This window comes from Aedes albopictus, chromosome 3, assembly GCF_035046485.1.
Source record: "Aedes albopictus strain Foshan chromosome 3, AalbF5, whole genome shotgun sequence".
Taxonomy (NCBI): Eukaryota; Metazoa; Arthropoda; class Insecta; order Diptera; family Culicidae; genus Aedes; species Aedes albopictus.
The window spans coordinates 420,571,568-420,631,990 of NC_085138.1; the positions used below are offsets into that span (position 1 = coordinate 420,571,568).

General features: G+C 42.5%; 3 protein-coding genes across 3 annotated transcripts; 2 read left to right on the plus strand and 1 right to left on the minus strand.

Annotated features, from left to right (window-relative positions):
- Positions 1-6,338: 6,338 nt before the first annotated feature.
- On the plus strand, positions 6,339-7,498 carry LOC109410611 (nucleoporin Nup37). The gene is made up of 2 exons (XM_019684133.3): positions 6,339-6,574; positions 6,637-7,498. Exons 1-2 carry the CDS (start codon positions 6,419-6,421, stop codon positions 7,450-7,452), a joined length of 972 nt encoding a protein of 323 aa, XP_019539678.3. The 5' UTR covers positions 6,339-6,418; the 3' UTR covers positions 7,453-7,498.
- A 725-nt stretch (positions 7,499-8,223) lies between these two features.
- LOC109410722 (U6 small nuclear RNA (adenine-(43)-N(6))-methyltransferase) lies at positions 8,224-28,777 on the minus strand. The gene is made up of 2 exons (XM_019684241.3): positions 28,528-28,777; positions 8,224-9,552 (listed from the first exon to the last, which is right to left on the minus strand). The coding sequence occupies exons 1-2, from the start codon at positions 28,630-28,632 to the stop codon at positions 8,263-8,265; spliced, it is 1,395 nt and encodes a 464-aa protein (XP_019539786.3). The 5' UTR covers positions 28,633-28,777; the 3' UTR covers positions 8,224-8,262.
- Positions 28,778-28,958: 181 nt separating this feature from the next.
- LOC109410612 (exportin-5) lies at positions 28,959-49,609 on the plus strand. Its single transcript, XM_029875748.2, has 7 exons — positions 28,959-29,196; positions 29,448-29,731; positions 39,699-42,163; positions 42,286-42,489; positions 42,557-42,917; positions 48,205-48,373; positions 48,441-49,609. Exons 2-7 carry the CDS (start codon positions 29,613-29,615, stop codon positions 48,801-48,803), a joined length of 3,681 nt encoding a protein of 1,226 aa, XP_029731608.1. The 5' UTR covers positions 28,959-29,196; positions 29,448-29,612; the 3' UTR covers positions 48,804-49,609.
- The last annotated feature ends 10,814 nt before the right edge of the window (positions 49,610-60,423 follow it).

The window sequence follows — 60,423 nt, forward strand, 5'->3', positions numbered from 1 at the left end:
AAATTTTAATAATTTTTGCAACACTCCTTGTTTAGCACTAAATTTTGGGTAAATTTTGTTTACCGTGTATGTCAAACAGGAACATTTATTGTCAAAAGTGAGCCAATGTGGTGTCTTTTGCAACCCGCCGTTTCACTTTCGTTACGTCAAGGTTGATCTCAAATGTCAAACAAGACCTGCTCATCATTATTTTATTTTCAAGTTTATTAACTACTCTGTGATTGTTTAAGTTCGGAAAAATTACCATTGAGATCAGAAAAGCATGCTCTTTCGTGCTATGCAGCAAAACCGGGGAAATATTTTTCATTTTAGGACCCTATTAATCCGCGGATAAATTCTTTGGGAGTTATATTTTCTTTTGATTCTTCCAGCACTTCTCTCACCCGAACGCTGCGACGGGTACTCCTGGACATTTTCGCTTGTGATATTCGCAGATTTTATCTAACTGCAAGTGTTTACAAAATTTGTTGCTTACCACTGGTGCGTTTTGTTCGAAACAAACAAATAAAAACAATACAGCACTTTTGACATATTTGAAATAGCGATCGTTTCCCGCGCAACTATCGGGCGCCTAAATTTGTGCGCCCGATGTTTCCCGATAGCCTCGCTGCTATTTTACTAGCCCGGTTAGTAGCCCCCGATAAGGTATAGCGCTATGATACTGCGCTATGTAATTTAGTTTAGTCGCGCACCGGTAAAGGTGCTCTAGAGCAAGTTTACCGGGGGCTACTATCTGGGTGAGTAAAATGATTGCCCACAGAGTTGTCATTTTAGTTTAGTTACTCATTTCCACACCGGTCGCTACTATATTTAGTTACCGGATTGCATACCGGTCGTTGCCAAATACTGTTGCGGTATGCGGTATAAACAAAATATGTTGGAAACCTATTTTGGAAGAATGTCTTCTGGGATTCCCCAGGAATTCCCTCGGATATACTAGCATGAATTTTTACTGAGTATCCTCGAGCAATACGTACTAAGATTTCCCCAGAAATCTCTTCCGGGATTTTACCTAAAATTTCTACTGGGACTTCTCATTCTTTTCGGGATTCCTCCTTGAATTTCTCCGGGGATTCCTCCAAGAGTTCCTCCGGGAATTCATTCAGGAATTTCTCCAGGGTTTCTACCAGGAATTCCCTCGGGAATTACTCACAGAATTCCTCCGATGATTCCTCAAGGATTTCCTCCGATGATTCCTCAAGGAATTCCTCCGCGGATCCTTCCAAGAATTCTTCCGGGGATTCCCCCAAAAATTCTTCCGGGGATTCCTCCAGGGATTCTTCCTGGAATTCCTCCGGGGATTCCCTCAAGAGTTCCTCCGGGGATTCCCTCAAGAGTTCCGCCGGGAATTCCTCCGAGGATTCCTCCGGGATGCTTCCGAGGATTCCTCCGAGCATTCCTCCGGGAATTCCTTCGAGGATTCCTCCTGGAACTCCTCCGGGAATTCCTTCGGGAATTCCTCCAGGAATTCCTCCAGGAATTCCTCCGGGAATTCATCCAGGAATTCCTCCGGGAATTCCTCCAGGAATTCCTCCGGGAATTCCTCCAGGAATTCCTCCAGGAATTCCTCCGGGAATTCCTCCAGGAATTCCTCCAGGAATTCCTCCAGGAATTCCTCCAGGAATTCCTCCAGGAATTCCTCCAGGAATTCCTCCGGGAATTCCTCCTGGAATTCCTCCTGGAATTCCTCTAGGAATTCCTCTAGGAATTCCTCCGGGAAATTCCTTCAAGGAATCCTCCGGGAATTCCTCCAAGAATTCCTCCTGAAATTCCGCCGTGGATTCCTCCGGGAATTCCTCCGGGGATTCCTCCAGGAATTCATTCGGGAATTCCTCCAGGAATACCTCCGGGAATTCCTTCAGGAATACCTCCGGGAATTCCTCCAGGAATACCTCCGGGAATTCCTCCAGGAATACCTCCGGGAATTCCTCCAGGAATACCTCCGGGAATTCCTCCAGGAGTACCTCCGGTAATTCCTCCGAGTAATTCCTCCGGGAATTCCTCCAGGAATTTCTCCGAGGATTCCATCGGGAATTCCTTCAAGGAATCCTCCGGGAATTCCTTCAAGAATTCCTCCGGAAATTCCGCCGAGGATTCCTCCGGGAATTCCTCCGGAAATTCCTCCGAGGATTCCTCCGGGAATTTCTTCGGGAGTTCCTCCGGGAATTCCTCCAGGAATTTCACTGAGGATTCCTCTGAGGATTCTTCCAGGAATTCCTCCGAGGACTCCTCCGAGAAATTTTCCAAGAATTTCTCCAGGAATTCCATTAGGAGTTTCTCCAGGAATTCCTCCGGGGGTTCATTCAGAATTTTATTCGGATGTTTCTTCAGAAAATTCCTCCGTGGGTTGAATTTCTAGGGGAATCTTCGAAGGAATTCTAGGAGGAATCTCTACAGAAATTGTGTATGAAATTCCCGGAGGAACTTCCGAATAGGCTCCTAAAGGCCTATCTCAATTTCTGCATAATTCGATCAAGCATTGAGTAAAACGACATGTTTACTCATTTTTTAAGTATTCCTATTAGGTAAAGCCCATAAAATATATTTTCAAAAATTTTAATAATTTTTGCAACACTCCTTGTTTAGCACTAAATTTTGGGTAAATTTTGTTTACCGTGTATGTCAAACAGGAACATTTATTGTCAAAAGTGAGCCAATGTGGTGTCTTTTGCAACCCGCCGTTTCACTTTCGTTACGTCAAGGTTGATCTCAAATGTCAAACAAGACCTGCTCATCATTATTTTATTTTCAAGTTTATTAACTACTCTGTGATTGTTTAAGTTCGGAAAAATTACCATTGAGATCAGAAAAGCATGCTCTTTCGTGCTATGCAGCAAAACCGGGGAAATATTTTTCATTTTAGGACCCTATTAATCCGCGGATAAATTCTTTGGGAGTTATATTTTCTTTTGATTCTTCCAGCACTTCTCTCACCCGAACGCTGCGACGGGTACTCCTGGACATTTTCGCTTGTGATATTCGCAGATTTTATCTAACTGCAAGTGTTTACAAAATTTGTTGCTTACCACTGGTGCGTTTTGTTCGAAACAAACAAATAAAAACAATACAGCACTTTTGACATATTTGAAATAGCGATCGTTTCCCGCGCAACTATCGGGCGCCTAAATTTGTGCGCCCGATGTTTCCCGATAGCCTCGCTGCTATTTTACTAGCCCGGTTAGTAGCCCCCGATAAGGTATAGCGCTATGATACTGCGCTATGTAATTTAGTTTAGTCGCGCACCGGTAAAGGTGCTCTAAGAGCACCTTTAACGGTGCGCTTCTATACCCCGTTTGGCAGCCCTCCATCATTGCAGCAAACTTTACCGGTCGCTGCTGGATGCGCTCGCAAAATAGTAGCGCTATGGGTGGGTGACCAAATATAGTAGCGGAACAGTTGCGCTGCTAAAAATTATATGGGAATATGACAGCCCTCCCGATACGAATCAAGGTGACTGATTTGATTGCTACCGGTGTGGAAAAGGGTGGTTAAGTCAAAATGGTAGCGCTGCGCGGGTTGCTCGAATAGTAGCCGCCGTTAATGTTGCTCTAAGTGTAAAAAAGTTCGACTGAATTTGCATCGTGTCACTTTAATGTGCCGAAGAGAGAGTCGATGAAGAGAACTCTCTCATGTTACTTTCGCCCTTATTTAAACTCAATCTAGAAATATAATTTACACAAAAGGTAATTTACACGGAAAAAAATACACAATAATGAATGTTATTGGGTACCGGACCACAAAATTTTATGGTTTTCTTTGGTACATCGAGGTCTTGAAATTAGTCTATGGTTTAATTTGCATGTACCGTCTACCCCCGTTGGTTTGAACGACACCTCACGCAAACCAACGGGGTTTATTTTTTAATTTGAACTTCTAGTAACCCTGTGGGCAACGCAAAACACACTGATGGTAACTGTTTTTGCTGTTTTGTTTTGATTCTGCGTTCCGTTTCACCCCGTTCCATGAGCAGAATGACGTTTGAACCATTTTTAGTTTGAACGATGTGCAGATTAGCGGGGCCACTTTAAAAAGTGTTCAGATTAGATGCGGTCAAACCAACGAGGGTAGACGGTAGTTAACATCAGGTTAACACCCAATGTAACTTTTACCAAATTGGCCGACACCCTCGACGCAATTTGACAATTTTAGACCCCCTCACTCCCCAACGTAACAACACTGTTGTATGGGAAATTCTGAAATTTTGTATGAGTCGTAACACAGCGCTGCACCCCTCCCTCCCCCTGTGCGTTACGCATTGTTTGAATAAACTCATCAATCCCCCATGACTTCAAAATAATAAATATTGTTCTTGTGTTCAACGTTTTTTGATGCACTTCTTGTGTTCAACGTTTTTTAAATCTCCCTTTTTGGCATAGATCTACTGGTCCATATCGTTCAAAGTTTTTCCATTTCCAATTTGCAATGGAAAATTTAATGTATCGTCACAGAGAAACAGACGTAACCGAGGACGTAACTCTTAGAACAAATTTTGTTCCGTCTGGGAAACATAGGGTATTTCTTGGAGGGCGAAGACCGGAGGAATTTGCTCGATTTTCCTTGGGTCTAAGCTGGCTTGCAGTGGAGGTTCGGAGCTGAGTCCACCGTATACTCGCTGGGGTTTCGGTGGAACCTTTGCTGGATACCGTTTGGCGGCGGGATCGGATGTTCGGAGCTGAGTCCAACGTAAACTCGCTGGGGTTCCATGGGAACTAGCCCGGACACCCTTTGGCTGACAGATTTGCCTAGAAATCGTGGATGCCATGAATCAAACACGAAGATACACTTCTAAAACAGAACTTTTTATTTATTACTTGTGTACACCTTCGTGGTTCGAGAAAAACTGTGCATGAATAATGAATGAACTAATGCTATGGTTATGATAGGCTGCATCTTCAAGGGGCGCTCCAACGCGTCGATGAATAGTGACCGATGGAACAAATTTCATTGAAAAACATCGTCACCAAAACATAAACTCCCAATGCTAAACGTACTGTGCTTGGCCGGGGTGGCAATAGTGAGAAAACTTCAAATAGGAGCAAAACGACGCCAGCGCAGCGAGAGGTCAATTGACTTACTACCGAAAATTTGAATCAACCGTTAAAAAGGTGATCGATGGGAAGCGAGTGGAGTGTGAAGCGTGGAACACATAGTGTCCGTTCCGTCGAGGTTTGCGTTTTTTTGACAGTTTCCCATGGGAAATGTGTCAAACTACTGTCACGCATACGCATGCATTGTGTGGGGCACTTGACGCCTGTTTCTCTGTGGTAACTGAAATGCAACGTTCGCCTATAACCTTGCTCCTAACAACATGAAAATCCGGGTAGAAACGACCCAATCGATGGGTAGTTTCAGGTTAGCGTGTGGAGGTAACTCCGACAAATTTCGGCCGATGCGGCCATTTGTCATTTAGTCTGACGTTTCGTTTTGAGCGATGTTCGCGCACCGGCTCGTCTCCCTCTGTCACCTTCAATGATTGTTTACTATACACAGTTCCCGACAGCACTGTTCACCAGAGATCGCGCGCGGTTCCAAATCTAGCGTAACATTTGAAAAGGGCCTATCTGCAAAATGTAAACAAACCCGATTTTTCACTATTCCTATCAATATCCACCTAAGCTATCCCATAACACCTTAATCAATGAGAAAAGAGCTATTTTACCCGTATTTTAAATAAATTTTAAAAGGGCCTATCTGAAATTGAATAATCTTTTAGGGCCTAACTGCATCCAAAAGGGCCTAACTGAAAATTACCTCTTAAATCAGATAGGCCCTTTTGTAAATTTTGATTATTTTTCATATTTTCCAATATTTTTTAGTAGTTCTTTAACTTTCCTTGAATTATAGATGAAAATAAATCCAAAATATTTCAAATTAACTAAAATTAGGAAAAAAATAAAAGGGCCTAACTGAAATTTTTCCTTCAAATCAGATAGGCCCTTTTGTAAATTTGGGTTATTTTTCATGTTTTCCAATAATTTTGAGTAGCTCTTTAACTTTCCTTGAATTATCGATAATAATAATCCAGAATAAGTAAAATTAGCTAAAAATAAGAAAAAAATAAAAGGGCCTAACTGAAATTGCCGTCGATAAAAGGGCCTAACTGAAAGGGCCTAACTGATTTTTTAGATTGTAAAAGGGCCTATCTGCCGTTCATGTTAAAAATACATTATTTATGGAATTTTTGCTATAGTATGATGCAAATAATGCACAGAACCATGAAGTAGATTCCCATATGTATCAATAGATGGAATAAAACACCTTAAAAAGTCTTTCGTTTTTAAATAGGATTAACTAATCTGAGAGGTAATCTTCTCATGCGATTTTCTCAATGTTTACGTTTTGCAGATAGGCCGTTTTCAAATGTTACGCTAGAAATATCTAAAAAACATCGTTTTTTTTGTGCTAAGAGATTCTACCGATGGGAATGGATTCCACCAACAGTTCACCACCAACCCATTCGATATCCTTCCCGGACAAGATTGTAGCGTTCGAGCTGTCCAGCTACGAGTGGTCCCAGAATCTGCTGTGCGTTGCTCTTGCCGACAAGCTTATTTTGGGAGTGGTTCGTTTTCCGGTAAATGTCTGGGTGATTGTTGTTGACTCAAGGAATTAATAAGATGGTTTTCCTTCTTTCAGGAGGAAAATGAGTCCGAGTGTTTCGAGTGGAATCAAGTTAAGGAAATACACCATGAAAGCCGTTGTCACGCGGTCGCTTTTGCCCCGGAAACATCGTTGGCCGTTTTGCCCAAAGTGGTGATTATTTGTACGGCCGGTGCCGATTTCAATCTTAGGATATTCAACAGCGACCTGGAGGACAACAACACGGTACAGATACTGCAGGGACACCGCAGCTATATAAATCAGGTCAGCTGGGATCCGGACGGCGAGTATCTGGCTTCTTGCGGCGATGACCATATGTGTATTCTGTGGAAGATAAAGGAGGACTATGCCAAGGGATCGACGTTTTTCTTCGGTTCGGCCGTGGTGTCGGCCAAGTGGCATCCGGATGAGCCGGGAAAGGTGTTGATTGCGGAAAAGAGCGGAATCGTACATCTGTACAATGTGGAATCCAAACTGGCCATTTTGTCGGTGGAGAGCAACAAGAACCCGCTAAACTATGCCGACTGGAGTTTGCACAATTCGGCCTTTGTGGTGGCCTTGGCCGGTGGGGAGTTGGTCTTTTGGGATCTGAAGAAACCGAGTCGGCCGATCGAGAACAAGAGAATTCACGAGGATTGCGGCCATATAGTAAAGTTTGCGCCCCATTCGGAGACGATCGTCGCCAGCGTGGGAAGGCCGAGGACCACGTTGAAGGTGATTCACGCAAAGAATCAGGTTCCACAAATTGAAGCCAAGTTGCTGCTGTATGGAGGGCTTTGCTGGCATTATCAGCTGCCCTACGTGGTGGCAGGACAGGATAGAAAATTGTGTTTTTGGAAGATTTCATCATAATTTTGCAAAATAAACTAAATGCGTTATATAAAACGAATGAACAGAATTTTGTCTTTTTATGCACCAAGAAAAATAAAGCTTATTATAAATAACTTGAATTGATATTTTATAAATATTAGATTCAGTTTTGGTTCAGATCTGCCATCATTCCAAATAATCTAACAACATAAAATTCATACGAGCCAATCCAAAAGGCTCGTAACGATAAACCCCAAGAAAACCCAACAACTCTCGCGTTTAGTATCATACAGGCGTATCTACAATGATCGATTTCTCTTCGTCGATTTTCTCTTCGGATTATTCCGGAAAATACGACCAATATTCGGATGATCTCTCGGTGTATTTCGGTGAAGGACGACTAGGACTAGCATCTAAAACAACAAAAACAACCAAAAATGATTTGCAGGCCAACCTATTAGCCGAAGAGAAAATCGATGAAGAGAAATCGATCATTGCAGATACGCCCGTATGATACTGAGCGCGAGAACTATTAGATCTCAACAAAAGGAATCTCAACATCTACACCGGTCTAATAACTGGACACTGCCCCTGCAGATACCATCTCCAAAGGTCGGAGCAATCCAAACCTCAAATTGCCGCTTCTGTGACGAGGAGAGGAAAACATCAGAACACATCCTCTGCTATTGCAGTGCACTCACCCAACGTAGGTTCAAAGTTCTCAGTAAGCCCTTTTTAGGGCCGTTGTCAATGCCTGTTCTCTAGTTAGATTTAGTTTTTTTTATGGCGACTGAATCATGTTGGGGTAGGCATTTCGAAATTATTGAACAGGCAAGCTTGTTTGTGATTCATTCAACGTATGTTGCGTATATTATTTTTAACAAACTGCAATATTTGGTTAAGAGCATCTTTACCAGCTATGCCGCTAAGATAACTTAAAGCTAAATAGTACCCGTCGTCTTTTCTTTTCAAGCACAACACTGCCTTTAGGACAGGTTCACAGTCGCGCTGGTCGGACTTGAGCTTTTTGCTAGGAGTTCCATCTGAGTTGGATGACGTTTCGAGCTCACGCTCTTGGTTGTTCCTATTTTCGCTACCCGGACTCAGTTTTCTATGTGCTTCCCGTCGCTTGCGACGTTGATGCGACCACGTGTTATCCAGTGCAATCAGCTCCCACATATGATCCGTATCTCCACTCAGAGCATTTATTTGAAGATCAAGAGTCTTCAGGACTCTTAGTAGACTAGCTTGAACCACGTCAATAGATTCAACGTCTTCCAGTGAAAAAATCTTTCCCTCCAAAGGTTTTCCAACTGATTTACGACCTGAAGATTCCTGTTCAAATCGGTCAGGTACATTGGATAATATGGCAGCGCTGGAAAAGCTCCAGGCAACGCCCCAGCGCGTGGTATTCCCTTGACAAAATCTGGTCGTAGTAACGTTGCTGATCGACCGCCTCTTCATGATTCGCAAAATCTCTTCGAAGTTTTTCTTATGACCAATCATCGACGTGTACACCGTGATTCGCTCTTTTAACTCCAGGCTTTCGTCAATAATCCGTTCTAGAAACCGTAACTCTCCGCCATCTATTCGCAGCTCTTTATCGCTACCTGTAACAGCATTTGGTGGCTCCTTTCTCTGATCTGTACGATCTTTGTGTGTCGTGCCTTCGTCATCGTCAAAAAACGGTGGATTACACATGCAGAAATCGAAGTTTTCCCGATCTTCCATAAATTGCTTCAAAACGCTCCCATCGTCCGATTTCTGCTGAACCACTTCGATACACGCTTGCAAGCCATTTCTCTCCACGTTTGCCCTAGCCACCAGCACGCTGTCTTTCAGTAGTTCCAACCCGACCATTCTCCAGCGACGCTTGGAGTGTACCACTCCCAGCAGCGGATAGATGCACGACGCCCCACACCCTATATCCAACCCTCTTACCTCAGCTCGGTTTTTCCATCCCAACGCTTCTTCCAGATCCTCCAGCCACAGAATGTAGTTCAACCGGAGGGGCAATGTCGGAACCAGTTTGTCCGGTGGAAGATCCACCTGCAAGCCGTAATCTCGCTTCAGCAGGCAACTCGTAAGTAGTCGAAGAGCCTTCCGATCCTTGTAGTCCAGCTTGAGTTTGCCGTTCAAATCCTGAAAACAGAAATTTTAGTTAATAGATTCCGTATCTACTATCTGTTAGAAATTATGACGAATTTTGTAAGTTGTATGTTTGTTAGTAAGTTCCAGGCTAAAGATACATTTGGGTATATGGCCTCTGGGAGTGTCACGATTAGGGTGGTCCACACTTATATGAAAAACATAAAATTTATAAAATGTCCGGTCTTACCTCCTCAATCAGTTGTGTTGGACTCCCAGAAGCTATGTACGTTCAAAATTTGAGCCAAAACGATTAAAGCTAAGGGGGCGCTTAAAGTTTGTATGGAAAAACTTGACCAAATGTATGTAGGAATTGAAAGTTTTCAATTTTTGCCGCTAAATGGCGCCGCATCCGTTCAATTAATGAACTACTCTTTGGTATTCCTGTAGGTGACTATATGCCAAACTACTTTGGTCGAAGAACGCAAAGTGATCCGACATCTGCGAACAAAGTTATACCTTAGGCAAAGTGAGGTGAAGCATTTGGATTTCATTATTGATATTGGCTCTGACGGCAGCAAAAATGCACTCACTCCAATGGGAAATCCCATTTGTATCTGTCATCGTGTGCGTGAAGAAGTATAAACAAACGTGTTTTGTCTCGTTTTTTCTCACGTTTGCCATACGACTCCCGCCAGGCGGCAGCACTGCGGCGCTGTCAAGGCCTATTACCTATTCCTTTACGGGGAATAACAACAATATTGTTTCGCCTCACTTTATCTAGGGCATAACTTTTTTCACAGATGTCGGATCACTTTGCGGTCTTCGACCAAAGTAGTTTCATCACAATAACTATTGAAGAGACGAACAATAACAAACGAACGCCACGATCAATCACGTGTCGTTTGTTCGCCGAGTGATGGTGCGTGTTTAAACCAATTGTGCGAAAAAACCGTATATATTTTCATGTGCCTCTGCGGTCCTCCTGATAATACGGGTGAATTGTGCCGATACCCACGACGTACGATCATAGACTTACGATCCGTACGGTTAGCCAACTTACTAGCAATCATAGATGCCGGGCATTGATCAGCAGAACCGGTGTTTTATTAACCTAGCGACCTCTTTGCTTTTCCCAGGAGTCGCTCGAGGAACCAGTAGCCACCGTACAGCTACAGTGATTGCCGAAATAGTTGGATTGAGTTATACGGAAGGTCAAATTGCGTGTTTTGGATTTCCGCCTAGACCTGTGAGTAGAACTCGTTGTTCCTAAGCCTAAATTGAATTACCCTGTGTTAAAACTTACTTACCTAATTGAAATCCTAGTTAAAATGATCTATATAACGATCATGCTAAAATTGCTCTTAAATGCACTAAAATATATACATGCATTTGTTAGGTGTTACGAACATTCGCCGGCTCAAATGAAAATAGTTGAGGGTCGAGGCTTCGACAAAATTGGCAGTAGAAGACTGAATGTAAGTGGGAAAATATTATTGTATTCCATCCTAAATTTATAAAATCTCTAATAAATTACAGCTTTAAGCTGCTTTAAGCTAAACAGAAGTGTTCACAACCGGAAACCGATAGTTGTTAACGATTGGAACGGCTCAGTGTAAGTCTTTTCCGCGGTTGCCTTCAAGGCATGCAAGTATCGCATCCAGTATGTATGCGACAGAACATAGAACCTGACTGCCGCCAGGAATAGAATGAACGACCTTCCCAAGTAACCATGATGCTGGATATAGAGCATTAATTTCGCTTTATAGTGTATTATATGACATGCGATATAAAGTTGTTTTGTCATTTAGGTACCATTGAAGTAGGTTTAAAGTCGAAAGTGGCGCTACTATTGTTGATTTAAAGCAAGCTTTATTGTGGTAATTGCTAAAGCATATAAAATGCTGTAATGCCATATAGCTAATGCAATGAAATCGTATGGAATGTATATTTAAGGCATCATGTCCCCTGATAAAAATTTCCAATAAAATCACCATAAACTACCATTGAATAATGATAAATTTGACTATTCAACAACAAATTATATTGTGTACGTATTTTCCTGCTGAAAATGGTGTATTGGAACTACAATACGTGTACAATAAAATCAATGACACTAGAAATTTCAATAATAAAAACACCATAAGTTGAATGCAAGGGGCTAGTCGCTTGGAACATTGTGCCAAGAGGTGCCAAGCACACCGTCTTATACGCTGTGTGGCACACCGAGGCACTCTGAGGCACAATTTTGACACTTGAGTTTGGGTGAAAAAACTAGGCAACCATGTGCATTTGACCTGCAAAATGAAAACAAACAGTTGGTTGTCTTGGTAGTTGCCAAGCAAAATCTGAATCATCAAGCAGTGGCACTTCGGGGCACACTGAGGCACAATTCAGTACCCGGTGGCACACTGAAAATAATTGGCGCAAGTAAAGATGTGCTCAGCGACTCCCCCTTGGTTGAATGGTAGTTGACTTGATTTTTTTCCAGAAAATTTGGATTTTTTTATGGTAAAGATACATAACAACCCCCATTTTCTATTGTAAAAGTGACATTTACAATACATGCTATGGTTGAAAACCATAAGATCTGTTGTTACTCTATCGTTTTAAACAATTGAATTAATGGTAAGTACCATTCAATTCAGCGTGTTGTAACAATCCATTCTGTTGTATCTCTATTTTTTTTTTATCAGGGTCAACAAAAGGAAAAAAGTATTTTTGTCATTTTTCTATCTATTTTTATCTACCCATACCTGTTCCGATACTCTCGCTCTGATTTTTTTTATTCTAATTCGGGGCCGTCCGTATACCACGTGGACAGAAAAATCACGATTTTTTACACCCTCCCCCCTCCTCGTGGACAAGCGTGGACTTTTCTTTTACCCCTACCCCCCTCCCGCAATGCCCACGTGGACAATGGAAAAAATATTTTGATTTTTTTTTTCATTTTAAAACAGTTGACAAAATGGTGATTTAAAAAATTTTTAGTGAATGATTTATTCTTTGCTAACAATAATCAATAAATTAAAAGATAACAAATATTCTATAACTTCCGTAATTAATACAAGTTATCAACATTGGTTTTTTATTGAACTGATTGTTTTTTTTTTTCTATCCATGGATGTCTGATTTTTTGTTGTAGCATTTTCAAAACTTTCAAAATCAATATATATTATTGCTGTGTGCATTCAAGATGCAAACGGTGCCCAAATGCGCTTCAAACGCGGTAACACATGTTACCAAAGGCAACGTAGCAACCATAGTCAATATCACCGCCAACGTTGGATTCGAAAGCTCAAACTGACATCGGGTTACTTGTTAGAAAATCTTACCGCATTTGGTGCTCCCGCATTTGATATTTGCATTTTGAATGCACACAGCAATAGATTCTTGCAATAATAAAAATAACAGCACAATTTTGAAAGTACCGTAATCTGGGGAGAAGTTGATCACTTTTCATCTATTCTTTCCAATAAAATCAGGTACAATGCATATGAAACCAAACAAATATTTTCAAAATATGTACTGAAGGGACCTGCAGAAACTGGCACATTTTGTAAGCAATGTTCAAATGGCCAAATAAGAAAACTTTGAATTCGGGGTGAAGATGATCAACCAATGACATATTATCACCGACGAACCGACATGCCAGCTGGAACAAAGTAGGCGAAAATACCTGACCAAAAGTTCAAATTAAAATACGTTACTACACTAGCACCATCTATGGTCACCGGTAAGCAAGCATTTTCACAGGAATATATTTGACACTTAAAATGGAATTTATGAATTTCTGACTAAAATTACCTCAAGTTGGCTTAGCCCTCTTTATATAAAGTTGTTTGAGAAACATGATGTAATAAACTTAAATAAATATAGCGCATTTAGTTCACCACTGGACTATCGCACTAGTTTTCACGAGTGCGAAAACGCTAATAAAAGTGCGCGATTGCATCAAATCAACTCGGTGTCTTCAGAGCACTTGTTCACCATAGATTGAAAAAATAGTGCGCCGAAGACATCAACCTGATTTGATGCAATCGCGCACTTTTATTCACGTTTTCGCACTTATTAAGTCGCAGTTCGCAGTCCAGTGGTGAACTAAATGCGGTATATCATATACATTTAAAATAAACCGAAAACATCTTGGTTGGCATCGATTCATGTCATATTATGTCGGTTTTAGAGGAGTAAAATATAATTAAAAGTTTATCAATGATACTCAAGTTTGAGCAATATTTTTTCGGTGTGTAATATGTTCATTCTGCTAGTTTGACAGTTCGCTAAACGGTGTTGTTGTCTTACGTAAATAAATAAGAGCTATCCATTTTTTTTTATTTCGCTGTTCGAAATTCCCGCATAGAAAAATACGATGCACGGTATCGTTGATGTTATACGATGTTTATTGGTGGAATAATAATCATACAAGTGATGATCATTTTACGATAAAATGATAATGTTTGAAAAATTTCTATCATTCACAACCTTTGAAGTATCATACAACTTATAATAGTGATACATCCAATAATTTTTGAATAATTTTTAATAATATAGCTCCCCATTAGTTTAATGGCATAATTCATTTTTGTCACTATTTTAAGGATTTAGGGCCGATTTCTTCACCTACCCGGCTTAACGACGTAAGCCTGGTTTATCTTAAACCACACTTAAAGTTAAGCCAAATTCTTAAGCCAGGTTTAAATATTTGCATTTCTTCACACCGGTTTAGCAAATAAAGGCGACGGCTTACGCTAAGCCAAGCTTAACAAAATTTCCCATATCATTCCAGTGACTTTCCAATGGAAACGTCATTTTAAGCCGCCGATATTTTGAAATGCCCGTTATATGCAGTATGGAGTAACAACAACAAAACATCTCATGAAATTTTAGCAGGAAAAGCGGAATCGCTCGGTAATTTTTTCGGATACAGAAGGAAATTAACAATAATGATCTACCTAGACTGTTGATGTTTTACCCAACGCTAGTATCGATGATCTACGATTTAGTACCTATTACATATGATCGTTCCACAACATTTGGTGTTCGAATTTGCCTCTCATTATAGGTAAATTCAACGGATGCTAACGATCCCTCCGCATCTGGTGGCAAGAATGAGAACCCTATGAAAAACGTGGCTCCTCCAAAATTTCACGTGGCGCAGCATAGGCAAAGTGCACTTTTTCACTTTTTCATATCGAATTCCGCATCGTAGAGAAACAAACGAGCACTTTTTGGAAAGAAAATTTAATTGTCTTTCAGGTGCGCTAAGATCCGGTAGGTATTTACGAACAATTTATGTGATTAATTTGAGGAGCTCTTGCTATGCCTCCGGCGGGCGATCTTCCGGATTTTTTGATAGCTGGCCAATCCGGTATCTGTCGGCATGGGCATCGAGAATGATGATATTAGAAGCCATTGCAAATGGAAAATAGCAACTTCTAGAGCAAAAAATGAGTAAAATTAGACGACGAAAAATTGACTTTTTTATGTAAACAAACGATTTTCTCCTTATCTCATCAAGCGCCTCTACAATTGGGGGTCATCTGGATTAGCCTATACGAAGTTGGAGTGCCACATTGCAGAAAAGGCGTTGCAATGTTGATTTTATGTTGTGATATCCATAATCGCCTTCGAATAAAGTTGCATTTCGATAGTGAGTTTTTGAAAATGTGTTTGTCGTGAGATGCTCCAGAGCTCAGACCATTTTCGAATATGTTTAAAATTATGAACTGTGCACATTCAATGAAAGCCACAGCAAAGTTCAAGTTACACTAGAAACTGAAATCCCTTAATAAAACAGTTTATTCTACCTTTATTCCATTCGTTGGTGTTTTTAATACTTTATTTTAAAAATGTTTAGGTGCCGTTCACAACGCCCAATAGGGAAAACTGTTCTGATTAAGGGACAAGAATTAGCCAAAACAACAACACAGTTTTCTAAAGTTTTGCTCAAACATCATCAAATTAAACAAGGAACCATAATACCCACGCTTTTTGCACGATTTCCTTGCAGAAACGGAGAATCAGCCTTCTCACCATACAAAAATTCAGCTCATTACTACAAATCTAGTACTTCACCGATCGTGTCCTATTAATATTCATCATAAAAAAATGGGATTAAATGTGCGCTTTAAAAATCGAGTTTTGCAACGAGTTGCAAAACATTTTTGCAATGAAAAACCAGGGGGAATGACACTTCCTTTGTTAACCGGAAAAATCCGCATTTATCCGTTGCTAACCGTCGTTAACGGCGTCTAACTGATGCTCAGTTAGCAGCGGTTAGCGACGGTTAGAAACGGTTAAATGCAGGTTTTCCGGTTAGAAAAGGATATGTCGTTCCCCTTGTGAAAAACAAATCACTAGAATATGATCATTTCTATCAGTACCATCATGCTTCGCGGTGGTTCGATGGGAACAGTCATGTCTTCTATCATGCTAGACACTAAATTTTGATCAAGCAAGCTGTACCATAACCGTGACAATTTGGCAAGCTCTTGTCGTGACAACTCGGGTTGTGGATCAAACAATTGCATAATGATTCATAATACAACCGAAATCAGTTGCATTATGAATCATATTGCAATTGTTTGGTATAGTACGATAAACTAGGCCGTTGTGATACGGCAAGTATAAATAAAATTTCATTGTGCTGAGTTGCAAAAAGATATTTAAAATCCACTTGCGTCGTATTTTTGGCAGATTTGTTCTCTTCGTCACGGGAGGTTTTTAGAATATTCGATGGGCTAAACGTGCTTTGAAGTTTTTATAAAAAATCAGTGTATAAAAAGGTATTAGAAGATTTTTTTTGAGTGTCATCCTAAGTTTGTAAAAAAAATAATATCTCTTGAACCATAAGAGACGAAAATGTTTATTGTGACCTGAAATTATGGAAGGACCGGGTTAAAATAAATAGAAACTTCAATGCAAACGTACTTTCGATTTTCAAATCAGTATGACAAATTTCCAAAACTATCAACACGGCGCCTTTTTGAAGGCTTTCAATCTAATGTAAAAACTTGATTGTCCCAAATCCGAAGTGAATATTTTATATTGACGACCCGCCGGCTATAGATTATCATTTTCTTCATCATCGTCTCCATCCGTAACCAAACGTTTTACAATTTTATTGGTCATAAGTGTACATGTTTCTTAAACAATATTTTCTGCCGTGAAGCAGGTGAAGAAACCCAAACTCTGCAATTTGCGGTTTAAGCCTGGCTTAGCGCTGCTAAGCCACCTCAGAGCACCGCTTAGAATAAGCCACACTTAACGTAAACCGTAGCTTTATTAAACCGGGTTTAGTGGTTAAGCCGAGGTGAAGAAATTGAAAAAAAGTTAAGCCCGGCTTAAAATGTTGCTAAACCTGGTTTAAAATTTAAGCCCGGGTGAAGAAATCGGCCCTTAATGGTAGAATATGGACGTCATAAAGTTAGTCTGTAATGCTAACTGGATTTAGCACCGCAGTTTGTAACTTTTTGTGTGCAGGAACTCACAAACTAATGGAATGCACTTGACACTGTGTGGCGCCGTACATTATGCCACATAAACATTTATATTTGATATTTTTACGTGCCATCACTTTAAAGCTCTTGGGAGTGGCAGGTTTTGGTTATGGTCGGATTAGCCAAATATCACTTGCAAACTTACCTAGAAGCTTCCACAATTTATCTTGTATGGCTAAACCAGACGAAAGCGTTGGAAATTTCATACAGTCCAAAGAAAGGACGGCATGTTCGAAACCTTTGCTCCAGCACTTCCACTGTGATCCTCGGGCAGCGGCTCGTTGGACAATTTTCCACTTTTTTCACGAAGTTTTCCATCTTCGGAACTTTTATGTTTTCGAACGTCCCGCGAGCACTAGTTCCATATGGCCCCGAACAAAGCGCGATAGGAGAACCTCGAGGGGAACAGCGAATCATGGCACCAACAGTTCAATTCCCGTTTTCACTAAACTAACGATTAAAAATAAACAACGATTCACATTATCATTCACGGAGTTGACAGAACGCGAGAAATGCCCGCAGGGGTGTACACTTTTTTCGAGTCGATAAAGCAGATTTGGTGAAACATTTCCGTGTTGTTTTTATTATTCCCTGTATGATCAAGTAGATGATAAAGCAATGATAGCTTGAATCATTGCTTGAAATTTTTGTTCGAGAAAAATTGCATTTTTGAATGGTAACGATACTTAACAACCCATTCGCTCTATCATTGTAACTACGAAAATGACAACTGCTAACATCAAAACGATTCGTTGTATCGTAGATTTATGATCCTGCTTATGATACCATGAATAATTGAAAAATGATAACCTGAATCACCGTCGTATAATATCGTTTTATTCGGGTTGTTATTAATCTAAATATAAAGAATACAATAAATTGTTCAATTTCGGTAGGTAACACATGATTAGTTTCGTTTCCAGAGCCTGAAACACAAATTTCTTCTAGAATACTCGCTGCATGTAATATTTATGACACACATGTGATATTGTGCATCCCAGCTTAATCACTCAGATGCTGATAATCTTAACCAGCCGTCGTTTATCGCGAAAATATTGATTGATGCACCAAGCGGTAAGAAGAAGAATTTTGACATCCAAGCGGTGTGCCGTTTACATCCATCGACCAATCAGCGACGAGGACCTAATCGTCGGCACACCGCTTGGATGTCAAAACTTCTTCTTCTTTTTGCTTGGTGCATCAATCAATTGCGCCCCCTTTGATTTGTATACGGCGGCTGATTATCCATGACAACTCCCACCCAGCGGCTGCAAAAACAGATTTAGCCAAGGTGCACACCGTGTGTAAATCATACGTGCGCGGTCTGGCGCGATCTGATGCTGCGCGTTTCGAACGCAACTTGCTGAGAATCTAAGATAAGCGCGACAATACAAGAATCACTGTACAATTGCGCTTGAAATGAGTGCCATACTGAAAATTCTCTCAGTTCAAGTCAGTCTTGTCAGAATTTTCTTGACACTGCGTACCGTTGTACAGGAATCACACTCGTATCACATGTCTGTCCGGGGTATAAGGCGAAATAGTGATGCTGCTCTTGCTTTGCAATTTTCGGGAGCCGGTCGGTGGGAGTCTGATGTTTCCTCAGCGATCCAGGCAACGGTCACAGCCGGAATTGTTAAACGGAATCGGGTATTAAAGGCCTGCTACGGCGAACCTGACAGCAGTTCAATAGCTGGGCCTCAAACTGGACAGATTAACACGATCTTTGTTAAATTGGATGACAAAGACAGTGAAAATAAATTGCATCCATCGAAGATTGCAACAGCAAATGGAAACAAGATAAAAAGGTGAAAATAGACAGCTAATCAGTATTATGAAAAGTGTATAACTAACGGTAAATTATATTTTAGGAAAAAATCGGAAGTTGATCAAACTGCGCTTTTTTGATCCATAATGTGATCCACTTGACAGTGCGGCAGTACCCGAATAAAAAATACAGTAGAAAAACCGAACGTTATATTGTAACAGTACTATTTAGAACCATATTTTTACAATAGACACCACTGTAAAAATAAAAATACAAAAACAATAAGATGTAATGTAGGACACCATACCGTGAATTGTAAATAAGATTTTTACAATATGTTATACAGGTTGTTAAGTATCGTAACAATATAAAAAAATATTTTTCTCCATATATTTTTTTTTGCAAAACCATACATTTTATTGTTAATGAATTGTTCAAAATACTGATACGTGGGTTTAAATATACCGTACATTGTATGGTACATGAATGGTTTGAAACAATAAAATGTACCGTAAATAAATTGTTTTCAATTGTAATTTCACTACTGGTTATACATTTAATCAAATGGTTTTGGAATGGTTCTCTTTTGTTATGTTGAATTGTTTTACATTACATAAACCATATATTGTTATATTATCTTGCCATTTTCCTCCTGTTAATGGCATCTTAGGCTTATTAGATTTATTAGAATCCGCTTTGGGAATTCCCAGAGCGTTTTGGATAACCCTTCATATATAGGATCACCCACGTCTAAGTCTGAGTAGTCTCTGATTGCATTAACAGTTGAAGCTTAGGCTCCCATGCCCCACCAGCCAGATAACTGGGTTTTGCAAACTTTGCATTATTTGTGGCAACACTTTGAGCGGCATGATGGAACTATGCCGAGCGCGCTAAGTGTTATTAGACCACTAATGTAGTTGCATGAAGTGGGTGACGAGGTACATAAGTATCATTACAGCGTGCTTAACCGTTATTGCAATATTGAGGCACCAGTTTGACTAAAGTTTGAAATACATAACAACTCATGAGATAACTGTCAAGTTCGATTCAAATATAAGTTAGGTTAAAAAGCGAACCCGCAGACGAACCTATATTAAAAGTCATTTCAGTGTTCAGTCCAGTCCATATGTTAAAGATGGCTCTACGTCAAAGATAAAGTTTGTCAACCGCATTTGATTCGATTGTGGTCGAAGGCAAGTTCACATGAAAGAAGAGGAGAAAACTCCCCTAAATGCAAATACAGAAAGAATAGTGTTGAACCAGCCTCCTGTCACGCGGCCATGATTTTGAGGTCAGCATCAAAATCCAGGATCGGTTATTGACTGTGGCTGCATCATGTCAATAACAATTCTGCATTAACATGTCTAAAGGGTCTAACTCGTTTTGTAAACAAACATTGTTTCTGTCGCTGTAGGGCCTATCTCGATCCATCCACGCATGTCGACACCCTTAACAGAAAGAGCGAAGTTAGATCTTTCTGATAACGGCCCCCAGATGCGTGGGTGGATCGAGATAGACCCTACCGCGACAGAAACAATGTTTGTTTACAAAACGAGTTAGACCCTTTAGACATGTTAATGCAGAATTCTAAATTTTATGGAAACTTTATTCCCGTGACGAAGACGAGCTGATACTATTACGACTTAATTTTTAAATAAATAATTGCGAAATTAAAAATCATGTTCCGCTTAAACTAACGATTTTAAAAGGTAAAAAAAGTGGTTATGAAAATAAGTTTCGCCGCTTTTGATTTTTGCTCCTGGAATTATGTTGTTGCGCTATCATGGGACTACAGAAAGTCTGTTGATGTAAACACAAATAAATAAAATGGGGAACCAAGCCGCCGAGCCGCCGCTATTGTGTTCAACGAGGCGGCTGGAAGTGGGAACCAGAGATGTTGGCTCGTTATTTTCCTGTGGGGCAGTATTGAGGTGACTGATTTAAACATGTTATTGGCATTCACCCTTTGGAGCCGGAGGGGTCATATATGACCCCGGCGATGAAACCGAGCATAACAAACGTGTTCGACACCAGCGAGGTTGCGTCGACAGCGGCGAAAAAAATCGATTCCAAAAGGTTAAATTGATGTTTCAACTTATTCACTTTTTTCTCTTTCCTTTCCTTTGCATCAAAAAAGTCACAAACATCAACAAAACAAAGCACGGAAAAAATCTTAAACTGAATAAATCTGGTGTTCGATTTGAATAGGTCGAATCTGCATAGGAATCACAGCAAACATACGATCTGTTCAAATCGAACACCAGAAATAATTAAAAATTCACGGAAAAATAATGTTTCGGAAAAGTGAATGGTTCAAACGTAAGAAAAACAGTATAATATATTGTTACATAAAAATCCAATGTAAATGTATAGTATAGCGAACCATTTCATTACAATACACTTTATTGTAGCTGGTACACTGTATGGTGCAGGAATGGTTTTCACCATGCACCCTATGGTTAGTTTTTATCCGGGTAAGGCAATAAAACTATTAGCGGCATTACAGCATCGATGAAATTTTAATGCGGTCTCCCATAACATGCTGTGCACACCTCGTTTGTCCCGTCGCTATGTTTTAGATGTACCGAAACAAATTTCTCGCATGATTCATTATAGTGACGGAAACGCCATTGACAACCAGGTATGTAGCTCGTTATTTTTGAATATGTATACGAATTTGAACACTATGTTTATCCGTTTATGTGCTCAAAATCAACGTCCTACACATTTGGTTAACAATGGGTTTCACGCCATATTATCATGCCAGAATTATTTCATTTTAAATGTAAAACAAAAATATAGGCAGAAAGGCTAATTTATTACGACTACAAACTTCGTTGTTCATTGTTGATTAAAAAGTTCTATTAGGTACTGTTTTTTTTTCGTACGCTTTATTGTTCGATTAATTTACACTTTATCTAGTTTTTAACAAATTTACTTAGCTTTTTTTCTCAGTTTGATTTGGTTTTCAGTGGCAGGCACATACGTCGTGCTTTTCCTTTCCTTTTAAAGATTTTATTTTTTGCATTAGTTGTTGAAGCCTTCAATTGTTTCAAGAATCCTTGTATAAGTGTGTTAAAAATCTTATCAATTAATAGATTGAAACATCTTTCACAAATGACAGATTCGAATAAACGATAACTAATGTGTTTTTTCAAACGAGTTTTCACATCACGATGATTTTGATGCAAATATACATGGAACTTTTGCTTAAAAGCAGCAAAACACAAAATTCCAATTCGATACAAGTTACTGTTTGGTAGAATGAATGATCTACCTACACTGATTGTTTAATTTTACAAAAATTGTAGAAGTCATCATTCAGGAGATTGTCATGTTGTTCAGCTCTTAGATTTTTCATGCATTTCAGGTGATAGAACTTTCGAGCTCCTGCACCTAATATGTACATAAGCCCATTCAATTCGTTGACTGGAATTTCCATAGGGGTTGATACGTCCAACGGCACAAATTTGTATACATGTTTGGCTCTGTTAGAGTTCCTCGATATAAGGTCTGGATCGGTTGTTGACAGCAGTGGTATAGAATCATCTTTTTCACAATTTGTCCCTTCCTTGGAACACCCAACAGCTTCAATGCAAGCATATTTAAATGCTGCTCCGAATTGCAAGCAGTCTGGGGTATCGTTACTTCCGCAACGCCTTCTAATTTCCGAGAAAAAAATCTCGAGGCAATCCTGGCATAAGTTGTTGGTGTAAAGATATTTACAGTCGAACCTCTTAACAAGTTCGTCCCACAATCCCCTTCAACGCATTAATGTTATGGATGAATCCTCCAACATAATTTGGCCGCCTTTGCTTGGCTGTTAAATTTCGGGACTCTTTCGGTGCCTGAAAAAAAATACCTCGTGTTAATTTTAGCACAGATGAATCTTATAATAACGTGTTGTTGTTATAGCATAACATGTGATGTTTGCTTTGATATTACGATATTACTTATTATTTGTAGTTAAGACTTTGAGTATTTTAAATCACACCTTACCTTACATAAATTGAAACACAGCATGCTTGTAAAATACAGTTTTTCGAGTGAAGCCTTAGTATTTTCTAGAAACCTCCAATGGCATGACTGTTCCTGAAGAGCACTTTTGTATGGCTGAGGTAGAATAGAAGTAATTCATGTATAAATGAAATGTATTCTATAGTAGAAATAGAAATTTGTTTTTATCTTACCTTTGCTAGGCAGTTTTTCTGACGACTGTTAAAAGTATCAAATAGAAGATCGTGTGTCCTGATGAAGTTAACTGATTCTCGAGCACGCTCTTCTAGTTTACCGGTATTCGAATAATAATCCAGAGCGCTAGCCACAGATTGACTTAGCGTCCGAGCAGCCAGTGAGACGTTCATTGGAGAGAACGGAGGAAGTTTGATATGCCTATCAGTAAGCCGGGGTGCTAATCGGGGATTGGCTAATGAATCAACTTCGTACAGCTTCTCAATGTCATCGAAACTGGCTATTTCATTATCGTAAACAGCGTTTTGCTTTTTGAGCATGTTTCGTCCACTTTTCATGAGATGAGGAGAGTCCCACATAACGTATACCTTCTTATTATCAACGGTAAAGTACGGGTTGTCTTTAGTAACACCAACTTCCTTAACCATCTTTTGATTGGTTGCAAACTAGTCCATTACTAATACACTGCGACCACTTTCTATAGCCGCACCCTCAGTTTCACATGTCTAGAAATATCTAAGATACAATCGATATGGAAAACAATATGCATCTGCTAGTTATTGCAAAATATGATGTTTACAAGCATAACTTTCTTCATGTGTATATTTTCCATATCAAAAATAAAGATTTTCGACAATTTGGGCGACCATTTTCTATAGCCGCACTTCGGATTTTCCTTAAATCAGCTGCTTTATCATAAAGTATGCTCATTATAACTGATTTAATAGACCAAATAAAGCTTATTAAGACCAAACCAAAGAAGTTTAACGAAATATTTAAGTTACAAGGTCTTTTAATTCGAGAAGTAGGGTGCAGACTTGGTATACTGGTGTTTTATTGAAAAGTTATTAAAGATATCCCAAAAAACTAAAACAAAACTCGAACTAAAGCTCAAGTATAGATGCTATTGACTCAAAACAATCATTGCATTATACTTCCGGTTTTAATTTTTTGTATATGACCTTCATAAACCTAATTAAATTGTAAATAAATCGATTTTTTAAGCTTTTAAATGAAAAATTCATAAGTTTTTGTGTAGCAATCCTGATGAAACTAGGAAAAAACATCGTATACAACATCAATACACAATGAAGATACTTCGGGAATTCATCAAACTAAACTTGGAAGGTCAGCCTTGTCTTCGCTACCATTTAAACATAAGATGAATATTTTTATTTATGAAGACGATTTGTAATGACAGCTTTTATACAACTTTCCATCAATTTAACGATATTTAATAAAGTAAGAATGATGTTTTTCTATGAAAAGATTTCAAATATAGATGTTTCTGCTGATTTTTGGGCAAAAGATAAGGAAGGGGTTATGATTGTAGTCTTCCTGTAGTTCTGGTTGTTTTTATATCATAAATTGTAAAAATGGACTAAATTTAGTGAAGCGCTGGCGCAAAATTAAGCTCTTGCATCCATTAGGATTATTTAAATCTGTATTCATGAGGACCATTAGCAACTGTTTAGTTGAATTTTCAGTGATATATTGTCATAAATGTTGCGTATTCATCAAAATAACGCAAATATTTGGCTTAATTTAATTCTAAAGTTCCAGAACAGTAGTTGTTAAATTGGTATTACAGCCTTAAATCTTATAGAAAGCATCCAAGATATCATGTTTCAAAGAAATATTACCGATAGGAAGCAATACAATAAATGCGTCAACTTAAAATATTGTTTTTGTGATTTAAAGAGAACTTTTAAGTAAAAATAGTGAAAATGAACTAGTTTTTTGTACTAAGAAAACCAATTGGTTGTTTGGTTCATTGCTTTTCGTTAGTTTTGTTTTCAATTTGCTTAATTTTGTCTATTGAGACAGTTTGATCAAATGATTTCTTATGAAAAATCAGATTACCGAAGAAAAACCCGTAGTGCGGCTATAGAAAATGGTCGCCCAAATTATGGAAATAACGTATTTTTCACTTAACAAACAAATAGTTTACAAAACTTATTCCTGTAAATCATATATTTTACAAACACTAGTTGATACACATCGTTCCACATATCAATTGAATCGTAGAAATTGCCAGAAGTGTGAAATCGTGGGTGCGGCTATAGAAAGTGGCCGCAGTGTATAAGTGGTTCCAATCCCACTTTTCTGACGGCACGAATCGTTTTCTCAATAAGTTTCATCTGCTGTTCGTTTCCCAGGGAATTGTGAGTCAAAAAATATCCCAAGGCCTGTAAGTTAAAGTTTTAATAATCAATTTTTATAAAGATATATCATATAGGGTGCCCAGTAAGTACAAATTCAACCCAGACATGGTGCTATTTAGAAATAATATTGCAAATTGGGAGTAGACCAGCCTGCTATGGGAAAACTCCATTATTTTTTTTCCACATACAATAGTCGATCAAGAATAGGACACGTGAATACTGCTTGAACATTTCTCGCGCTCAGTATCATACGGGCGTATCTGCAATGATCGATTTCTCTTCATCGATTTTCTCTTCGGCTAATAGGTTGGCCTGCAAATCATTTTTGGTTGTTTTTGTTGTTTTAGATGCTAGTCCTAGTCGTCCTTCACCGAAATACACCGAGAGATCATCCGAATATTGGTCGTATTTTCCGGAATAATCCGAAGAGAAAATCGACGAAGAGAAATCGATCATTGTAGATACGCCTGTATGATACTAAACGCGAGATTTAAGCATTAACCAATAGAAGAATGTGAAAGTAATCTATATATCTATCTATATATAAAGATGAATTTTTGTCTGTCTGTCCGGCCCTAATGGATTCGGAAACTATTGAACCGATCGGCGTCAAACCTTGTATGCAGGGGGGTTTGGGACCGGGGAAGTTTCTTAGCTTGGTGTGAGACCTCTATGGTCTCTTGAACAGGGGGCTCCCATACAGATGACTTCACGGGGGACGTCCCTAAGGAGCTGCATGTCAAAAAACACAAGAGGCAGGCAGTACAACGTTTGCCGGGACAGCTATAGTATACTAATAAAAAGTTGCCCAAGGATGTTAAGGAAACTTCCTCTATGAGAAGTTATGTTTGCGTATTGGGACACCCTATTCGTCAATATGTTATTTTACCTGCTTGAATTTTCCATAAACTCCCTTCACCATTACCGTTACCGCTTCAGTCGCCAGGTTTTGTGTACTGTTCTTCTCAATTTTTCTGTCGCATCCATCATTTGGAAAACCATAGAATTTGTCGGACTTCGCATTGTAGCTCAGCCCTGACTTTATTTTCATGCCATCTATGGCTATCATCACTACCCGCTCCTGCTCCGAAAAATTAGTAACTTTTGCCTTGATTTGCTCCAAGATTGCTTCGTTTAGTCCTGGCCCAATTTGCACGTCCTCCGTCCACCGCTTGATTGTTCGTTTACCAGGCAAGCAAACCACTCTTGATTTCCGCGGTAAACGCGGGCTCCACATAAATACGATGACAATGCGAATTTCCGAAGCTCTGGATTATATCTTCTGCCCCTAGGTTTCTTTGCGGAGTTTCTTAGACTATTTTGTATTGTCGGATTATTTTCCAGTCTGGTTAACACGCTTCGGTCAACTTGAGATTCTTTTCGGACCTTTTTTAGTTGATCACTTAAGCCTCCAATTTTTCGACGCAAAGACTGAATTGTCAGGAGCCTCCTCTGGCATTTCCTTTGACAGGCACGGAATCGCTCCTTAACTTGTCTAAGTTCGGATTGGAGCCTGGCGTTTTTATCCCTTTTTAGTTTCATTTTTTTCCTCATTAACGTGATAGTGGATGATTCACACGATGTTCCGTTCAGGGCTCCGTTGATGTTTCCGCCGAAAAGGGCACATTGCTGTATCATTTCGGTGCAAGATACTTCAGGTTCTTTGGTATCCAAAAACGGTTCAGTAAGTTCGGTACTATCAACATCTACGCATTCTTCGCTGTTCAACAGAAGCTCAGCCGAATACTCGTGGTAAGCACGCTGTCCATCACGAGACTCATCGTGGGGTGGGAAAGCAGGAAACACGTTCACATCTTCGATATGATACTCGACGAGATTCGCATCTGGTGATTCAACATATTCTGTGCCTTCTAAATCGACATTTTCGTTGAGGTCTTCGTCCAGATATTCAGTATTGCAGTAATGCTCCTGCGTTCCTTGATCCACGCCTTGGTCGAAACACTGGCCATCGTAATGATGACACTGGCAGTTGGGTTCCGGTACATTGCTTACGTAAATAGACGGTATCGCTCCAATTTTTAAGCTGTAAAGCAGTTTAACAGTGAATAAAAATTTCGAGATACTATCAGTTTATCTTACCCTCTATCACTTCTTGATGGATCGCGTAATGAATCGACAGAAAAATGGTCTGAGCAGATTATCGCCGGCGAAAGGCTGCCACTCCCAATTTTTCAAACAACTTGTGCAGATCCGAGGAACGGCAAAATGTTACCCAAGCTGAACAGCTTTAGAAACGCGAAAAAATGAGTATGTACATTAACAAACAAACTGTGGTGCGCAAATACTTACGACTCAATATCACTGATGGGAAATTTATAAAAGGATTTGTTCAAAGTTCGCGAATTATTGCTGAAACAGTTGTGAACTGCGCAAAACCGACCCATTTTCCGAATATGGGCATCCAATGTTTACAAGTTGGTTAGTCAAGGCGACCGCAACATGAACGTCATCGGACTGTCAAGGATCATGTCATTATGACAGATGCGATCACTCGGTTTTTGAATCGACCGTTACAAATCTTCGGTGATTACCCGGAATTGAGTGGCACGTCGGTTTAGTCGGTGGAATAACATCAATATAATCTCAATTTTGGCCTAAGTTATTAATACCAGGCGAATAACTTTTTTTACAAGCGTCGGATCACTTAGCGGTCTTCGGCAAAAGTTTTTCGACACATCCTAGACTATACTTTAACTTGATTAGTTTAAGGACAGACTTGTTAAGATCCCAAAATGGCCGCCACAATGGCCGACTTTGGCACCTATTCACGATTTCGAGCGCACAAATCTCTATGCAAAGAGAACCAGCTCATCTGATCTTTTTATTTTAAGCTTATTACAAGTGAGCAAGAGCAGAATAATTAAATGCACTGCAGTTTGAAGCTTGCTTCTTGAGATTTGTGCGTTTGAAATTCTGATGCACTGTTGAAGCGGGATTTCAAGACGTTTGTATTAGACAAAATTCAACAAAATGCAAAAAAGTACGTTTTCCCATACTAACTTCCATACAAATTTCAATCGCAATGCGGAATACGGGGACGCAACCAATCGGACGCACATATAGATTGAAAAAGCTTTGATCCGGGTTGATACGGCCAAATTTAAAGTTTCTCCATACAACGTTGACCCATTCTAGTACAAATTCATGGATAAATTTCTGAAGTAAATAATTCTGAGAGAATATCTCATATGTCTGCAATAATATCTCATAGGTCTGTAAGAGCCCTCACAAATTCAAGATTGAGTTTGATTTCCTTTTTTTTCCTTGACCTGATTTATAGTTCAATAACTGCCAGGGTTTCGTATAATTATTTTTTAATGTCCACAATTACATCATTTACCCTGAGGAAGTTTTCAAAACAAAAGATAACTTCGATACTTACCACTGTGGTGGCCGCAGTCAGTTCCGGATATTGTTTGACCAGCGCTCGGAAATCAGGCCTCTGCCGGTAGATGTTCCTTGGATGCATAAACTTGTTCATGGACATGGTGTGTTTTTTCGATAACTATTGATTTTCCACTATTTTCAACACTTAGAATTAATCTTGCAATGGAAACCACTCCGAAACGTAAATCCGCGTGTGATGGCGCGCGCTGTTTTGCTTTTGTGGCATTTGTTTTGCTCGCTTCCTTCGGTGGTGGCCGTTCGCGAATGACGATACACAGCTGGGCGCCTTATCCTTCAGCCAAGGCTACACTAAATTTTCTTTTGCCCTGCGCTTTTGTCGGAATTGAACATCGTTTTTGGCCGCTGCGGCCAAAGATTCCCGGCACATCTGCCGAGATGGCGTTGCGTGCGTGATGTTTTTTTTCGCGACGCGACGTCGGGCTTAACTTTTCTGCGGACTGCAAAGCGGAGTGTTCTGAATCTGATGAAACGAGAGTGTTGAATGTGAATGTGAATGGAACGAGATCATTTTGTGGTTATCCGACGGAGATTCAAAACGAAAATTATCACATTTTTCGGCATTTGTTGCGTTGGAAAATATTCGCAAAACAACGCCCCAAACCCGACAGAAATGATGCACCATTAGCTGATCGCGAAAAGTGTGGTAAGTAGTGAAAATTTCCGCCGGCAACGGGGGAACGTCCACTGCACTGCGCACGGCTAGAAGCAACATGATGAGGTGGGGAAATTCAAGCGAACGAACCAAGGGCCACCATCATCTTGGCTGTGATGTTTTGAATTTGTTGTTTTCCTTATTTTTATGCGAAGTGAAGGATTTGTAATTGAAGGCTTTTAGAATTTTGAATTGGAAATTTGAATATAAAACATGAAGTGTCCTCATTTTCGTTCTTGCAGTGTACGCCTACTCTGGACGAGCGGAAGGAAGACGGTAGAGGGACCGGGGTGCACCTAGTACAGAGCTGACGACAACATTGCAGCAATCACTTCCCTACGGATCATTAAAACTACTGACCAACGTTGGTGCGCTAAAACGGGGCTCGATTACGGAAACACCTTACAATGGAACCAGCAGGAGAGGTCGTAGGGTTGGCCAACGAGCTGGCCCGGGCGGTGAAAATCACGATGGATCCGGCTGCGTCTCAGCAGGCTCGAATGGACGCATATGTGGCTTGCGAGAGGTAGGTGGTTGAGTTGTTGGTTTTGTTGGAGATCTGTGTAGTAATAACGATAGTAATTAAAGCAGATCATGCTACCAAGGTGTAGAATTTTGCAATCAAGTATGCCTTGGTAGACCAAACTTCAAAAGTGAAAATTATTTCATTCATTCTTGTACCAGCTCTTGTTAGAAATAGACGTTATATACATTGTTCCCAAGCCTTTTATTGGTTGATCATAACAAAATTTGGCGACGAGATTTCAAGTTCTGGAGAATTTTCAAGCGAGAACATGTCACGGAACAACGGTAATCCGGACGGTGATCAAGCTGGATTCTCGGGAGGAGGTGAAGAAGACGTGTCAGCAGTCTCGATGTCGGAAGTTATGCGTCAGATGGCAATCCAGAACAACCGTCTGATGGCCCTTCTGGAACAAGTCACCGGAGGGACACAACCGGCACAACGAAGCGCTCCTGAACACATCATAGAATCTCTCTCATCATCCATCAAAGAATTCCACTTCGATCCAGAAAACGGATTAACATTCGACCGCTGGTTCTCAAAATACGAAGATCTCTTCAGACAGGACGGCAGAAACCTGGACGACCCGGCGAAGGTGCGGCTATTACTCCGTAGCCTCAGTGTTTCCGTTCACGAGAAATTTTTGAATTATCTCCTGCCGAGTTACCCACGCGATTATACGTTCGATCAAGTTGTGGAGAAGTTGAAGACAATTTTCGGACAGCAGAAGTCTATTTTCAGCAAGCGCTACGATTGCCTCCAGCTATCCAAGAATGAAGCGGATGATTTCGTCACCTATGCTGGTATCGTCAACCGGCAGTGCGAAGAATTCGAACTACAGAAACTGTCAGTCAATCAATTCAAGAGCCTTGTTTTCATCTGCGGACTGAAATCTACGAAGGACACGGACGTGAGGACCCGACTTCTATCAAAGCTCGAGTCTGATACAGCCGATACCAACATCGAAGGATTAGTGACCGAATGCCAACGTCTGTCAAACTTGAAGCATGATACGGCGTTGGTCGAGAAGAAGCATTCATCTTCAGCGGTACAAGCGGTTCATCAGTTCAAGAAGCAAGGCCAGAAGCAGTCCAAGGCGACAATACAAGACGGTAACAGTAAACTTCCTCCATCCCCGTGCTGGCAGTGTGGAGCCATGCATTTTGTGAAAGATTGCCAGTTCTCAAAACATATGTGCAAGCAGTGTGGAAGAATGGGTCATAAGGAAGGATACTGCAACTGTTCATCGAAAGCTTCAGCATCAACGTCCACTGTCGACAAGAAGATCAGCAAAAAGGATAAGAAACTCCAAATGAAGACAATCCAATCTGTGAAGCACATTCGGAGCCGAAGGCGTTACGTGACGGTCATCTTCAACGGCATCGAAGCAGAGTTGCAGCTTGACTGTGGCTCGGATATCACGTTGATCTCACAAGAAACCTGGGAGAAGATTGGCAAGCCTGCTATCAAATCCACTCGAATGGAAGCGACTACAGCGTCTGGAGAACCTCTGGAACTTCTTGGAGAACTCGCAACGACTGTCAGCATCAGCGATGTTTCTCTGAAGCAGCATTGTTACATCACTTCGGTCGAAGGTCTCAACGTGATCGGTCTAGATTGGATGGACGCATTTGATCTGTGGTCAAAACCGCTCGCTGTCCATTGCAAAAGGGTGAATTTGACGAAGTTTCCCCGCGACGATCAGCACTTCGTTACACGGTTTCCGGAAGTCTTCCAGGACGGATTGGGTCACTGCACGAAAACGAAGATCAGTCTAACTCTGAGACCAGATGTGCAGCTAATTTTCCGGCCAAAGCGACCAGTACCATTCCATGCCACTCAAAAAGTCGAAGAGGAACTGGACAGACTCCAAAGCTTGAACATCATAACACCCATCGATTTTTCGGATTGGGCAGCCCCGATCGTTGTTGTCAAGAAGCCTGGCGGAAAGGTCCGTATATGCGCCGATTGTTCCACCGGACTCAATGAGGCACTATAAGCAAACCACTACCCTCTACCAACTCCAGAAGACATTTTCACCAAACTCGCAGGCAAGCGTGTTTTCAGCATCATTGATCTTTCCGACGCCTACCTACAAGTGGAGGTTGATGATGTTTCCAAGAAGCTCCTGACAATCAACACCCATCGTGGATTGTACAGATTCAACCGGTTGGCACCTGGAGTAAAATCAGCACCTGGCGCTTTCCAGCAGCTCATGGCGGAGATGATAGCAGATTTGGAAAGAGTTGACGCTTTTCTGGATGACTTCATCGTGCACAGCGAAGACGAAGAAAAACACTATAGAATCCTCACTGCACTTTTCAAGCGACTTCGTGAATATGGTTTCCGTTTGCGTCTGGAGAAATGCAAGTTCAACCAGGCGGAGATCAAATATCTGAGACTCATTGTCAATGAAAATGGAATCCGACCCGATCCAACGAAGATTGAAGCGATAATCCACATGCCAGCTCCAACCAACGTCAGCACATTGCGGTCATTCCTTGGCGCCGTGAACTTTTATGGCAAATTTGTACGAGAGATGCACCAACTTCGCCATCCTCTGGACAATCTTTTGAAGAAGGACGCCAAATTCATCTGGAGCAAGGAGTGCCAAAAAGCGTTTGCGGACATCAAACGGATTCTACAATCAAACCTGCTTCTCACCCACTACAATCCGGAATTGGATATCATTGTCGCTGGTGACGCGTGCAAGACAGGCATTGGTGCAGTCCTGATGCATCGTTTCCCCGACGGATCCATCAAAGCGGTTTCACATGCATCCAAATCGCTCAATCAAACTGAGCAGAACTACAGTCAGATTGAGAAGGAAGCACTTGTGTTGGTTTTCGCCTGCACAAAATTCCATCGCACGCTGCTAACAGATCACCAACCGTTGTTGAGGATTTTCGGATCCAAGAAGGGAATTCCAGTCCATACCGCCAATCGACTTCAGCGATGGGCACTCACGCTATTGGGTTACGACTTTGGTATCGAGTACGTCTCAACACAAAACTTTGGTTACGCTGACGTTTTATCACGCCTCATCAACAACCACGAGAAGCCTGAGGAGGAAGCGGTTATTGCTATGGTCCATATCGAAGCTGATGTCACTTCTGGTCTGCAAGATACGCTATCAAATCTTCCTGTCACATCCGAGGCGGTCCGAGATGCTACATCAAAAGATCCAGTGTTGCAAAAGGTAACATCCTACATCAAAAACGGTTGGCCAGTGCGCGCTGAAGCTATCTGTGAAGCTGAAGTTAAACCATTCTACACTCACCGAGAACCGTATTCCATGGTTGGCGACTGCGTGATGATGATGAATCGAGTGGTTGTTCCAAAATGCCTTCAAAAGCGTATCCTGAAGCGAATTCATCAAGGTCATCCTGGAATCGAGAGATCAAAGGCGATTGCCCGAGGGATTGTTTTCTGGCCAAGAATCGATTCTGACATTGCTGACTACGTACGCCGATGTTCAAGTTGTGCTAGCGCTGCCAAGTCCCCACCTCAAGTGGAACCTCAACCCTGGCCGAGAGCAAATGGTCCATGGCAACGTCTTCATCTGGATTTTGCTGGTCCCTTGGAAGGATATCATTACCTGGTTGTGGTGGACTCTTATAGCAAATGGCCAGAAATTCTGCAGACGCGATCACCAACAAGCTCAACAACAATTTCCTTCCTTCGTGAATGTTTTGCTCGATTCGGTATACCAACGGTGGTTGTAACAGACAATGGAAGCCAATTCGTAAGTGCTGAATTCAGGGCATTTTGCGAAGAACTAGGAGTCGTTCATTTGCGCACCGCACCATATCATCCGCAATCCAACGGGCAGGCGGAACGGTTTGTAGATACCCTCAAGCGCTCCTTGAAGAAAATTATTGGGGGAGGAGAAACGTCGACTTCAACTGCTCTTCAAACGTTCCTGCACATCTACAGATCAACACCATCCGCCGTTCTGGACGGAGAATCACCCGATGAAAGAATGCTCGGACGTTCTATGAGGACTACTCTGGATCTCCTACGACCTACTTCCCAGTCTGTCGGTCTGAAACCGAAGCTCAACCGTGAATTTGAAGCTGGATCGTTTGTGTACGCCAAAGTTTATGTTGTGTTCTGTGATTTATAGGTTTAATAAAAGACGTGTTGATCACTTGGTAGTTAAACATCGACTCATTTATTCAACTGAGTATGGTATTACATTCGGTTCACACTCGGGTTCGCTCTCTGATTGTGAGCTGTATAACAGTTTAACTTCGGACACTACAATCCTCCCTTCTTTTATAGTTTAGAGTTTGTTTTACAATGTCTATCTTACAAGCTAACATTCAAATTCAGAAACCTAATTTACGATGAATTTCAGAACTCCTAATACCTAGGAAATACATCAGAAACTGTTCAACTTTCTTGCTTCACAACTTTAAGAATCTTAATGATCATTTCGAAAACATATCAATAGTACTACGAAATTGGAAAATGTATATTCTTCTTGATTCATTTGTAATTTCAAAATCCTAAACGTTACATGCAATTCTATACCCGAAAATTTCTGAACTATTCATTTTCTTGTTCCATTCATTTTCTCTGCATCGATACTTAAAACACAATCCTTAGCGCCGTTGATCTATTGACGTTTCTTCTTTAAACGCTCGGATCTTCTAATTCCTGAAACGGTAGATTTGGAAATACTTTTATCTACAATTAAAAGTGGCTGACTTAGTTTAGGTTGATCAGGAAACCCTAAAAAATCTGGTTCGTCGTCGGAAGAATCCTCACGCCTTCTTTTGTGATTATTGTTAATTTGCGTGAAACCGGTCAGTTTTGTATTTTTGCGTAATCTTATTTGCTCCCGATGGGCTGACATCACATGGCCGTTTACCGAAATTTGAAAAACATTTAGCGATAATCTCTTAACATACGTAGCTTCCACCCATCGTTCGGCTTGTTTAGGACGGTAATTTCTATACCACAAGGCGTCTCCAGGACTTAGATGTTCCAGCTTTTTTTTTTTTTCTCTTTTTTTTTTAGGGATTTTCTGCCGTAGGCAGGTTCATCCCGAAGATGTTCCAGCTCATCAGCTCGATCCAATCCAAAATTCTCTTTTATCGGCGAATCTTGGGGACGAGGAGCCAAATTACATTTATAATGATTTTTGGGGTGGACAAGATCCAATAAAACTTTGGGTTTGTAAGACAACACATGCTCAGATGGCAATGTTCCGCTCTTTGTTAAATAACTATTCCTATAGTTCAACAAAAAGTAGTTAATTTGCTCTTCCACGTCAAGTTGCTTCATTTTTGGCTCTAGAAGAAATTTTTTTAGTATTTCCTTGACGGTACGCACCGTCCTTTCAGCCTGTCCATTACTGGCTGGATGATAAGGGGGACTTTTCAATACTACGATGCCCTGGTTACTCATAAATTCCACAAAATGGTCAGAGTTGAAAGGTGGTCCTCCATCAGTCACAAGGACATCCGGAAGCCCAAACCGAGCAAAAACATTAACAAACTTTTTTAAAACCTTTTTGCAATCAGTTCCATAACGCATATAGTATAGTTCTACCCACTTCGAGTAGCTGTCTACGATTAAAAGGAAAACTTTTTCTCCTAGATGAAAAAAATCCGCGTGGATGCGACTAAAAGGTCGATTGGTAGGCGTCCACGACGACTCTTGCTTAGATTTGCAAACAACAAGGGTACGATTGCACACATCACAGTTTTTCACATATTGTCCAGGTCAGCGTTTATGCCAAACCAAAAAACTGTTCTGCGAGCTAATTGTTTGATCTTGACGATCCCTGCATGATTTGCATGCAGCAGTTGCATAATGTTTTGTTGTAGACATTTCGGCACAACTACTCGATTGCGAAATAGTAGACAATCTTCGATCAATTCAAGGTCATAAGCTTGAGCCTTAATGTCTTTAAGCTCTCTTTCAACTCTTTCAGGCCAACCAATTTGAACGTATTTAATAATTTGAGCTAAAAAAACATCTTTTTTTGTTTCACGTGCAATAATCTTGAAATCAATAGGTATTTCGTTTGTGAAGTTAAGGCTATTTACGTACTCTCTATCCAGACTTCTTGGCACTGTACCAGGAACGGGAAATCTAGAGCAGAAATCTGCGTTTCCCATCTTCTTGGACGGGCGATATCGGATTTCAAAACTATAAATGGACAATTCCATGATGTAACGTTGTAAACGTGTAACCGAAATAGCATTTTGAGCTTCCTTTCCAAACACTCCAAGCAGGGGTTTATGATCGGTGTAGATCACAAAATGTTGACCATACAAATACCGATGAAATTTTTTTACACAGCTTACCACAGCCAGAGCTTCAAGGTGTAAAATCGGATATTTCTTCTGTGCTTCATTGAGAGTGAAAGAAACAAACGAAATAGGTTTTTCCAAACCTTCTATTTCGTGTGCCAATACGCCTCCTAGCCCATAACCACAAGCGTCTGTGACCACCACTAGTGGCTTTTTTGGATCAAAAAACTCTAAAATGTTCGGTTTTAGTAAATATTTTTTGCAATTTTCAAAAATTTCGTTACATTTTGAGTCCCAAACAAATTTTGAATCTTTTTTTAGCAAATTGTAAAAACATCGTAGTTTGGATGATAAATTTGGTATGAATTTACCATAGAAGTTTACCAAACCTAAAAACGCTTTAAGTTCTGTGGGATTATTTGGAGGCTTAGCATTAGAAATGGTATCAATCTTCTCAGGGTTAGGTAAAAGTCCTTTCTCAGTCACAACATGTCCTAGAAATGGAAGTTCATTGACGAAAAATTTACACTTACTCAGTTTAACCTTAATGTTTGCTGTTTTCAGGCGATCAAGGACCATTAAAAGTTTTTGTTTGCATTCTTCGAAATTTTTACCTGCGATTAGCACATCGTCAAGATAGCATGAAACTCCGTCTATACCATGTAGGACCTGGTCCATGACTTTTTGAAAAATCGATGCAGAAGAGGCAGCTCCCTGTGGGAGGCGATTATATGTATACAATCCTTTAATTGTATTAATCGTCATAAACTTCTTAGATCTTTCTGTTAGTTGTAACTGCGTGTAAGCGCCCGCTAAGTCTAACGAGCAAAACATTTTGCACCCCGCCAAACTAGCAAAAATGTCTTGGGCTAAAGGTAGCGGGTATGTATTTGGCACAATAGACTTATTTATTGATACCTTACAGTCTATGACTAGGCGAATATCGTTGTCCTTTTTTACTATTGCAACAACTGGGGAAGCCCATTCACTCTATCACCTGTTTGCTCCATCCGCAACGAACTACGAGCCATCTGTTCCCGGGCAATGAGAATCCGTTCTGTTTCTTCTAGAGAAGGTTCACCTTCTTCAAGTAAGCGTTCACGCACTTTTTTATCATAGGCTCCCAAAACCAACCTATCGCGTATGATTGAATCCTTCATCACACCAAAACCACAGTTTTCTGCCAGAAGTTTAACATCAAGGATAAAGTCCTCAGCTAGTTCATCTCTACGCTGACATCGCTCGTAAAAAAGCGCCTTTTGTACCATTGTTCCTTCCTTTTTGTCGAATCTGTTCTTCAATTTGACAATGATGTCATTGTACAATAATGTGTCAAGGTCCGTACCGGGATAAAGCTTCTTTAATTCGGAAAAAACTGCTGCTCCACTGACAGTGATGAACAGCGATTTGCGATTTACTTCAGGTACTCTATTGTAATTAAAAACGTGCTGCAAACGTTCCGCGTAATCGCTAAAAGATGTGCCTACTACATAGGGCTCCACAGAACCGATGAACGTCGACATCGTTCTTCAACACGATCGTTGTAATATTTTACGGTAGAAACCTGGATAAAACAGAGCAGATTGATATTACAATTTTCCAGTAACTACACTGATTTTGACGCTCTCAATCTCTATATAAAAAACCGCAACACACGATGATGTCGTTTTACTGTGCGAATATCTATGATGGTTAAGTCAAAATCACTCACCTTTCTTTAAAGATGTAATGCACACAAGAGAAAAAACTCCTGATTTACTGCCAGGTCGATGGGTAGATGATCTTGTTGCACTCAATACTTTTATTGAAAAACGGCTTGGGTTAACAATGGCGAACCCGACAATGCTGGTATGAAACAAAGATAATAATGTACCTTGAGTTGCAAGATGATGGCGGAGATAAGAACAATGGCAAACCTCGTGTCGATCGTGTTAGAGATGATGAGAATGCTGGCGGTGGCGAATTTGGTGGCGTCAACGATGGTGGCGATGGCAACGACTTTGAAGGCGACGGTGGCAATCTCGTGGTGGACGACTCTCAGTAATGAAAATGGGCTGGGCGGCAAAAGTAGCAGCAAACCACACCAAAGTACAATTTCTTCAATGTAACTGGGATTTATGCACAAACCAAAAACGTATGGTTTAAATAAACGACTTTCTTCGGGAATTATACGCGTCTGGCGTCACCTAGAACTTTACTTGCACGCACTGGGTCTTTTCACAATCCTTGTCGACACTGTTGTGTTCTGTGATTTATAGGTTTAATAAAAGACGTGTTGATCACTTGGTAGTTAAACATCGACTCATTTATTCAACTGAGTATGGTATTACATTCGGTTCACACTCGGGTTCGCTCTCTGATTGTGAGCTGTATAACAGTTTAACTTCGGACACTACAGTTTATTCAAGCAAGGATCTCTGGAAGTGGATGCCAGGTGTTGTCCTCGAAAGAATCGGAAACGTGAATTACAATATCCTCTTGGATCATCAAATCTGCCGGCGAAAGGTACTCCGATCTCATATCGACCAGTTGAAGACTCGTTCCAAAGATGAACCTGTGGTTTCAAATGAACCAATGCCGTTGAGTATTCTCATGCAAGATTTTGGTCTCCAGCGACAAGCAGTTCTAGAACATTATTACCGTATGGTAATTGGTGAAAATCCTGCATGTGCCGTCCCTGTTCAACAAGCAACCGAAACTGTACAGCAACAAGAACTTCCTGGTCCAATACAGCATGCAGAGATATCAGCAGAGGATAGCAACAGCGATGCCGATGAAGAGCCTGATGAAACGCTTCTAGCGGATTTTCAAGAAAGGCCATCTTCATGTTCAACACCAAGGCAGCAGCAGTTAGAGTCAGGTCAACGCCCATTGCGAACCGTGCGGCCACCAAGGAGGTTCGAGCAGTACATCCGTTATTAACCTAAAAGGGGAGATGCTACCAAGGTGTAGAATTTTGCAATCAAGTAGGGTAATTTGTCAATTGTTGCACGGCTAAAAAAACTCGCCTATTGTTGCACACTCCATGCTTTTCTTATGGGGTGTGCAATAATTGGCGAATTTTTAGCCGTGCAACAATTGGCAAATTACCCTATGCCTTGGTAGACCAAACTTCAAAGAAGTGAAAATTACATTCATTCTTGTACCAGCTCTTGTTAGAAATAGACGTTATATACATTGTTCCCAAGCCTTTTATTGGTTGATCATAACAGATCATAGAAGTGTTGAGGGTGCGACGGTAAACCCCATCTAGCCATGACATTCGATGCAGATTGGATTTGAGTAAATATAAGTTTTTTTTTTGTAATTGTAATTTTATTGAATACGGTATCCTGTCAGTATACATATACTTTATATCAGGGCAAGGAAACAATTGTTGTAATTTGACAGTCTAGCAAACTTATTGTTTCTTTGCATTCGGTTCTACCTATGGCCACATCCCATAGGTTATGGGCCAGTGCGAAGAAAATGAAAGAAACATTCAACATTAGTTACGTCTTGATTTGACTGTTCCCAAGTTTACGCTTCAGGTATTAATGATGTAACATCAACGAAGTACAATAGTACTTTAGGGGTCGTCCAAAAATGTATTCCTAAACCAGGATAATGTAGATTAGTGATTATTCAATATGATTATACTTAGATTTTTCTCAATATTATTGCTATTTGAAATGAATGTAAAATTGTTCATGAAATCATTCCAGATTCAAAGAGGTCTCGCCGCTGTGCGCCCAGGCCGGACTGTTCCTCGCCACGGGGAATTATCCGGCCATAGTTCGGCATTTTGGCCTTCAACTGATGGAGCATACCGTAAAGTTCAACTGGAACAGCATCTCTCAGCAGGAGAAGATTTTCATCAAAGAGAACGCCATGAAGCTGCTGGGTGATGGTGTGGCAGAAGCTCAAGACCAGAGCGTATCCCACATCAAGGACGGCCTGTCGAGAATCGTCGTGGAGATGGTGAAACGCGAATGGCCCCAGCAGTGGACCACCCTGCTGGCAGAACTGAGCGAAGCATGCTCCAAAGGAGTCGCTCAAACGGAGCTGGTGCTTTTGGTGTTCCTGCGTTTGGTGGAAGATGTGGCGCTTCTGCAAACGATCGAATCCAACCAGCGCCGGAAGGACATCTACCAAGCGCTGACTTCTAATATGGCGGAAATCTTCGACTTCTTTTTGAGACTGATCGAGTTGCACGTGGGCGAATTCCGGAACACGACGGCTATTGGGGACAAACACAAGGCTTTGGGACATAGCCGGGTAGTCCAGGTTGCTCTACTGACGCTGACGGGTTTCGTCGAATGGGTTTCGATCAACCACATCATGGCATCCAATGGAAGACTCTTGCAAATTCTCTGCATTCTATTGATTGACGAAGAATTCCAACAACCAGCGGCAGAATGTCTGCTCCATGTTGTCAATCGCAAAGGACAGGTCAAGGATCGCAAACCGCTACTGATACTGTTCGACGAAGTCCCCGTGGGGCATTACTATCGGGCAGCCCTTCAAACCGAAAGAATGGGAACTGAATCCTACTACCAATTCCTGAAGAAGCTAGCACAGGTTCTGATGGGACTTGCCTCTCAGCTAAGCAGCTTTTGGGGCAAAGAGGACTGCCAAATTTCTAGACCAAGCTTGGCCACGTTCCTGGAGACGGTATTCATATTTTCCCGACATTCAAGCTTTACCTTGTCCCATTATGCCTCGCTAGTTTGGACCGGCCTATTGAAGCATGAGCAGATTTCACGAGAACCCCTCGTAATGGAGTACATTCCCAAGTTGATCGAAGTTTTCGGACCGAAGATCATCAAAGTTTGCTACCCGGCATCCCGTCCGACGGAGATCACCATGAACCCAGAGACCTTCATCAGTCTTGACTACGACGACGAGGAAGAATGGTTGATTTTCTTCGCCCGATGTCGGACCGACTTTTTGGAAATATTCCGGCAAGCGACATTGATGGCTCCTCTGGTAACCTTCTCCTACTGCGAACATTGGCTCAACGCCAGACTTCAGAAGGCACATTCCGAACGGAACACCACTTGCAGCATCACCGATCCCGTCTATTTGGAATGGGACGCTTTGGTCAACGTGCTGGACAGCGTTCTCTCGCGAATCCTTATGGTGACCGAACGACCTTCGGTCGCCGTGGGACTTCGCCTGCTAGAAGAATGTCTCAAAGTCGAATCTACAGATCCGTTGATTTTCTCGGTCCTGCTTTCCTGCATTTCATCGCTTTTCGTGTTTCTCAGTATGTCCTCGTGTCAGATTACCGCCACCAACTGTGTCGCCATGTCTGGAGTCCAACTTCTCCCCCGGGTCCTGCAGAAGATATTCGCTGCCTTGGTATTCCAGTTGCCAGGAGCCACCCGGATCAATCAATCCATTGCCGTCAAAAACCTCCGTCGCCATGCGGCGGCCCTCATGGTAAAGATCGCCCACAAATACCCACTGCTGCTGCTCCCGATCTTCGATCAAATCAATACCAGCGTTCACGACCTCATCCGCAAGCCGGACCTCCTCAGCAACGTGGAACAAATCACTCTCTTGGAAGCACTTCTCCTTATCTCCAACCACTTCTGCGACTTCGAGCGCCAAAGCAACTTTGTCGGCGAAATCACCCGCGAGGGCGTTAATTTATGGATGCATTTAGCTCCAGTTGTTCAGAGCGCCCACACCTTCATCGACTTTGTCGGGCTTAACAAAGCAGCCGTGGAACCGAATTCCGGCATCCAGGACCCGTGTAACGCCAACCGGGGCCAAATCGTGTATGCCCTCAACCTCATCCTGGGAATCATCAAACGGTGCTCCTGGCCCGATGATCCGGACCGGTGTTCTCGGGGTGGCTTCGTGGTCGCGGTCACCGAATCCGGTAACCCAATCTTCCGCAATCCGGCCTCCACCCACTTCATCCCACTGCTGCCACACATCCTCTCGCTGATGCGAGTACTGAACCAACTGTGGAAGCCAGACGCACTGGCCGCGATCAATCCACACTTCAAGGGTGCCAACGGAATGCAGGAGCACGAAAAGAAACAACTCCTCGGAGTCACACTGGTTCATCACGATCCGCTGGATCCCACGGTAAAGAAACCACCGACGGCATTCGATCGCATGCAGACATTCCTGTCGTTAACCTTCGAGCATTGTTACCACATGATGGGATCGGCAGGTATGTTTATCTATACTACCCAAATGTCTCTGCAACCCATACAACTCCTCAACAATTGGCAAAACACCATTGTTTAGCTATCACACTTTTCCACGGAATTACAAAAACCTCCAACTTTCCAGGACCATCCCTCGGGCGTGACCTGTATGCTCTGCAGGGCCTTGCCGAAGCACTGATTGACAGCATTTTCTCTTCGCTGGAGAATGTTCCGGATTTCCGTCTGCGCACCATTGTGCGGGTCTTTTTCAAGCCGTTCATCTACTCGTGCGCCCCGGTATTGCAACAAACGGTCCTGCTGCCAATCTTTGCCCATTTTGCTCCTTTTAGTGAGTTTGTTGTACGGTTCCATTCGATCAACTATTAACGGTACAAATGTTCCCCTCTTCTCTCCAGTGCTCTCACGATTGACGGCTCGCTGGCAGTACATCACGGCGCTGTACGAATCCGGTGAGCTCGGGGAGGACGTCAGCGATACCCAGGAGGTGCTGGAGGATATGTTGAATCGAACACTGACCCGGGAGTATATTGAGGTGCTGAAGGTGGCACTGGTCGGTAGCACGGTGGATCCGATGATGCCGAGTGCGACCGGTGGCGAGGCTACGATGGACCAGGATGACCAGAGCATGGATGGCCCTCCGCATGCACTGACCCGGGCGGCTCAGACGGCAATGACGTCCGATGTGATCAGCGATTTGGGAGGGAAGCTGCTGCGCAACCAGTACACCTGCACCCCTATCGTGATGACGGTTTTGAGGTGAGTGACTATCTTCTTGTAGGTACTTCAGATTGGTACAATCATGGGGTCAAAGTGTCATAACGCTATTGTGCTACCAAATTTATTTTCGAGCTCACATTCTTCCACAATAAATACGAATAAGTGAGCTTAGTGGATGAGACTCGAATACCCGTTCCCAGCGCCAGTAATATCTGGTTATTACACAATGGAAGGATTTTACATTCCTTCCGTTGACGTCGTTCTAGCTATCTAATGGTGCTTTTGGATAGGCTTCTCCATTTATAACTGATTTTACAGTTCTTGATGTCTGCAAAGCAGTTGGGCGCGGGCGGGGTTGACCCTGCCCGCCTTCCGAGGACAAAGGGAGTGGCGAGGACCACTCGGGAAACTGGCTAAGCGCCAGCATGTTCCGTGATGGACTCTCCAGAGCAAGTCATCGATGTTCGTTGCTGCTAGGCTACGCAGCTAACCTTGAGAGTGCGATGTGCGATGTGGTTCCGAAGAGACGTAGGGTTTGGCGACCATAGGAATGTGTTTAGTGGGTACGAGGAGAGAGTAGTCCTGGCTTTTACTTTTGTTGTAGAAGACGGCCTCAGACCTACACTACCTTAACCTTCTGTTAGGGTGTCTGTTGAGCAGATTATCCCCCTATGGTTTTGAAGGAAAAAAAAATACCTGTCTTATCAATCAGTTGGAAAATTTTCATTCCTGTCTGTCTGTCTGTCTGTCTGTCTGTCTGTCAGTCTGTCGCCGACGTTGATTTCGGCCCGTTGAACTGCTTTACAGTTGCTGACTAGCACTACCTCTGTCTTATGGTGAGCCAACCGCAGCTTTACTTCACTCATCCAGGCCTCGATGGAACCGATCGTCTCCGCCGTCAGCATCTCTACTTCTTCCAGGGTCTCACCGGTTATCGAAAGGACGACGTCATCCGCGAAACCGACGATCTCGACTCCTCCGGGTAGTTCAAGTCTTAACACTCCGTCATACATAATATTCCACAACGTTGGGCCGAGTATGGAGCCCTGTGGCACACCCGCCGTGACTCTAACCGATCTCTGATCCTGGTTTGTCTCGTAGACCAAGACTCGATTCTGGAAGTAGCTTTTCAGAACCTTGCACAGATAGTCAGGGACCCTCATGTTGTGTAGTGCAGTGGCGATGGCTTCCCAGCTGGCGCTATTGAATGCGTTCTTCACGTCTATAGCTACCACGGCGCAGTAACGATTACCTCTTCTCTTCTGCTTTGAGGCTTTCTCCGCATTCGCAATGACTGTCCGGATTGCATCCACAGTCGACTTCCCTTTCCGAAACCCGAACTGCCTATTAGACAGTCCGCTCTCGCTTTCCGTACACTTTATCAGCCTGTTCAGGATGATTTTCTCCAGGAGTTTGCCAAGCGTATCCAGCAGGCATATCGGTCGATACGATGCTGGGTCTCCTGGCGGCTTGCCAGGCTTTGGCAGCAACACCAGCTTCTGGATCTTCCAAATGTCTGGGAAGTAGCTATCCACCAGACATTTCTGTATCGTTATCCTGAACATCTCCGGAAACGCTTCGATCGCCGCTTTCAATGCCATGTTGGGGATACCATCTGGACCAGGGGCTTTCTTCACTTTTAGTCCTTTGGCTATTGTAAGGAGTTCATCGGTTCATCGTTAGACATCCGGCTTGGGCCGGCAGCTACTTCCACCCGTCGACGTACGGCGTAGGTGGCTATGTGGTTAAACCGTGATTCGGAAAGAGGCCGTTCACAATTACCTCCAGCTTTTCAGGGCACATTTCAGCTGGTGTAGCTGGGCCCTTGATCTTCGCCATCACGACGCGATAAGCTTGTCCCCAGGGATTGGCGTCTGCTTCTCTGCACAGCTCCTTGAAGCAATTGGAATTGCTCAGAGCAATCTCCCGCTTAAAAGCGGTCCTGGCCTTGCGGAAAGTCACCTTGCGTTCCTCTCTGCTCGCTTCGGATCTTGCTCTTTGAAATCGTCTTCTAGCTTTAAGGCAGGCAGCACGTAGGGTGCTGAGCGTTTCATTCCACCAGTATGCTGGACGCCGGCAGTTATTCGGTTCGAATTTCCTGGGCATAGTAACATCACATGCCCTCGCTACTGCTTCCGTTAGTTCCACAGCGGTCATAGCGGGAGTGTCGCTGTCTGTCCGAAGTGCCTCGACAAAAAGCTCCTTGTCGAACTGCTTCGTTTTCCACTTCCTTTCGCAGGTCCTCCGGGTGCTCGGCAGAGCGGAGACCCGCCGACCGACGCTTTAGTGGATGGACTGATGGTCACTGTGCGTGTATTCTTCGCTTACTCTCCATCTCCAGTTCATGTTGTTCATCAGCGACGGGCTGCAGAACGTCACATCAATAATGGATTCTCGTCCGTCCTTACGGAATGTACTCACAGAGCCTTCATTGCACACTTTTACATTCAGCTTTGCTAAGGCTTCCAGCAGACAGTAACCCCTTGCGTTGGTCAGCCTACTTCCCCACTCCACCGCCCAAGCGTTGAAGTCCCCGCCGATAACAACCGGCGCACGTCCTATCAACTTATCAGTTAGTAGATCCAACATCCGATTGTATTGCTCAGGAGTCCACCTTGGGGGCGCATAGCAGCTGCACACAAAGACACCGATGATCTTGGCGATAACAAAACCTTCATGATCGTTATCCACTACTTCTTGAATGGGAAACCCGCCTGTAACTTGGATTGCCGCTATCCTTACTTTATCCGCCACCCAGTTACCGTTATCGATAGGAACTCGGTACGGCTCTGCAATTATTGCGACGTCGCACTTGGTTTCCGTTGTCGACTGCCACAACAGTTGCTGTGCTGCATCGCAATGATTAAGATTCACTTGCGTTATCTCCATCATTGTCATTGTTGATCTGCCTTCGCCTTCTTGTACATCGGGCATTTGAAGCCACCCGTCGAATGATCGTTTCCGTCCTCCGGTTTGCAGAACATACACCTCGGTTGCTTCGTGCAGTCACGAGCAACGTGACCACTTCCGCCGCATCTCCAGCACAATGTGGATCTGTCAGGGCCCTTGCAGCTTCTCGCCTGGTGACCGAACTCTATACACCGGAAGCATCTCTCCATATGCTTAGCAACTCGAGGAGTGACTCTCAGAGTGCCCACCGCCCAACCGACTTTTATCTTGCCGATCTCCACCAGCTTGTTTGCAGCGTCAACCGGTAAGCGAATCGCCGCCGTATGGGTGCCTCCAAACGATTTCCTTAACCGAATTTGCACCGGAACATCCAGCTTACACTGCTCGGTTAGGGCAAATCTCAGTTCCTCTTCTGTCGTGACCGCATCCAGATCCCTGCACTCGATCACCGCCTCCTGTGAAAGAGCCCTGACATTTGCATCGCTGCCCAGGGATTTCGCGACGAGTTCCCGGTAATCCAGGCTCTTAACAGCTGGACGTTGTCTTGTCGCTCGCTTCGACAATGAGGGCATCACCTCTGCTTTTCCTCCTAGATGGCCGAAGTTTTTCTTTCTTTTCCGGTTCCGTCTTCCTTTCTATTTTTTCCTTTTGCTTTTTCTTCTTAACTCGCTGGCTTTCAACGGTGCGCCATCCACTGTCTCTTCCATCGTTTCTCTGATTGTCGACGCGCGACTGATCGTTCTTCTTCGGGACTTCCTCGTCTCCAGGCGTGTCCCTACCTCTTTTCTCCGAGCGGTGACTCTTAGGCGTCTCCCGAGTTTCCGCCGTAGCTTTTCCTGCAGCTTCCGTTACAGCCTTTTCAGCTGTTTCAGCTCTCAATCTGAGTGCCTTTTGCTCTCGTTCGGCAGCTTTAACAGCAGATGTGATGTTCGTCACCATCTGCTTAATTTTCAGGTGCACGTTGTGTCTGTCCTTCACAAACTCGTACAGTTCGTTCACCTTCTTCCTCACTTCACCCAAACCCGACTCTTAAGCAGCACTGCTCTTCGGCGTCGGTGTGAACACTCGCTGGTTCGAAGACCCTAGCTCCTGTGGGTTTCCTTGGAGCTCGCTTCGGATTGTGCTACTGGTAGCGATCGCTGCGGTTTCCAGCGGTGTCACTGGTGATCTCTGCATCCTCTCGCTTCTTCGGAACGCGTTCGCTTCCTCCTCGACTTCGATATTCGTTAGATTCTCCATTTTGTTGGGTCCCCACTCCGGGCCGCTATCTCCACTCGTTGTAGTAGTCGCTTATGATCCCTTGGTTATCTTTGCAAAGCAGGGAGGCCAAGCGAGGGTTGAACGCATACCTTCGGCGCAGTATCATAACGTCCGAGGCCATAATGTCCCAGGACATTATGGCGCATTTTTTCGGGGCATAACGTCCGAACATGCAGATACGTCACGAAGTCCAAGGAAAGAAGGCACATAGGATATTATGACGCATCCAATCTTTTGGACGTTATTTCGCAAAAAAACGCGACTTAACGACCGGGACAGTATGGCCTCGGACGTTGTGATCCGGCCCCCGTACGTACCTTCATGGGGTACGTGTCCAGAGCCGGATCAGCGTAGGAATGTTCCATCTGAGCCTACTACCCACCTTTGTTGATGCGAGTATTGAACGTACCTGGAGGCCTGCCGAGGTTTTAACGGGATGGAGGCAAACGTACTGTTAGCCCGCTCGCCGTTTCAAGTAGGTGTCACCCTTCCTTACTCAGGGAACAGAACAGCACGAATGTCAGCCCATCGTCGCCATCCAATCCATAATCCGTAGTCCGTTGTCGTTTGCGTTTACCAGTATGCCATAATCAGGATGTTACTGGCATCGATCCTGATGTGCCGGTTGGCACTCCGGGTGTTTGGGCTGAGGTACTTTGGAAGCGGTACCAGGTTGCTTGTACGGAGTTGCTTGCAGATGTGTGGCTTTTTATGGGGAACCAACAGAGCCCACTGTTGAGACCCCGCCACATCCTAGGCATCCTCCGCTTGAGCTGTCTGGAACCAGAAGCTCGGTCACTCCCCGAAGGAAGAGCCAAAGGTGGTAATCCACACGGATGTGTGAACGGTTTTCGCTTAGGAAAGATTCCCAAGCTTCCACCCGATTCGCAGAAGGGGGGGTTCGTCTAGCCCCTGGACTCCTGTCCCTGCTGCCCCTTGTCTGTCTGTCTGTCTGTCTGTCTGTCTGTCTGTCTGTCTGCAGTTGCAGCAAAGAGGCTAACCGCTTTACTGTGCCAAACCTAAGGCAGTCTTCATCCAGACCTTACATAGCATTACATTGTTCAACAAAAGCCCAAGTACAGATTAACCCTTTAGCTCCACATGTGAAATGTACGGAGAATGATGTTTCGTCTATCTTAATTTATTCTGCTAACAGCGTCATTACCTGGAACGACAGCAACTGCAGCCTGAAGGCCGTGTTTCTAAGCGGTCCAATCATACGGTTTCTCGCTTCGGAACAACTCATCACCGACACTCTGGCCTCGAATATCATCATTGCCGTACTGCAGGGACTTCAGCTTCACGGTCAACATGAAGCAAATCAGGTAATTAATCTCTTCTTCATCACAATTGTCATTTATTTTATTCATACAACCTTCTCCTCATCACCAGGCCGCCCTCAACACCCTGGGCGTGACGGCGTACGAAATCCTACGGCCAAAGTTCCCCAACATCCTGGAAGTCCTGCAGCAGATTCCGAACATCAGTGCGGCGGACATCCAGAAACTCGACGAAAAAATCTCCCTCTCGGCCAGCACCAAGGGCAACAAGATCGACAAAGCCAAAAAGGATCTGTTCAAGAAGATCACCTCGCACATTGCCGGCCGTAGCGTCGGCCAGCAGGGCAAGAAGGAGGTCCGGATTTTGAACCTGCCGCCGATTGTACCGCCCGCGGCTGGCCGTAACTCGTACAACAACCTAACGGACGGCGCCCAGGATACGGGGCTGGCCCATCTCTTCGCCAGTCGGAGTTAGTGAGCTAACTGGTTACACACCACTACGCACTGAAAAGGCTACCGAGGTCGGTATTTAGGTTTCGGTAAAATATTACAAAATTTGCCGAAATTTCAACATCGATGTTGGTGATCAATTTTAGTGTGTACCCTTAACTACTAATCCTTAAACACTCTACACACTCTGGACACGTAAGAAACCCTATCAAATAGGCGCTCTGTTGTTTAAATTTTAAAATTTAGCAGATAAATGTTAGCCATCACCTTTTACCTGCATTTTTGCGCCGGAAGGTCCCGCAACCTTTCACCCTAAATCAATCAGTTGCCTTTATTTGTAAATGATCGAGCATCAGTTTTCCGTTCGCAATAGGCAGGCATTTTCCTTAATTTTAATGCTTAGTTAATATTTATTAGTTTTTTTTCTGTTTCGTTAATTAAGCTTTGCTGTCGGTTTTCAAGACAACCACTAGCGGCTGCTGTATGTTATATCAAGAATCAAATTATTCAGGAGAGCGTTCCAAATAACTGAAATGTGAGGTATGGACCGGACGAACGAGATTAGGATGTGCATGTTATAGTGTATGTGTGTGAGAGAGAGGAAAGGGCATTACGTACGATATGTGGTGCAGTAGAAGGCATACCTAACTAGTAATCTAGAAAACAAACTCGAGGTGTCATAGTATGACGGCGCCTAACAAACGAAGAAGAGTGAATAATGAATGGTGTATTCAAAGACCGGGAAATCATTTTCGAAATGTAGAGAAAATCACTGAACACTGTCGGAATAAAAACCTAATAATAATCGATTTATTATTATCAAAATTAAAACAGTTTAGGTCTTGTTTATGTTAGCAGATATCACAATAAAAAAAAACGAAAACGTCAATAGATTAAAGAGTAAAGAGTATTTACTCAACTTTATTCATACAACCTAGTAGCCCTGATATTTGAACTACGCACATCACTCGATCCATCGTCGCCTTGATCAATCGTATAAGTTTTTCCGGGAATCCGTATTCGTGCATAATCTGCCATAGCTGTTATCGATCGATTGTATCATACGCCGATTTGAAATCGATGAACAAGTGATGTGTGGGCACGTTGTATTCGCGGCATTTCTGCAATACCTGGCGGATGGCGAACATCTGGTCCGTTGTAGCGCGTTAACCCATGAATCCACCCTGATATTGCCCCACGAACTCTCTTGCAATAATCGGTGATAGACGGCGGCATAAAATTTGAGAGAGTATCTTGTAGACAGCGCTAGTAGTGTGATCGCGCGGTAATTCCCGCAATCCAACTTGTCGCCCTTTTTGTAGATGGGTCACACGATACCTTCCATCCATTCCTCCGGTAATCCCAAATCTTGGCAATGACCCAGTGTAATCTCTAAAATAAAAACCCGATTTAATCCACCTATGGTTAACAGAACCCTTCTTAAACTTATTAAAACTATTGTTGTATTATTTGTATTTAACATATTTATTTTGTTTGATGGACCAAAAGTTCTGGAAAATATTGTGGATTTGGCATCTAGTGCATTGGATTACAACATAGCATCATGAACCATAAACTACCAGATATGCCAGACATCTTCTAGAATCTTGTGTGAAATTTTTAAAAAATAGCTTACATATTCTGGAATATTGTATCTTTTGTTAACTGCCAAAAGATCTTGAATCGATTAACAAATGGATAAGAAAATCAGCGAAATACACTTTGTCTAATATCTCTTAATCAGTCGAATAAATTAGCTCCGAAGTAGTTGGTATTCATGTTTATTGTGAGATTTGGTTAAGTGTATGAACAGGTCTGTCGATCAGCAGTACGAAAAACCACACGAAAGAACACGAATGTCAAACAGAGAGAAGAGCGCGTCATTACTTGAACGGACGGGCGCGAGAATAACAGCGTAATCCTAAATTCTAATAAAGTTGTAATCATTCGAAATCACGTTTAATTAAATTATTTCCGTAAACATCACAATGGCGACGAGTATGTAACGCGAGTTGGTGACGTCGTGGTTGCGGAAAATAAGGAAAACAGAGTAGTTAAAAGGACCGCAGAAAACGGGATCGATTTTCCGGGGAAGTGCAAAGATGGCGGCCACTGCAGCGTTTCGCACCTTCGATGCGGAGGTGGAAGAATGGCAACTGTATCGAGAGCAGCTGGAACAGTTTTTCGTGACGTCCAAGGTCACAGACGACATGAAGAAGGCGGTTTTGATTAATCATCTGAGCTCAAAAACCTACAAGCTCTTGAGGGACTTATGTACACCGGATCAGCCAAAAGACAAAAGTTTTGCCGATTTGTGTAAGATGCTGACGACGCATTTTACTCCCCCGGTCGTGATCCACAAGGAGCGAAGACTGTTTTTTCGAGCAAAGCGGCACGAAAATGGTCACGAGGCAGTCAATCAATGGATAGTGCGGATTAAAAACCTAGCGGCGAACTGCAGATTTGGCGATGCGCTTACGCACAACCTTATAAACAAATTCGTGGACGGATTGGATGGTAAGGCGTACGACAGGGTTTGTGAGGAGGATGAGAAACTGACATTGGAGAAAGCCCAGGAGTTGGCGCTGAAGTATGAGTCGGACGATACGGCGATTCAACTGATGTTCGTCAAGGACAAGAAACAGGTAAACACGAAGGCTAACAGCAGTGGGAAATCGGAACAACGGCTGGATTACTCGAGAGGAAAGTGTTTGGCATGTGGAAGGGCCGGTCATTATCGACGGGACTGCCGGTTCAAGGAATATGTATGCAAAAAGTGCAACAAGAAGGGCCATCTCCAAGCGGCTTGTGAGTACCAGCGAAATTTCTACCTGTCTGCGGAGCATCAGGCGACTCCGCAGGCGACTCCACAGGACGGCGACAACAGGAATAACGAAACGGACCAAGTCAATCTTCAGCAAAATTACATAAGTAAGTGTGGTACTGCTAAATTGTACAATTTGTCAGAAAAAGATAGGGCAAAGGACTGGTTCAAAATCGAGGTTATGATAGGGACAGACACATTCATGATGGAACTTGATTCGGGGGCGGGACTTTGTGTGATTTCTGAAGAGTTCTATAGGCAGAAATTGAATAAGTGGCCTTTGGAAAAATCGGGTTTGCAGTTACAATTGTATTCTGGGGACAAAATGCAAGTTGCAGGGGTTGTGTTTCTACCTCTGACATATAGTGAAAAGACGAAGCAAATTTTGTTTGCGGTGGTGAATGGGCGGGGACCTCCATTACTTGGCAAGAATTTCATGAAAGCTTTCAACATGCAGTTGACAGTCGTAAATAATGTTGCAGTTCATGGGCACGAAGCTGAGTTGGCGCGTATTCTACAAAAACATGAAAATTTGTTCTCTAACGAATTGGGGTGTTACGCGTACGGAAAAATCAATTTGCAACTGACTCCCGATGCTCAACCAACATTTAAGAAGCCCAGGCAGGTTCCCTTCAAGTTTCGCGATCAAGTAGCTGGTGAGCTGGACAAGATGGAAAGGGAGGGCATAATTACCAAGTGCGATAGCAGCGAATGGGGTACGCCGTTGGTACCAGTTGTGAAACCAGACTCGAGTATCAGGTTGTGTGGGGACTATAAAGTAACCTTGAACAGCTATTTGCAGGACGTAAAACATCCATTGCCCACAGCAGAAGAGATTTTCTCAAAATTGAACGGTGGCCGGAGGTTTTCCAAATTGGATTTGTCGAAGGCGTACAATCAATTCGAGTTAGACGATGATTCTAAAGAAATGTGTGCCATATCTACTACCCAAGGGGTGTATCGAATGAACCGGTTACCCTTCGGTGTGAAACCGGCATCAGGAATAGTTCAGCGGGAAATCGAGAAGTTGTTATGTGGTGTCGAGGGGGTGTCTAACTTCTTGGACGATGTGCTTATCACTGGAGCGACAGACGAAGAACATTTGAGGCGTCTAGAGCAAGTATTCAGCATTCTTGAAAAGGCAGGCTTGAGACTAAATAAGGATAAGTGCCAGTTTTTCAAAGATAGAGTGACATTTGTAGGGTACGTAATCACGGAGAATGGTTTACAAAAAACGGACGATAGGATTGCAGCGATACGGGATGCTCCCGAACCGGTAAACGTGACAGAAGTCAGAGCTTTTGCAGGACTGGTTAATTATTACGCGAAGTTTATAAATGGTCTTGCGGATATCATGAGTCCGTTGTATCACCTACTACGCAAGGGAGTGAAGTTTGAATGGAGCGATGAATGTAGATCGGCGTTTCAAAAAATCAAAAGTGAGATTTGCAAAGATGTCACTTTGGCGCATTTCAATCCTACGGCGGAGATTATTCTAACATGCGATGCTTCGAACAAAGGGATATCGGCAGTGTTGAGTCAAAAGGAAGGGAATGTGGAAAGGGCTGTAGCTTTCGCCTCTCGGATTTTGCACCCATCGGAAGTAAACTATAGCGTCATTGATCGAGAAGCTCTGGCAATAGTGTATGGTGTTAACAAGTTCTACCAATATCTGGCCGGAAACCATTTTTGCATAAGAACTGATCATAAGCCTTTATTGAGTATCTTTAGCCCGAAGAAAGGAATCCCAACGATAGCCGCTAGTCGTATGCAAAGATGGGCTCACTTTCTCTCAGGATTCAGCTACGATATTGGACATGTTCGATCTCAATCGAATATCGCTGATTTTTCGTCTCGCTTCCCGGTAGAATCCTGGAAAATATGGAAAGAAGAAGATTCTTATTTGAATTTTATCAACACTGATGAATGTGGACTGGTCGACGTTTCGATTTTGGCCGACGAATCTGGTAAAGATGCGCAGCTCAGCCAAGTCATAGAGGTACTAAGGGGAACGACAAGTGATCAGTTATTGGAAGGAAATCCGTATTTGAGGTTTATGAATGAATTCTCGCTCGAAAAGGGTGTTGTTATGCGTGGATGCAGGGTTGTAGTTCCAGTCAAACTGAGGAATCAGGTGCTGAAGAAACTTCATCAGTCTCATCTTGGCATAGTGAAAAGCAAAAGTGTGGCACGTTCTTGTGTGTGGTGGCCGAACATCGATCAAGATATTGAAAGGTTTTCCCAAAATTGTTCGCCCTGTCTTCTTCAAAGCTCTTCACCACCAAAATCGGAGTTAATTCCATGGAAGCCACCAAGCAAGGTGTGGAGCAGGATTCATGTTGATTTCGCAGGTCCAGTCAAGGGTTCATATTTTTTGATCATTATCGACGCTCTTTCAAAGTGGGTTGAGGTCTATGCTACAAAGTCTTGTACGGCTCAGTTCGTTCTAGAGAAACTGACGGAGTGCATATCTAGGTTCGGAATTTTTGATGAATTGGTTAGCGATAATGGTTCGCAGTTTCTTTCGGGAGAGGTTCAAAAGTTCTTGACAGCCAACGGAATTCAGCATAAGTTAACAAGTCCGGGACATCCTGCAACGAATGGCGAAGCAGAAAATATGGTAAAAACTTTCAAGTCATCTCTTCTAAAATGCTTGTACGAACAGGATAAGAGTGTCAATAGCATAATTGCAAACTTCTTGATGGGGTATAGAAAAGCAATTCATTGCTCTACGGGTCTTTCTCCGGCGCAAATGATGCTTGGAAGAGACATTCGAAGCGCCTTGGAAATCATGAACCCGTGTAGGAAGCCTGATACACAAGAGGAACAAACAGCGAAAGAAAATGTGCTACAAAAACAGAAAGTTCAGATGCAACATTACCGTGGTACGAGGAAAGTTACGTTCAATGTGGGTGACAAGGTTGTGGCGAGAGACTACACAAATCCAAACAAGGAAGCTTGGACGCCAGCAGTTGTCGAGGAGATACTCGGGAACCGCAACTACCGCGTACAATTGAGCATCACGGGACGGAGGATCAAACGTCATGTGGATCAGATTAAAAAGGACTCACGCGAAAATATCTTGCAGAGCGACACAACTGGCATAACACGGTCGAAGCCCAGCCTACCTCGATGTAGTAGCAGATCGATACCATCCGTACCAGTGAAGAGGACATCGACTATAGCTAGGGTAGATGAGGCTGACCAAGTTGAAGATGCTGTGGACACATCGGCGGAGAGTTTTTCACCAGCGTCTCATTCTTCTCCTATGAAGCCTGTTGGAGGGGATGGACAAATGGAGGGGCCGAGGGGGGTAAATTCTCCAAGTGGTTCAGAGAGCGACTTAGCCGAAGAAACGGATTTGTTTGTAAGTTTGTCTGAATCATTGGTCAACCCTAAAAACTCAACCATGGGAAGGAAAGCACACAAAGCCCCGAACGAATCATTCCATCAAACTGAAATTGTAGTATCGGATGATAGCATGGAGGGTTTAGAGGTAGCAGGGTTCGAGAGAGGAAACTGGAGATTAAGAGATGAAGCCGGACGAATTTTTAAAAAGTAACTATTTCCTGACATTTATTGCAGATGCGATTTATTAGATCCTGTTTCATACACAAAGTAATTAAATAAGCTTAGTGTGAGGGTGTGAGATTTGGTTAAGTGTATGAACAGGTCTGTCGATCAGCAGTACGAAAAACCACACGAAAGAACACGAATGTCAAACAGAGAGAAGAGCGCGTCATTACTTGAACGGACGGGCGCGAGAATAACAGCGTAATCCTAAATTCTAATAAAGTTGTAATCATTCGAAATCACGTTTAATTAAATTATTTCCGTAAACATCACATTTATGGTGTAAAAAGTACAAAAATAATATATCTGCTATGCTAATCAGTTTTGGAATGAGCTAGTTATTTTGGCTGTCCAATTCTTGCATTTTTCCCACAATACATAAATTCAAAGCTTTCATTTAACATATTGTTAGTTTTCATAGAATTATAGAAAATATAGAACAATATAACCTAAATCACAAACCAACCAAATTCTTCCATTTCAGTAAATTTTCGGTTATAAGTTTACTATACTGCCGTGAATCGCATATATGTCCATCCGCCAGATGGGACTGGTATGCGATTCACGGCAGTATAGCAGACATAGAGTGAAACAAATTCGTCAAAAAACGACAACAGTGGAAAATAGTTTTTCTAGGCACACAGCTGTATATGCCGACAAAAACAAAGCTTTATCCACAGACAAACAGATGTAACACTTTGAAAATTTTTAGATTCAAATCACAGAGAAACAGGCGTAACACTTGAAACAAATTCCAATAAAAAATATCGTCACGAAAACATAATCGCCCAATGCAAAATGTACCGTGCTTGGCCGGGCCGCCACTAGATCACCGACGAACCGACGTGACAGTGGCGATCCAAAACTGCCCCCCCCCCCCTAATTTAACGGTCGACCAGCGAAGCGTTTTATTCATCCATAATATAGTTGTTTTGTAATTAAATAACTTCATAGGTGTAAATAATGTACGAAATTCGTAAATGTCTCATGGTGTCCATTCTGCCCCGTACTGCTTGAAGACGGTCATGAATAACTAACATTTTTCAAAACATTTTTTTGGAGTGGAAAAATCATATTTTTTCGTGAACACTCTTCTGCAATAGCTGCTAAATAGACTTTAAAAGTAGACATGTATCAAAAAACTAAACTTTTTTGACATCTTGGCAGGTAAAGTTGGCAAAAACCTTAGGGTGTCCATACTGCCCCGCCTCCCCCTAATAAAGACAAATCAATCAATCTATTCCATGGACCTGTAGGATATCACATTGCATCAGTAATGTATTAACAATCCATTGATTACACTAGTTTACAGCATTTTTGAACTCGGTAAGCTGATAATCATTTTTGGTGTAGAATCATGCTCTGAGTTCGAAAACGCGAAGGAAAAAAATTACAGTAGAGCGGAAATTTTTTCGAATTTCCATACAAGGTTGATGATTTGAAATCGATTTTTGTTCTATTTTTAAGCAAAGTCACTCTCTTCACACATCTCATTCTCCGTAATCAATGCTCCAATTGAGCTGAATTTTTTACTGTAACTCGCCTACATATGATATGTCAAATACACGTTGAGAAAGAATTTTCAGATTGTTTTTTTCTTATTGAAAAAAAATACATTTCGGCACCAACATTTCAAAAGGGCGTAACTGCTTTTGCAACCAATGCCTTCTCACAGATCTGTGGGTCGTATTTCATTCATTTCACGCAATTCACATCCATTAATCGAAAGATGAAATCCTCCTCTTTCGATTAATGGATGTAAATTGCGTGAGATGAATGAAATACGACCCACAGCTCTGTGAGAAGGCATTGGTTGCAAAAGCAGTTACGCCCTTTTGAAATGTAGGTGCCGATTTCTTCATATATTTTTGCAAATTATGCTAAAATTTAAGGAGATCGTCCCTAAAACTCGCCCATATATTGAATTTCATCAATCTAACGCAAAACCTGCATTCAGATGATCGAATGGTATTATATTCAGCTTTTAATTTACGGAAAAAGATTGAAAATTGGTTGAAAAAAACGCAATATATTTGAATTTTAGTAAATTCCGTATTTTAAAAAGTTGTAAAACTCGATATTGAGCTTAAACTCAAAAACTGTTCTACTTTAAATTTTTTGAAGCACGGTTTCGAAATCTACGCTAAATTGTACTTCAAAAATTTTGGTCGTTGATAGAAGTTCACGACTTTCGTTTTATTTTGTAAACTAGTGTTATTTACCCTGGAAGATCTTAAGACATTCGCGAGAGTACTTGGAGGACGCTGAACAGCTTTGATTATCAATACTCTACAGGAATATTTTCCATGAACCTGTAGGATGTCGCGTCGTATCAGTAATAGAATAACAACCCATTGATCACGCTATAGTTACTAGCGCCTAGTGCATCTCAAAACCTATATTCGCAAGAGTTTTTGGATGACCTAGGTTCTTGATCATCTTTGGAAATTAGACCCCTTTAGTGCAGAACCATACTTTATGGACCTGTAGGAACGTTGCACTGTATCAGTGTAATGTAACTGCAATCCATTAATTGTGCTTGTGTGCTTTTTCGAAATCAATGAGATCTGTAGATCTGAGGCCCTTACTCGTGAAAATTATTGGTTTACCTTCTATGGAAAGTACCTACCTAGTTCTTTCTTTACAGAACGGCACTGCTGGCCGTGGGAGACAGATTTGGAGAAATCGTTGGGAGGAATTTTTGGAAGATTTTTTGGCTCTCATACAAAAAATCTCACAAAGGGAGGTGGGGGTGTCAAAAAACTCTTAGGTAATTAATGGACAGCCCCTAATGGGAAAATCTCGCGAAATTTCTGAAATCTTAAGCAAGATTTCTTGAGAAGTCCTGAGGAAATTTTACGAAGAATTGCGGAGAAATCCTTAGAAGAATTTCTGGAACATTCCTTTATAGGAGATTCCTGAAAATGTCTATAATAGTTCTGGCAAACAGCTCTTGGAGAAATTTTAGTAGAGCTTAAACTGCCCTGCTTATACTGTAAAACTAGTTCCTCAAAAATATCTGGAGAAATACTTGGAAGATTTTTGAAGAATTGTACTTGAAGATTTTGGTATAGACGAACCTTTCCAAAAATTCACTAGTTATCCAATAAATAAGATTTTCTATACCATTTTTGCTGAATTCATGGCAATCGCTATCATTTTTTTCCTCCCCTGTTGGGGAAATTAAGCCACTGCGTGGCTATCATTATATAAAGGACTATAAAGAAAATTTAAATCCGTTTGTGGAAAAAAAATGGCACTCACTGTAGATAGTTTCTGCTAATAAGCGATCAGCAAATTTCTTGAGCGATTCCTATTGAATGCGACCCTAAGCTTTGTGATGTTCTCATAATAAAGCCTGTACTCGCAATAATCGGGACACAGAAGTACGGCTGTAGCTCTGTAATAAATCAGTAAAATTGGCCAAACAATTGACTGAGAACTCTTTGGTGTATGTTTATGATTTGTGCCAAATTTCATAAAAATCGATGCATTATTTTTAACTGTCGATGAAAAACAAACAGACGTGGTTTTAAACATTTTGTACAATCATGACCAATTTTCATTCGCATAATAGATGGTTCTTTTACGCCACAGTTCAAAGTTTTGTGAAGATAAATTATGAAATTTCGTTAGCAGTCATGAAACTTAGAACGGAATCGACGGAACGAATGGTTCGACGAAGAGTGCAGAACGGTTTTGGAGGAGAAGAACGCAGCGAGGGCGGTAATGCTGCAGCAAGGGACTCGACAGAACGTGGAACGTTACAAACAGAAGCGGAAACAGCAGACCCGTCTCTTTCGGGAGAAAAAGCGCCGCCTGGAAGAAGCGGAGTGTGAAGAAATGGAACTGCTGTGCCGTTCCCAAGAAACACGGAAGTTCTATCAGAAGCTCAACGCATCCCGCAACGGCTTCGTGCCGCGAACCGAAATATGCAGGGATGAAGACGGAGGCCTCTTGACGGACGGACGTGAAGTGATCGAAAGGTGGAAGCAGCACTTCGATCAGCACCTGAACGGCGTGGAGAACGTAGGCACGGGAGACCACGGCAACGGAAGGAACGACGACGCCAGTGCAGCGGAGGACGGAAATGAACCAACTCCCACGCTGAGGGAAGTTAAGGATGCCATTCACCAGCTCAAAACCAACAAAGCAGCTGGTAAGGATGGTATCGCAGCTGAACTCATTAAGATGGGCCCAGAAAAGTTGGCCACCTGTCTGCACCGGCTGATAGTCAGGATCTGGGAAACCGAACAGCTACCGGAGGAGTGGAAGGAAGGGGTAATCTGCCCCATTCACAAGAAAGGCGACCATTTGGAATGTGAGAACTTCAGGGCGATCACTATTTTGAATGCTGCCTACAAAGTGCTATCCCAGATCATCTTCCGTCGTCTGTCACCTAAAACAAATGAGTTCGTGGGAAGTTATCAAGCCGGCTTCATCGACGGCCGGTCGACAACGGACCAGATCTTTACCGTACGGCAAATCCTCCAGAAATGCCGTGAATACCAGGTCCCAACGCACCACCTGTTCATCGACTTCAAAGCGGCATACGATAGTATCGACCGCGCAGAGCTATGGAGAATCATGGACGAAAACGGCTTTCCTGGGAAGCTGACTAGACTGATTAAAGCAACGATGGACGGTGTGCAAAACTGCGTAAGGGTTTCGGGTGAACTATCCAGTTCATTCGTATCTCGCCGGGGACTGCGACAAGGTGACGGACTCTCATGCCTACTCTTCAACATCGCGCTGGAAGGTATGATGCGACGAGCCGGGCTCAACAGCCGGGGAACGATTTTCACAAAATCCGGACAATTTGTGTGCTTTGCGGACGACATGGACATTATCGCTAGAACATTTGGAACGGTGGCAGAACTGTACACCCGCCTGAAACGCGAAGCAGCAAAGGTCGGACTGGTGGTGAATGCCTCAAAAACAAAGTACATGCTGGTGGGCGGAACCGAAAACGACCGGATCCGTCTGGGTAGTAATGTTACGATAGACGGGGATACTTTCGAGGTGGTGGAGGAATTCGTCTACCTCGGATCCTTACTGACGGCTGACAACAACGTGAGTCGAGAAATTCGGAGGCGCATCATCAGCGGAAGTCGGGCCTACTACGGGCTCCAGAAGAAACTGCGGTCGAAAAAGATTCACCCACGCACCAAATGCACCATGTACAAAACGCTAATAAGACCGGTGATCCTCTACGGGCATGAGACATGGACCATGCTCGAGGAGGACC

Bases quoted from the DNA above. Each gene is read 5' to 3' on its own strand.
- LOC109410611 (XM_019684133.3), top strand. From the start codon at position 6,419: ATGGGAATGGATTCCACCAACAGTTCACCACCAACCCATTCGATATCC. The intron at 6,575-6,636 runs GTAAATGTCTGG...TCCTTCTTTCAG, and splicing joins TGGGAGTGGTTCGTTTTCCG to GAGGAAAATGAGTCCGAGTG.
- LOC109410722 (XM_019684241.3), bottom strand. From the start codon at position 28,632: ATGTCCATGAACAAGTTTATGCATCCAAGGAACATCTACCGGCAGAGG. The intron at 9,553-28,527 runs GTAAGTATCGAA...TTCTGTTTTCAG, and splicing joins TGACTGCGGCCACCACAGTG to GATTTGAACGGCAAACTCAA.
- LOC109410612 (XM_029875748.2), top strand. From the start codon at position 29,613: ATGGAACCAGCAGGAGAGGTCGTAGGGTTGGCCAACGAGCTGGCCCGG. The intron at 42,164-42,285 runs GTATGTTTATCT...CCAACTTTCCAG, and splicing joins CCACATGATGGGATCGGCAG to GACCATCCCTCGGGCGTGAC. The intron at 48,374-48,440 runs GTAATTAATCTC...CCTCATCACCAG, and splicing joins GTCAACATGAAGCAAATCAG to GCCGCCCTCAACACCCTGGG.